Source organism: Setaria viridis, chromosome 6 (assembly GCF_005286985.2).
Source record: "Setaria viridis chromosome 6, Setaria_viridis_v4.0, whole genome shotgun sequence".
NCBI lineage: Eukaryota > Viridiplantae > Streptophyta > Magnoliopsida > Poales > Poaceae > Setaria > Setaria viridis.
Genome location: NC_048268.2, coordinates 27,493,566 through 27,564,758, shown reverse-complemented (window position 1 = coordinate 27,564,758; position 71,193 = coordinate 27,493,566). Strand labels below are relative to the sequence as shown.

Genomic DNA, 71,193 nt, shown 5'->3' with positions numbered 1-71,193 from the left:
GGAGCTGCGGCAGCTTGAATCACCGCCGGCAAAAGGGTGCGGCAGCAGCCGTCTCCGCTCCTCGATCTGCCGCAGGTGTTGCCTCCCCACCTGCTGGCACCTGCAGATCCGGCCGGCTTGACCTTCTCCAGCGTCCATGGACCGTGCTTCAGCGGCGTGGTTGACGGAGACGCCGAGGCAAAGGCCGCGGCCGGGAAGTCTGTGGCCTGCACGTCGGCGAGCGCGACGCCCCGTCGTCCCTCGGCGGCTTCAGCTGCGGCCTCTCCTTGGGACTCCAACGGCTCAAGGCCTGCGGTCTGCAGGTACTCTCACCCTCCGCGCAAGGCAGCCGGCTTCCAAGGCTCCGAGAATGGCGACCTCCTCTTCTGGGTCCAGCGCTCCAACCTCCGATTCGACTGCTCGTCAACTCCCGGCAGCATCCTTCTTCAGGGATAGCAGTAGCAGTAGCGTTTATCCGCTCTCTCCCTTGGCTGTCACGTTCTCAATTTTCTGCAGCACTGCTACAGTAGATTAAATCTGTTCTTGCTCGTTCAGCTGCAGCTTGGCTTGGTGTTTCGATCCCAAGCTTTGATTTTTCCATTGGTCTGCGCTGCTTTGCTCGGTCTGCACTTCTCTGCCTATTTTTCTGTATTGCTCGGCTTGATTCAGAACTAGCAGGTGCAGCTCCAGCAGCATTTTATTTTCCTCTCTCGATTTCTGCCTGTCCGTAGCTGAGTGCATCAATTTTTCTCCTTGCAGTTGCAGGTGGACAGCAGCAGTATGCTCTATTCTTCTCTCTGGACAATCTAAATATTATGTTATCTCAATTTTACTGCTCATTCAGTATGTCGTGAAAAGCTTGAACATAGGCATATTGTGTGAACAGGTTAAACTTGTGCTTTTCTGGTGTGAACAGAGTGAAGATGTTAAACTTGTGATTGTCGTGTGAATATGTGCTTGCTGGTGTGAACTGATGCTTGCTGATGCAACAAAATGGCTTATAAAGATCAAGTTTATACTCCATCATTTTAATTTATGTGTCCATGAACGAATTAAATAGTTCGCAGACAACCTAATAGACAAATCTCTGTACAAGTTGTCTGTTTTACTATCTACATATGACATGGCATGCACAAACCTAATAGACAAATCTCTGTACAAGTTGTCTGTTTTACTATCTACATATGACATGGCATGCACAAAAAGACAGTAGCTGTCTAAACTGTTGAACGTGCTCTTAGATACTCCCTCCGTCCACGCTTGGAGTAGTAATTAGATGTTATATTCTCATGTGATTGAAATATATGAGTTTTATTAGCAAAATAAAAGTCATGAATTTGGTGGTCAACCCCTAATCACAATTTTACCAGAACAGCTGATGGACGTTAAGGGAGCCACACTGGAAGTAATCTTAATCATCACTAGGAATTTTAATAAGTACTAGCAACCTAGGAATTTTAATAAGTACTAGCAAATAATTCCTCTGCCCTATGAAAAGTGCAATGCTAGCGTTTGAAAAAAAATCCCACAAAGAGTGCAATCCTAGGAAGATCACAACTACATGTTTTAATTAAGTGATCAGATTTGATTTGCATGCTAAAATCAACTGCATGTGGCAAAAAACCTGCTGCAGCAACCTTCATATGTGTTAACTAACTAAGCAAGAGATTTGCACACTTAACTAATCAGTAATCTATGTAATCGAAAGCTCTTTGTATTGGTGTTAACGCAAAATCTGGACCTCAAGCTTCTACGTTGAATAACACGAAGGACCTGCAAGATTTGCTTAACTCCAGTGCAGGCTCTAAATTAGCTTGCGACTGGTGCATGGCGTGCTAGTCAATTTGACCTACAAATTGACGGCAATCGAGGAAACAGAGGAGGGCGCATCCAGCTGTGGAGTCGATGACTTGATCAATCCTAGGGAGCCTGAAGGCATCCTTTGGATAGTACTTGTTAAGGTCTGTGTAGTCGACACACATCCTCCACTCATTGTTGTTTTTCTTTCGCAACAGGACAGGATTAACGAGCCACTCTGGATGATAGACCTCTTTTATGAAGCCCGTTGCGAATAGTTTGGCCAGCTCTTTCTTGATGGTTTCTCTTCTATCCTAGTGAATCGTCGTAGGCATTGCCTTTTCGGTGCAGCTTTTGGATTCACGTTGAGTGAGTGCTCAATCAACTCCCTGGGCACCCCCGGCATGTCCGTTGGTTTCCACGTGCTTTCCTATTAGGATCCAGCCCTATGTCGATCAGGGCTATTTTGGAGCTATCACCAATCTCAAGGTCAATGGCTTTCATGTCTACTTCACTTGCCAGCTTGACATTGGTTGTCCCCGACTTCTTTTCTGGGATCTTGAGTTCTGACGGGGACAATTTCTTCGGTGAAGACTTGGATCATTGAGTTTGGGACTTGGGTAGTTGCTGCTAGCTCCACAGCTTCTATGTCGCAGTCGTACGATCTCTTCAAGTCTCCGCGCAGGGAGAGTACTCACTTGGGTCCCGGCATCTTGAGTACTAAGTACATGTATGCTGGATGGCCATAAATTTGGCCAATGCTGGTCTTCTGAGGATGGCGTGGTATGATGTTTCAAAGTCTGCTACCTCAAACTAGATGTATTTTGTCCGGTAGTGTTCTTTGGTCCCAAAGGTAACTAGCAAAACCACCTGTCCGAGGGGTACAACCACGTTGCCTAGGATGATCCCATAGGATGGAGAGTTCGTTGGCGTGAGCATATCAATGATGTCGAGGCCCATCTTCTTCAGTGTCTTGGCGAACAGGACGTTGAGGCCGCTGCCACCGTCAATGAGTACTTTAGTGAGTTTTGAGCCGGCGACAACCGGATCCAAGACGAGGGGATACCGTCCTGGGTCTGAGAAACTAGTCCATTGGTCCTTCCTGGAGAAGGTAATTGGTACCTTGGACCATTTAAGGAATGTTGGTGTTGCGGGTTCAATGGACATTATCTCTCGTAGAGCAAGCTTTTGGGACCGCTTAGTAGCTGTAAGCGGTGTTCCATCGAAGATGACGTTGATGGTGTTGGATGGGTTCTGGAACTTGCCATGGTCACCATTGTCCTCATCTTCCTTAGCCTTGCCCTTGTCTTTGGTGCCAGATGGCTCTAGGAGGTCCTTCATGACTCTGCGTAGACTGAAGCAATCTATCGCGGAGTGCTTGTTGTATGGATGCCATGGGCACTATTTCTGTAGGAGCTCGTTGAATGAGGGCCTATCTTGATTCTTGCCGCCACCTTTCTTGGATGACTAGGAAATTGCCGTGATAGTATTGTCTAGCTTTCGCTTGCAGTTGTAACCTCCCGAGTAGTTATTTTGGTTGTCATTATTGGGGTGATCATTACGGTTCTTATCGTTGCGTTGGCCACTGTTCTAATTGTTGCTGTTCTAACCCTTGTTGCAATTGGACTCGAACCTTTTGATCTCCCTATCTTTTTCATCTTCCCATGCCTGTACCATGATCTTGAGGGATTTGACATTTACGAGGCTTCTTCTCCCAAAGTCCTGGAACATCTAACGGTCGTGGAGGTTGTTCTGGAAGCAGTCAATGACGTCGCGCTCTGTGATATCCATGATTGTGGCCTTCTTGTCAAATAAGCAACGTAAGTAGCTCCGCAGGGTCTCGCCTTCTTGTTGATTAACTTGAGACAAGTCTGATCCTATTGCCAGGATGTTGCATTGCCCCTGCGTAGTTGTTGTTGAATGCTACCTTGAGGTCTTTCCATGAGTCGATGGAGTTCTTGTCCAACGATTCAAGCCACGTGAGTGGCGCCGTCTCCATGCAGATGGGGATGTAGATGACTTTGGTGTCGTCGTTTCCTCCAGCTGCTTGTACTGACAGCGAGTAGCACCGGAGCCATTGGACCGGGTCCAGCTTGCCATCATACTTGGTGATAATCGGAGGTGTGAACTTTTCGGGTAGAATTGTCCTCCTCACATGTCTTGAGAAGGTGGGGAACCCATCAGAATCATCTCTTGGGTGTTCGACTTCTTGCTCGTGCTTGTGGCGCGGTCTGTCGATGATGGTATAGGCATCGCAGCTGGTGTTGATCTTGTTGCAAAGGTCTTCTACTAGGCGTTCAGGCTCTAGGTTAGCTCCAAAGTGGCCGCGGCCTCCCGAGGGTCCTGCCCGACTACCCTCTGCTCCAGCTTTGGCTTGACCTGGATGGAGGGCCTCTATGACTACTGCCATGTTGACTACGCTGGGATAGGGAACGTTGGACTGACTGTATTGGATTCTGCTGATCGAGTTGTTTGTACGCGCATTCTGCCAGTTCAACCAATTATCTAGTGTACTTGTTCTATGGCATCGCACGGGTGATGAGATCAATGGACGTGATGGTGGCAAGGGGAGTACGATGATGACATGTTTGAACTGCTTCAAAGGCATTATCCAGGTTCATGATTGGTAGGTCCGCTGCAAGGCGGCGGCGGTGTTCTGCTCTTGCGGTGTTTGTTGCTCATCGTCGAGTTCTTTGAGCTTCAGTCTCTTCTCTGACGATGTTGGCGGTAAGTTCATCCTACGAGACGTCATCCGGGTGACTTTCATGTCATGAGTTTCTGTCATGTTCCTCTTCTTCTTTGTCCTCTTGTCCAGCAATGAGAGGGAAGAGTTCTTGTTCTGGAGAGTAGCTTCCCGAGCTTGAAGTGATGACCTCCATGGTGCCGCCTTCCTCATAGATGGGCGATAGAGGAGCTCCCTCCTGGTACGGGAGAGTGTCAAGCTAGGCGATGAGGCGTGAATCATCATTTTTGGCAAGAGCGGGTGGCTTAATGTTGGGCCAGTAGACGAATTTGTCTTGGAGAGTTAATGTAGTTACCAAGCCCTGCTGCGAGCTTGATAAAGGAGTTTCCTCGTCCAGACCCGACTAGTAGTCGAGGTCTTCGATCGCATCCGTATCGGATTGTGATCTGGATAGGATCGCCTGATAAATAGTGGTCGCGTTGCACAGTTCGAATGGGAATCAACTCTGGTGGCAGTCTAACTCGCACGATGGCTTATGTGCCAGCTCATGCGGGTCAATCCATCTAGTGGAAGAAGTCGAGTTGATCTTGGACTCGTCCCCCCAGCCTCTGACTAGGTCAGAAATTAAAAATTTGCCAAAATTCTCGACGAGATCCTCCAGAGCTTGGCACTGGAGCTTCATGGTTTGCTTCTTCTTCTCTGGGTTGATGCAATATGGCCGTGGAAGTTTCTGGTGCCATCTGCGATGCAAACCCAAGAGCCAAAGACGAATGCCGCGCCTGCTTCAAACGCGACGATTGGCTTGATGATGAATTGTGCCATCGAGTTCGCCAATGGATTCTCGGCGAGAGCCCTTACTTGGCGCGCCAGCTATCGATGTTTTAACTTGGCAACCTACCGAGGGGGGTGCCCGAGGTAGTGTTTTGGTTATTGGGACTTGTCGAGATCAGGAACTTGAAGGTAAACGCAGACACATGATTTAAATAGGTTCGGGCCACTGAATAGCGTAATACCCTATATCTTGTGTGTTGGTTGGATTGAATTGCTTTGGAGGGGGTCCCTGCCTCACCTTATATTGCCGGGGGCAAGGTTACAGGTCGGTTAGTTACAAGAAAACTAGTCGGATTCGACTAGACGAGTTCTACTCTTATTGCTACAAGTACTTTTCCTAATCCTTGACTAGTTCCTATCTTGCCACATAGACTACGCCGCCGCCATAGTCTCTATGTCAGATATATCTTGGTGTCCAGCCCCATATTTAGGACTATCCAAACCTTCTGCCAGGTCCATAGATGTATGTACGACACTCCCCTACTGGTAAAAATCATCCCACCCAATAGCAGACTAGACGATATCCATATCTATTTTCTCTAGAAGTTCCGGGTCATAGGGCTTGGTGTGACCGAAGGCCCATCCTTGAGGATGGCATAGGCTTGCTTCTCTCGATCGCCTTGCAAGTTGAGGTAGGGGGCATCACTTGCGTCCACCTCCATAGCTTCGACTTGCGGTTCAGCTTGCTCTTCTTCGTAGTCCATCAAAGTCGGGCTCGGTGTTGGTTTGGAGGAGTGAGGGGAGCTCCTGCTACCTCGCGAGCAGGCCGAGCTTGAACCCATCATCCTCCTGAACGCACCGGCACCCCGCTTCATGCTTGCCACCGAAGACAAAGGAAACACAAGAGCAACTCGGATTGGGTTAGTGTAATCGAATGAAATTCTTACCCGAGTGTTGCTCCACCAATGCTTGGCCAATCTTGCAGCAAAGAAATCAAGAGAGAGAGATTGCTTGCACTCAACTTTGAGCAAAACTTCCAAGAAAACCCAAGAGCAAAGAGTGGAGAGGGAGTGAGTGAATGAAATGTGTTGAATGGATGAAGATCACCCCCTCTCGGGTTCTACTTATGGAGCAAAGGGGGCCAACAACCGGGAATGACCGAGGCTCAACGGCTAGTAGCCGTTGGCGGCAAGTTGGCCCAATGACCATTGGGCTGGTTCAGCCGAACCTCGGGTTCGGCTGACCCCCGGTCGGGCCCACTTGCTGCCCCCTTTGGCCCACAGCTCCCTAACGGCTACATGGTGTCATGCCTGGGTGCCTTGGCACAAGTTTGCTCTGTAAATGCTCAAAGGATTTTTCAAAGGGTTTTTGGCTCAACAATTATTTTCAGAATTTTTTATGAAAAGAGGAAAATGGCCAGAAAAATTCCAGCATGCAAATGTGGGTTGGAAAAATCAAATATGCATTTGGAAAAATCAAATGATGGGGAAATCAAAATTTTTAAAGGGAAATATGAGATAACTACCGATTTTACCTTTCGGCGAAGGGCTCACCATTTCGAGTCCGACGAGCGGAACTCTTCTCCGTTGTGATTACCACTCGATGTCCCATGGGAGAAGTTGATGAAGACACTCATTCTACCTTCCGCCACACCTTCTTGGTTTTCTTTGATTTTGTCCATGTTGTTGGTGGATTCTTGGATTGGGGTTGTGGCTCCGTCCACTCCCCTAGCCACTCTTTTTCTTGATCGATCAGGTAGCATTGCTCCTCCCTTAGTTGAAATTTGAACGTCATGTTCTTCCTCCCAATACGGAATCGGATTTCTCTAGCTCCAACATTGATCCTTGCCTTAGCATCATTTAGGAATGGTTGCCCGAGAATGAGCAGCATTCCCAAGTCACCTTCTATGTCGAGGACCATGAAATCCTCAGGGATGTAGGAACCTCGGATTTTCACCGGAATGTTCTCTACTATTCCCTCGAGGTATCGGATCCTTGAATCGGCTAGCGGCAACCTTATCAAGGTAGAAGAAAGAGTAGGATAGTCCAACCTTTCAAACATCACCCTAGGTATGATGTTGACACTTGCTCCAAGGTCACAAAGGGCCTGCTCGATGTAGTAGTCCCATATCGAGCAGTTGATCGCCGGGTATCCCGGATCTTCCTTGCTCACTACTAGTTCACCCCATGATTCTTTCCTTGGTGTATGGGCTTTTCCTACATGGTTAGCAACAAATGGCCTCCGAGATGGCTTACCCCAGTGGTCACTGTACTAACATTTTCACGAGAAGACTCGGGTTGCCTTGGGATCTTCCCGATCTCAGCAGAAGGAACAACAACGACTAGCTGAGCTAACTGGGTTTCTAGCATTTTATTAAAACTCGGCTAGTTCTTGAAAGCAGAAGAAAGACCATCAAGTTTTACGTTGAGGCTATACAAGGTTTTCTCATTGGTAGCTAACTTTTTAGTAAAGCTTTCATTGATCTTAGCTTGCCCAAAAATGAGATCTCTGAAGGAGCGTTGGTTAGGATTGAAAGAATTACCATTGTTACCTCCTTGGTAAGGGTGTTGCTGATTCCACCCTTGGCCTCCTTGTGGGCGATATCCGTTGTTGTTGTTGTTCATGTACAACACATTCTCCTGAGTCTCGAAGCAATTATTCCTTGAGTGTCTAGTGTTTCCACAAACCTCACATGTCATGTGATAATCCATAGCTTGGACAGTGTTGGTCATGGCAGCTTTCTCCTTGGTGTAGTCATCCAATCTTTTCATGAGGAGGTCCATCTTGGCGGTAAGCATGTCCACTTCCTTGATGGTATGTGTACCTCTCTGACGGGGCCAGAGTCGTTCATCGCTCCACCCCTGATTAGAGACCATCTTCTTGATCAATGTTGTTGCAACATCAATAGTAAGCGACAAGAAAGCTCCTCCAGCAGCAGCATCAACATGGCCTCGGGCTGTCGGAGTCAACCCGTTGTAGAAGTTCTGAAGAATGAGCCAATTATCCATCCGGTGGTGAGGACAAGCCGGGATGTACTCCTGAAGTCTTTCCCACACCTAGGGAATTGATTCCATAGCTGCTTGTTGTAAACTCAAAATCCTTCCACGAAGGGCATTGGTTTTGCCCAACGGAAAGAACTTCACGAAGAATGCCGCTGAGCATTTATCCTACGTATTAATCTCCAAACGGCTCGCATAGAACCATTGCTTCGCTCACCCAAGAAGAGAAAACGGAAACAGTTGGAGATGAATAGCATCTTCACTCACCCCTTTGATGGTGAAGGTGCTGCAAAGTTAAAGGAACTGTTGCAGATGGGTGCTTGCGTCCTTGTTGGCTTTCCCACAGAATGGGTTAGCTTGCACCATGGTAATGAGACCTGTCTTGATCTCAAAGCTTGTGTTCCCCATGTCCATCTTAGGGCCTTTCAGCACCTAAGAGGCTGAGGGAGCGAAATACTCATGAAGAGTCTTCTGGGCCATCACGTTTGATGTAGATGGTGCAAAGGAAGCTGGATCGACTACCGAGAGAGTAATCTAAGGAGGAACGACACGAGATCGTACCCTTCTCACAAGTGACTCTAGATTCTTAATGAAATTAGTCGGCAAGTTGAAACCAGTCATACACTACCTGTCTTCACATCAAAGATAGATAAGACATATCAAGGTTAGCCTACTTGAGTAATGATCTACCATCTATGAATATAAACATATACAAAATAAAAACTTTTAACTAGTGGCTTCCCCGGCAACGGCGCCAGAAATGCTTGTTGGTATATTTAACGATTACGAATAAATCCGCAAGTGCATAGATATACCGTTGTAGCATTTCACCCAAGAGTATTCCCAAGGGTATCGTATTCCCAAAGGAAGGCGGGTAGGTCCAAAGAGTTTACTATGCATATAAATATACCATAGATGGATAGAGACAAAACTCAAGGTAGGGTTAAGATAGATAGATAGATTGTGTGAAATACACTGGAATCATCTCTAGATAACTAAGCTAGGGAGAAGGACTAAGAGTTAGCTCTAGGTTCATATGTATTTCCTATTAGCACACAGATCATACAAGCATAATATACATACACATTGTATAGAACTCAGGCCTATGCACCCAAGCACACACAGGGAGACAGTACCCATATTGGTTCCGCCTAGTAAAGTTACTGCTATTTTTCGAACTCCTACATCGTACCCAAACGTGGGGGATTACGAAGGACCAACAGGGCTATCACCACCTGCGGCCAACCCCTAGCAACCCGTGGGGCAAACTCATATCCAATGAGGCTCAGCAATTCAAGCACCATTCTTGCATTGTTAACAGCACTCCAGCCATACCGGGCTATTGTATCAAAGGCTGAAGCCTCCATAGAAATGGCCATTGAACCGATGCCGTAGCATAGATTAACTAAACTATACAAAATATATATGCACACAGAGTATGTACTGAAGCATGGTCTCAAGGCATACATGGACGTATAGAAACCTATACAACAATAGCAAGGGTATACGACTAGCATACGAGCGTATAAGCCTAGCACATCAACATAGCAAGGGTATATTTCTAACTCATGCATATGAGAACCAAACACAACACTATATAAAGAAGATGTATACTTTGAATAGAATAAAGTAATCCTAGGAATAAATGATACAAGAGCCATACCCTAGACTCCAAGGAGACCTAGAACCTGAAGTAGATCTACTCTAGCCTAACTCCACTAAATTGGAAACCAGAAGGGAGAGAATAATTAACTAGTTGTGTATGTGTCCAAGAATGGAGCCCCTCCCCTCATATTTATAGGCTCCAGGAGGCGGTTCTGCAAGGGAATCTTCGGGAAATATCCCTTAACCGACCTAAACCATTGTCACATGGAAGCTGGAGACGAGAGGGGACAAAGGCGGTTCGGCCAAACCAGGAGACCCCCTGTGGGCCACCCTCGCAACCGCCTTTCTCCGGATGACTGCTTGGTGGGTCCCAATGGCAGTTATGTGCATTATCCGGTGGATTGAGGCGGTTGTGGTAGTTTGTGGGCCCTTCAATCCATGGTTAGAAGCATGTTTCTTGGATCCTTAGAGGGTGCTTTCTCCATCCTTTTGTGCTATTTCACCTGCAACCAAATAATCTCTAAGGACAAGTGGAACTACATTATTTGAAACCAAATAAGCATGTAAGAGATACCAATCCTCCTTTATTCTTGAGTATATTCATGGTCATATCTTATACTTAACTACCGTCAACATGAGTTCAATTTGTTTTGTGAGGAACATGGCATCATACATGAGAGAACACCACCTTATTCCCCTGAGTCAAATAGAGTGGCTGAAAGGAAAAACCACACTCTAATTGAGATGGTTAACACCATGTTAGAAACAGCCGGACTTTCTTAGGAATGGTGGGGTGAAGCCATGTTGACTGTTTATCATACTCTTAACAGAGTTTCTATGAAAAATAAAGAGAAGACACCATTCGAGGAATGGGAAAATAAAAGATTAGCACTCTCATACTTGCGTACTTGGGATGCTTAGCAAAGGTTGACGTACCAATTGCTAAGAAATGCAAGTTCGGACCGAAAATAGTTGATTGTGTTTTTTTAGGCTATGCTTTTCACAGTGTCGGATATAGATTCTTGATAATAAAATCTGGAGTACCGGACATGCATGTTGGTACAATCATGGAGTCCAGAGTTGTCACATTCTTTGAGAGTATTTTTCCTATGAAAGAAACATCTAGTAGTTCTAGTCATGAATTTGTTAATTCCCCTGAACATAATGATACAGTAGTACACTTTGAAAAACCACATGAGGAAAATCATGAGAAGGTTGACAATGATGGGACTCTAAAGAGTAAGAATGAAGGACTGAGAAGTCTTTTGGTGATGACTTCATTGTGTACCTTGTAGATGACACTCCAAAAATAATTGTTGAGGTTTATGGATCTCTTGATGCTAACTATTGGAAGGAAGCAATCAGAAGTGAGATGGATTCCATAATGTCTAATGGGACTTGGGAGGTCGTTGATCATCCATACGGGTGCAAACCTATAGGATGCAAGTGGGTATTCAAGAAGAAGCTTAGGCCTAATTGTACTATTGAAAAGTACAAGGCAAGGCTTGTGGTCAAGGGTTACACCCAAAAAGAAGTTGAAGATTTCTTTGATACTTACTCACCCAATCCCTGATGATACTTCTTGTGAATGGAGCTGACAAATGTGTGTACTACCGCTTTGGTCAATCTAGCAACTGGTGAGTAAGTATCAAGCAATACACTATACAAATCAAAAGCACCAATAAACAATTTAACATGGAATTAAAATAAATCGAGACCTTAAATAAAAAGGTATGCAAGCAATTACCCTTCCTACATGTGCATGTGTGTTAGGTTTTATTAAGTCAAATTTTGAGAAAAAACTAATCCAATAATCTATAACCAAAAGCTCTGATTACCAACTGTAACACCCCAGGCGCCACAAAGGCCCAAGATTTCATTAAACATCCTTCCCACATGCTGGAGTACAAAAACTCGGCAGCATAACTCCATAAACAACGTAAAACACGGAAGCAATAACATAAATGATATTTAAAGATAAACCACATGCTAGCATTTGATGAGCAACTTAACAAAATAACAGTTAACAGAGGTCAACCACACTCGTTATTAAGAAACTACAACGAGTTACCACAATGCCTACAACGAGTTTGCCTATTAAGACAAAGGTAGCATTGTTGTTGTAAAGAGAACATGTGAACAAAGGTGTGATGATGTGCAGCTATCCCATCCCTCAACCAAAGCATCCACTCAAGCACCTAGAAAGATAACTAGTTTAACAAGTTATTTAAACTACGAGTTCACTAGGCATCGATTTAAACATAAATACATGAAACAAATAAGATAAAACCAAATCATATGAAAGTCATCCTAATATAAAAGAAAAGAATAAACCACAACTGCTTATTTACTTTAGATGATCAAGACCTCATATCCACTTCCATGCTGATAAAAAATACTCAAACATATAAATCACAATGCGTGCAAGTGCAATGCATATGCCATGTCCACTTCCTCCATACCCAACAAGGTATGAAGGTGCATCGTACCCCTCCTCGGGCAGCGTACGATGTTGTACCGGTATGGTCGCGGCTAGCAAGTGGCGGTATCCATGAATGATGTGCAATGCAATATGATGCAATGATACGGTGCATCTGCAAGTAAGCTTACCACTTATGTCATGTACAACCACATACATAAACATACCTCTTACCACATGATGGAATAAACAATCACAAGTATTATACATAAACCTACCTCGTACCTCATGATGGAATAAACAACCACAAGTATTATTATCGAACAAGTACTAAAGTAATTTAAGAAATAACTTAACCTTTAGTTAAGGACTATTACCTCGGTTAGGTTTTTGAATTTATTAATGATCACGAGATCCATCTCTAATCCCCCATTAAACCAATAAAAAAGGCTAATTACAGGCCCTAAATGTCATCCAAAAATAGGGGATTAGATCAAAACCATCTCACCTTGATCCTCCAAAAGCCTAGGGTTTGTGCAACCCCTTCCTCTCCTCCCCTTCTCTTTCTTTGTCGCTTCTTATCTCCCTCCTCTAGTATCTCGGCAGCAGCAGATCGATAGGGGAGGCAACCACAGGTAGGGCAGCACCAGCAGGAAGTCATGGGGAAAAAAAAGAGAAGTCGCTGCTGTTTTTTACGGAGGAAAAGAATATGACGTGAGGGAGAGGGAGAGGGCTGACATGGGAGAGGTGAAGTCATGGTAGATTGGGTTTTCTCTCTTTATTCTTTGAGCCATCTTATCCATCCAAATTTTGATCTACTATAATACTATGATCTTAACTCCGAATATCACATATGAGAAAATAAATGGAATCCCCTCGACGAGATCTACGCGTCTATGGTCTCTGATCATCCATCCGAGCAACCATTCAAAAAGTCAACTTTTTGCCTCTCTTTGAAACTCCACTGCTACGTTTACTTGCCTCAAAGCGATGATGCAAACGGCACTAGGCACGATCCAGAGCAATACCATCTGTTTATCATCATGAACTCAGTACATACAACTCAAAAAACATATACAAATAATAGGCATATGGCTCCTATGCCCGGAACCCTCAAACAAGATAAAAAGACAAAATCAGCAAAACCGCAATCATCCTACAAGAGCAACAACACTTCTCTTTGTTGTATCTTTTAATCTACAAAAGCAACACTAGTAAATAAATACATATTCAGAAACTACAGAGAACGGAGAATAATTTCATTGGTGAAAACATTTTTATTTGCAAAGCAAACTGTCCTAATCTGTAGTTCAATTCAGACTATAGAATCTATCTTGAGTTCTAACAGTCAATGGTAAACCCTTGATATCTACTAAACCACTCATCCAAAAATTATGAAATTTTACCAAAGAATGCACAATTACATTATCCCTAACTTTTGTTATATGGCTCTTTGCAGTAACAATCACTAAGATAAATTAATCATTGTAGCAACCTCGAGTGTTGAATCTGACAACACAAAACTAACAGTCCACTTTAGAATTTCATTTATAGAGATCTAGCCAACTGAAAATTATGATCTATACAAATCTAAAATTTGGTATCCATTTGAAGATCTGATTATGCCTCTAAGGTGCCTTAAAATTGAATAGATCTATTACTTTTCGGAAACTTGTCAGAATAAGTCAGCCATCTTGGAACTGCTATATCTCTTAAACCATATGGCTAAAAATTATGATCTCAGTCTTCATGGAAAGAACTCTGAGTCTTCTACAAAAACTTCTTCAGGTGGGAAAATTAATTCGGGATCTAACATGTCCATATTCGATGAGAAACAGAAACTGCCGATTCTGTCACCCAGCAGTGATTAATCATGAGATCCATCTCTAATCCCCCACTAAACCAACAAAAAAGGCTAATTACAGGCTGTAAATGTCATCCAAAAATAGGGGATTAGATCAAAACCATCTCACCTTGATCCTCCAAAAGCCTTGGGTTTGTGCAGCCCCTTCCTCTCCTTCCTTCCTCTTTCTTTGTCTCTTCTTCTCTCCCTCCTCTAGTCTCTCGGCAGCAGCAGATCAACAGGGGAGGCAACCATGGGGTAGGGCAGCACCAGCAGGAAGTCATGGGAAAAAAAAAGGAGAAGTCACTGCTGTTTCTGACAGAGGAAAAGAATAGGACGTGAGGGAGAGGGAGAGGGACGGCACTAGGGGGCAGCGTGGGAGAGGCGGAGAAGTCACGGTAGATTAGGTTTTCTCTCTTTATTCTTTGAGCGATCTCATCCATCCAAATTTTGATCTACTATAACACTATGATCTTAACTCCGAATATCACATAGGAGATATCAAACAGAATGCCCTCGACGAGATATACGCATCTATGGTCTCTGATCATCCATCCGAGCAACCATTCAAAAAGTTAACTTTTTGCCTCTCTTTCAAACTCCTGGTCAAACTTGGAACTCTTTTATGATTTCCAACATATAAAGCGTATTTTGCTTCAATACGCAATCCAGCGAGTCAAGTAAAACTTGTAAGCATAACTCATGTATTTTCTATACTGGACAGAGAAGTCCACTCTAATTTCTAGGGTGTTACAGATGGAGTCATCCTCTGTTTATATGTCAATGACATATTGATCTTTGGAACTAACCTCAATGTGATTGAGGAAGTTAAGAGCTTTTTGTCTCAAAATTTTGAGATGAAAGACATGGGAGTGGCAGATGTGATTTTGAATAGTAAGCTACTGAGAGAAGGCAATGGTGGGGTTACATTACTGCAGTCCCATTATGTGGAAAAGATATTGAGTCGGTTTGGTTATAGTGACTGCAAGCCTGTTCCCACGCTTTATTATTCTAGTGTGATATTGCGGAAAAACCAAAGGATCGCAAGGCCTAGAAGTATGACTTATATGCTTCAACTAGAGGGGATGCATTTTGCAGCCTAGTATCGGTAAGGACCTAAGTGAAACTTGTTCGCACAAAACTAGCAATTCAAGGTATAGTCCATTGTTCAGTTGTGGACAAATGTAACTTATGCTCTAGGTGGATGTTCAACCTTAACAAAGTCTACATCGAAAAGTTGATATATCAAATAGCAGTGGAACTGAACATGTGCTTTGGAATTTGGTGCGGATTGTTAGATTAAATGGACCGGTGGCCAATTAATTCAATTAAATCCCAAGGCCCATTCACATGGTGGTAGCTATATTTGTAATAAAATTATCTTGGAAGTTGAGAGGGTCCCTAACCAACTTATAAGGTGGAGCCATGCTGCACCTGTTGAGAAGTTGAGGAAGGGATAATAGGATGCCACACGCGTGCGCGCGTTCGCTCGCCTCGCCGAGCCATGCCGTGCAGTGCCTAACCGAGCCGCAACACGACCAGCCGGATGGACGGACGTGTGTGGGCTGGGCTTGGTCTGGTTCTGCAGTTTTTTTTATCACAGTTGATGACTAGTAACTAGCGCTAGTTGATGGTGATTAGTGATTAGTAACCTATGATGCTTGAGTGACTAGTAACCGACGATGCTTGAATGGATGGTTGTTACTAGTAACTGGTCCTTTGATGGTCCAAATTAACTGCGTTAACCTGGATGCTCAAAGGTCTCAGGGTTCCTATAAGAGAGGCCCTCGTTCTCAATCTTTCGTGCGCTAGACACACCACCAGAGCTCCTCCACTACTGCGCTGTGTTTTTGTTGTCCTCGTTCCGGTGATCTGTGTGCACGGACTTCACCAGAAGAGCATGTCTCCGAAGCTACGCCCTTGCCAGAGACTCTACATCCAATGAGTAGAAGGACGATCAAGTTTTTGGGGAGCGTGTTTGCGCGACTGCTCGCTGCACACATCTACTTCCAGAAGGCGCAGCTGCACTGCGATTATCTAAACGGCATCGACTTCTGATCAACTACATCGAACAGGCTCGACTAGCAATGTCGGGTAATGGCGCATCCAGTTCCTCCGAAACTGGCCCGCCTTAGGGTACTTCCTAATGAACTTTCTGGTTCATTATTTAATTTCTGTTATTTCCATCGCATGCTTTATGTTCATTGCTATAGACACAAATATTCATGCTCTGTTTATACTATCGTTTATGTCATGTTTTATTTCATATTTGGAATTAAAATAAATCGTAAAATGCCTCTAATTCCAACAAGTATCATACTATAATATTATTATATATACTATACGACTCTTTTTTGCAGTCAATTAAAATGAAAAGATAATTGATCAGTTGGGAACAAAAAGATTAATCGAAAGATGGGTGGTTACTTTTTAAGACTGCTAAATGAATACGCAAGCAACCTCAACAATTTTTTTTCCTTTTTCTAGTGCAACTCTCCACCAGCTGTAATCCTAAGCTCTAGGACCCATCAAACCGATTGCAGATATTTTAACAAATGTGAAAATATTTTAATAGCTAGATTGTTTCTACTAACAGTTCTGACACCCACAGTAACGGTTCCATCATACTTTATTGTCACTATGTGACCATATACCTAGGTGTCAATTGGAACTTATTTGTCACTGTTCCTACAAACAATGAATCAATGTACCTTTCGTTCACCCACATGTTATTTGTAGTGCATTGTGATGTGGCATGCATATGTACTGACAACACAACATGAACCACATGGGTTCGAATGAATTTAACTTATTATATAAATAATTAAATGTAACATGCAACACACCGTGCATTACCAATCGTAGTAACATTACATGTGTCGCAAAATATAGTAGTACCTCTCTAGGTCAACAACACGTTAGTAAAGTTATAATATATACATATTAATATTAAAGTTTTGTTCAGTTAATCCCCTCCAAAGGGTATTGAGAGGTATTTGTCGGGATTGAGGGGAATTTTGACTTGTATGGGATTTAATCCCTTCCAACCTCCTCCAATCTCCTTCAAACCGAACAAGGTCTACTTGGGATCCAAAGCATTGTAAAAATTGGCTTCCCATATGGTTAAATGGTAGTAATAGTAGCATGTGGTTGAAAATCGACGTTGAACCATAGGAGGAATTTCTAAACCATGCAACTTTTTACTATATATGCTTTGGGTCCAAAAAATTACTGAATCTCATAATCCTATATGACACGGAACTACTGAGTCAATAACTTAAAAGAAAAATTGCTGACATGAGTATGACTTGGAAGCTAAAAAATTTACATCGGAGTAGTATATATATCTTTGCTTTGGATATGCATATCCCTTGAATTTGAATCACATGTGGAGTGAATATGAACACATGCTTGCATTAACGAATGGTGGTAGCCCTTCCCTAGGTCATCTCAACCGGCGGTCATTGTCAGGGTCGGTTTCTGATGTCGGCGGTTGGGCCAAAATTGAGGAGACAGACGCTTGTTGTTTCAAAAGTGTCCATGTGAATCTTTCATTGTTACGCTTATACATGGATCTAGTGAAATATGGTAGCTTAGCTCTAGACGAGATGCTTTTAGGCTGGAGTGACCTACACTTTTAGTAGTGATGGTTTCTACCGAAGGAGGCGTGGCACTACTGGGAACACAACCTTTTGTTCAACGTGTCAGTATCAGTTAAGGCTGGAGTTATATAGCATTAGCACTAGGTCCAAATTTGGTATCTTTTAGAGATCTTTTAGAATCGATTGGTAACAGCAACCTGCAACTCACATAATGATCAAACTTTTTTTCCTTCTTACCTATGCATGTTAACCAATTTCTAAGCATGTGAGATATAGATCTAGGTGGGGTTAACCCAATAGCTATATGAACAATCCTCCAAATAGACTTAGCATGGTGGCAATCAAAGAAGATGTGTTTAATCGTTTCATTACAATCACAGAAATAATATTTTTGACTTCCAGACCAGTTACTTTTAGCGAAGTTATCCTTGGTTAAAATTACACCTTGTTGGAGGTACCACTTACATACCAATAATAATACTTTTTGTTTCCGCGACCACCGTACCAATTTGTTGGTTGTTTCCTCTTTGAACTGGTAAACTGATATGTGAGCTACACGTCTGCTTCCAAATGCAGGCCGAAGGCTGTAAGGTTTCGTTCTCCATAATCATAAGGTTAAGACAATTAAAAGGTTCAAATTAGTATGCAACGTATACATGTCTAGCTGTTATTAACTGAAAGTCTGAGGTACTGCACAGCTAAAAGCTAGCCCCTCACTACTGCAACGATCCTCATACGTGCTGGCGTGAAACCCTCATTCGTCCCGGTGCTGGGCCCACTACCACAGAGCCGATACGAACGGGGTAGGTTATTCGTGCTGGTGTCTGAACCGACACAGATAACTCAGATAAACATGCCAGTGTACTTTTCTACCGGTTAGAATATGTTACTAGGATCGTACCCGTGCGTTGCTATGGGCAACAAAATATTTATATTGCACTACAATGACCATTTAAGAAGACAACAATAATGTAAAAAAAAGAACAAATATTAAATAACCATTTAATTTAAGTAGCATTCAAAAAAGAGAATAATAATATAAAAACAAGCACAAATATTAAATAAGTATTTAATCCAAGAACGTAGTTACTAAATTAAACAAATCTAGGTACTGTCGGTGTTTAGACCCGGCAACCTACCGAGGGGGTACCCGAGGTAATGTTTAGTGCGTGGGGCTCGCAGAGATCAGGAACTTAAAGGTGAACTTAGACACACGATTTAGACAGGTTCGGACCACTAGATTATATAATACCCTACGTCATGTGTGTTGGTTGGATTGAATTGCTTTGGAGGGGGTACCTGCCTCGCCTTATATTATCGGTGGAAGGGTTACAGGTTAGTTTTTTACAAGAATACTAGTCGGATTTGACTAGATGAGTCCTACTCTAATTGCTATGAGTAATTTTCCTAATCCTCGACTAGTTTCTGTCTTGCCACGTACACCACGCCGTCTTGCACTGTAGTCTCCATGTCTGACACGTCTCGGTGTCTAGCCCTATATCTAGGATTGTCAAACCTTCTGGTGGGCCCATAGATATATGTACAACAAGTCCCGAGTACTTTTTAGTCAAATACAGTAGTTCCAAGTACTTTTGTAAGTTTCTCTGACTAGTTTTGGTGCTCTTCAAGTATTCCATCGTGTTGAGTCTTCAAATATACCCGAGCACTGCCATGCAGCCAGAATGTGCTCAAGCCTCATTTAACTTGGTCTTGAATTTTCACCCCTTGAATTTTTATATGGAAGTGCGACGAAAGTCGCACTCCATATGGGTAGTCCCTGAGCCTTAGGTTGAATCGAAGAATCAGGTTGAGGGTCAATCTGTAATTTGCATCTCTTTTTCCTTAAAACTCAAAGAAAAAACTTTTTAGCTGATGGGCACATGGCACACAGCCCCCGACCGTTACACGACTAGTTTGGCGAGTATAAGGGTCAACCTTTGGTCAACGTGACTGTCCATCAACAGTAACGTTATCTCTTCCAAAAATAATGGTAATACCAATCAGGTGCGAAATCTTCGGGTCTGTGAAACCAAAATATTCCCTTAATTCCACTGCTGTTACTATGCTGCGGTTATAAATAATGGAGGAAAACATCCCTTCCATTTTACTTGTGCCATCTGCTCTTTCAACTTCTGCACTGTAGTCCTAGCGCCCCGCTGCTTGATCCTTAAGCTCTAGTGCCGCCGTCCCCCACCACTTAGCTCCCGAGCGTATGTGAAGGAAGACCCTCGTGGCAACAAGGATGGGGAAGAAAGCAGCAGTGGACAAGGCGGCGGAAGGTGGGAAGAAGAAAGCAGACAAGAAGGAAGAGATCCAACTGCCAGCCCCCAAGTATGGAAAGACAGACCAAACCATGTCGCCATTCCCTGCATGTGCCTGGAAGCGCTCATCGCTGAAGGAAGAGGACATCAAGGTACTGGTGGTGGCCAACCTCCTCCAGGAGAAAGATGTTATCAACTGGAGGCTTGCATTCAACAACCTGTGGCCGCTGGAGGAGTACCCGGAGGAGATGGTAATCTTCGCACATTTAATTGAGCATGGCCTTGCCTTATCCGCCTCTGATTTCTTCCATGATCTTCTGGATTATTACAAGCTGGAACTCATCCACTTGAATCCCAACAGCATTTTGCATGCCGCAATCTTTGTACATTTGTTCAAGGCTTTCTTGGGGATCCAGTGACACTTTTAGCTCTTCCGCAAATTCTTCCGCGTCAAGCCACAACCCAAGAGAGAATACACGGAAGTAGTCGGAGGGGCTAGAATCCAGTTGAGGAAGAAGGTGAAGGGCCTTTACTTGGACTATGAGTTGATTGACTCGCATTCTGGATGGAAGGAGAGGTGGTGCTTCATCAGCAACCATGATCCCAAGCTCCCAAAATTGATAGGCCATTGCCCAACTTGGAACAATAGGTAGCTGGATGAGCCTTCCCATGAAGACTGCCTGCAGCTACCCGAGCTCCTGCACAGGATAGCAAAACACAAGCAATAAGGGCTAACAGGAGTCGGAGTAGCCTTCAGCTTCATGAAGAAGTGAGTTCAACCCCTGCAACTGTGGTGTACCTAGGGCTATGACTACATAGGCATCAACAACCCATCCAGGATGTCTCTAGAGGAACTTAGTGTTGACGAGGTCATGGCACGGTTGAGGTGCCTATTCAAAAATGAAAGTGAAATCCCGACAATTGTGCGGGAATTCTGCGCCGCCAACCCGCCAAGCACTGTAAGTACCTAAGGCCGCAGCCCCCGAGTACTTATTTTTGTAATTTTTAATGTACTGACTTGTCTGCCTGTGTAGGAAGATGTACACTTGTACTGCTCCGCTCCTCCTCCTCCTAAATAAGAAGACACTGAAGCTGCTCCTCGCATCCATATGGCTGTGAGCGTATAGAGTGAAGCCAAGGAGGATGAAGAAGACGAAATTGAGTCCTTCAGTAGCTCTGATTCTGAAGCTGCGGAGGACTTTGTGCTCAAGGACCGGCCATCAAACAAGGCTGGGTCATCCTCTAGGTCATCAAAGCATGCGGCTGAAGATGATCTGGAGGCTGCGCTAGCTCCGCCGCCAAGGAAGAAGCGGACTGTTGTTGGGAAGCGTGCGGTGAAGAAGCCTCTAACTACCAAAGACGTACCTCCACCGGTAATAACCTTCAAAGAAGGGCAAGATCCTGAGGATCGAGTACGAGTAAGTGACTCCCATACCACCATGTCTACTCAATATGGCATTGGTGGTTTGCAAGTAGTCGAGGAGGTGACCAAGGCGGAGAGGATGACTATTGAAGTTGTGCAGCAGCAGCTGCCAGCAATCAAGGAGGTCATTGAGATTAAAGATGACCCAGAGCCCCTCGTTGCTAGGGTGGACCCTGCCAATGTAAGGACTACTCGAGAGACAGAGGCGGCGATGAAGGCAGGCAAGGATCGCTGTAACGGCCTCGGATGAAAATCCTTCGCGTCAATCTTAATCCGAGTCCCTGATCCCTGTCTCAGTTTTTCCAAAGCCTAAGTGTTCAACCCCCAGATCTTCCGACCCTTCGATCCGACCCCTCGCCGTGGTCTTCCCAGTCCCAACCCCGCCGACCCCCACCCCACTGTCGGATCTTCCTAAGCCATCACACAGCGTCGCCCTTCAGTTCAAGCCGTGGACCACCGAGACTGACCGGTGGGCCCACGAGATCTTTTCCCCCCAGATCTCTCGCGACAGGCGCACTCGAGTTGCATGCCCGCTTCAGTTTTCCCCCGCCGCGTGGCTCAACTCCTCCGACGCCCGCTGCTCCGCCTCGTCTTCAGCCCACGACCGAATGGATTCTCGCACCCCCTTCCCCAATCGCGGCGGAAGCTCCCCTGCTACCCTTTCTGCAGCACCTCGCTGCCCGCGCCCATCATCACATCGCCAGCTCCCGGCCGCAGAGCCCGATGCCGCCCGTCTTTTCCGTCACCTCGCCACAGTCACGCCGCCCCGGTCTTCGCTACGTGACGATTCCTCCTCCGCCAACCCAGACTGCGGCAGCGACAACTCCTTTTTCCCGCCCTGTCAGAAGCCGCCCCGACAATCTGTTGCTCCACGCTTGCCCGCGCGACCGCAGCCGCCTGTCTTCTCACCTGTGCGCCCTCGTTCCTAGCGCTGTTTCCCGGTCACTTCCATCAGATCCACCGCACGACGATGCCCACCTCCGCCAAATCTCAACCACCGGCAAACCCGCGCCTGCGTCGCCCTGACGTCAGTGCCCAATGACCACCGGCGTCATCCCCGAAGTCCTGCTCCACCGCCCTCGTCGCTCAATCGCCGCCCGGACAAAGCACTCCATCGCTTCTTCCCCGGCCTTCGCGTCGCTCTCCCCCTTCCCTCTTCCGCGCAGCTATAAAATGGGATGCCAGAGTCCCGCCGGAGTTCCCCTCTGCCCTAGCTGCCATCTCTCTTACTCCCTGTTCGAGCTCACAGCGCCACCACCTAAGTCTGAGGAACTCTCCTCTCCGCGCAAACACCGCTTTCCCCGATCTGCCAGCCACTGCTTTCAGTGTTGCCCAAGAGCTTGCTTGTGATCCACAAGAAGCACCGCCGCCGTCGAAATACCGTCGGACATCCTCGCCGTTGTCCCAAGCCCTTAGTTCTTCCGCCCAAGCCTTCTCTGTAAGACGAAGGTAAGCTGCCGACCCATGTTCGCTTCGTCCGACCCCTCCTATCCGCCCGACCCCGGTTTCGTCTCGCCCGACCCTGTCTGTTCCGCCGACCCTTCTCCGCCTCGCCCGAGGGCTCAGCTGTATCTTTTTCTTTGATTCGAGGGTGTATGTGTAAAACTTGGGGACCTTTCAGCGTTGAGTCTGAGGACCCCTAGTACATTAAATCCCCTAGATTAAGGGTCAGATCATAAGTTCCTTCCCTCCGACCCTTACCTCTTGATCTCCATCAACTCCATTGAACCTCCCCACCCTCCTGTAACTTGTCGCAAGTTTCTGGGCTCAGACTTACAAGTGTTGCTGTTGAAATAACCGTCTATGCTAACTAATGCATTGCACTCGTGTAGAGCTGCGTCTCGCCGACGGCTACTACGAGCTGCACCCGGCGCCAGAAGACGACGGTGTAGCTGAGCTCCTGCTTCCAGAAGCCGAAGCTGCCCCCGAAGTCGAGCAGTTCCCTTCCTCCTTGCTCGAAGGCAAGCCCCGGATGCATGAATCCCCTTTGTTCTACCAGACTTGCGCATGCCTTCTTTAACCTGCTTGTGCATTTACGTATAGGAGTTGTTTGGAACCCTAGATGCATAACTTAGCTCCCTTGATCTGAACACTAGCTGTTGGACCGAGTAGATGTTTTGCTTAAATAGGAAAACGGTAAAAGCCGAGTGATTTCCTGTCACTCGCGAGTGTAGGAGTTGGATGTCTATTCTAAGCTCACAACACTAGCTGTATATGCGGCAACAAACTTGCAATGCAAGATGAAAGCCTTCAACCTTCCAGGTTCATGAATTCACACTGCACATGCTCCGAGAGAAGATGATGAGTTATTTCTCTCTTTATTGCTCGTAGCCAAATCGGTCAAAATTCATATCGCTACATTAAATAACTATTCTAATCGGTTTAGTTCTAAGCCGGCTAGAATATACAAATATATGTGCCGGTGCTAAATTACACCGGTTTGTGTAATAAAAAGTAAAAAAAAAGGTAAAGCAAATAGAATACATGCAAGTTAATTATTTACATAAATGGAAACCACTTCATTACAAATAAGTACATATATAAAAATTTTATTAAATACAAGCGATCAATACATCTGCCTAGACGTCCGGCTAACTCGTGGTTAGTGTCATGGATTTAGAGTTTCTTCACCCGCGTGAAAGGAATGAACTCCTTGTAGAAACACCAGGTGTGACCATGCAGTTTGTCAACGTCTGCAGAAGATGAAAGTAAGGTGGGGTAGGTGTCGGCGATAGCTGCTCCGCCATCGTCATCCTTCGTGGTCTTCTAGTCCTTGTATGTACCTAGGCATGTGCCGATGCACGTGCTTGCGGTGACCAAAGGATAAAAGTGATGCTTCAACACATTGGCGACCACGACGCGATCCTGATCACCATCCCAGATGTCAAAATGTTGCAAGATGCGCGAGAGACGAACATCTCCGCGATAGGCATCCGACACCGCCATTTCTTTGATATTCTTGAAAGAGGTAAGTAGAAATGCAGAGATGGAGAGAGAGACTTTTGGAGTGAGAGTGGATTGATCGTGCATATAATTGGAGTGGTCATGCCTTTAAATATATAGAGTGAAAGGATATAAAGTGATTGATCTCTGTCGATTTCGCACCCCCATCATCGAAAAGACCACAGCGGTTCAACTCTTCTCTCTCGACTTCATACCCGTCATCAAAAGATACCTCTTCAACTTCTCTCGACTATCGCGTGCGTAACCGTTCAAATTCATTGCAATCATTCAAAATTCAAACCAATACATTTATAACTATTGTTGATTTGCAAACCGGCTAAAATATTGATATATATGTGCCGGTATGTATTGATACTGATGCGTTTAAGTAAATAGCACCAAATACTGGGGCCACTTGCTCCACTTGGCACGTACAGCATCAGATAATCTTTATTTAGCATACCTATATATGGCCGAGAGAATACTAGTCAAAGATGCCATTTAGGAGCATATGACAAACGCTACGACAAATACTCCTTGTATCTTGTTTCAAGAATGATGGCCACTAGCTTGTACTCTCGTTTCAAATTGTAGATCATTCTAACTTTCTTGGAGAGTCAACCATTTTTTTATGTTTGACGAAAATTATAGAGAGGATTGCAAAGATTTATGGAACCGAATAAATATACTATGAAAATATATTTAATAAAGGATCTAATAGTACTTATTTGGTTTAAGAAATATTAGAACTTTATTGTATAAATTTGGTCAAACTTTTGAGTTTCAAAGAAAGTTAAAACGACTTACAATTTGGAACAGAGAGTATAACATATAATAATATTAAGCATAATAGCAATATCTAAAAGTATAGCTCAAGCGATATCAGAGATATAAATAACAAGTTAATATATTGGGACAAAATAGACGTTTGAAGACTTAAAATAGTCTTAATTAGTACTTTTTTTGACTTATAAGTTGAATGAAAATTTCATTTTAGCCAAATAATACCAGTAGTTTAATGAAAACTAAGTCTAGTATTGTCATATTAGTTGTGGGCGCTTGTTAAGAAAATCAGCTGAAATCTAGACTTGGGCTCACTTCCTTTGAGAGGTCGACCCGAATTGAATCGTTCGAGCTGAGGCGGCTCACGAATCATACGTAGGGATATAAAGGTACGAGTATTTCTCTGCGACGGTGATAAGTTCCATTGCTTTTTTTTAAAAAAGTATAAGTTCCACTAGTTCCATGGCGGCGGCGATGGAGTAGAATGTGTCAGGGGGTGTTTTGGTTCTTTAGGAGATTCTAAAATTCCTGTCACATTGAATGTTTAGATATTAATTAGGAGTATTAAATATGGACTAATTACAAAACCAATTGCACGTATGGAGACTAATTTACGAGATGAATCTATAAAGCCTAATTAGTTCATGTTTTGACAATATGATGCTACAGTAACCATTTGCTAATAATTGATTGATTAGACTTAATACATTCGTCTCGTGAATTAGCTTCTATCTGTGTAATTATTTTTATAATTAACTTATGTCCTTATAATTAGCATCGAATATTCGATGTGATGCAAAGTTCATGGAACCAAAGCCCATGAACGCTTATGTGCGAATTAGCATGTTTCTACGGCCCGAATTTTGGCCCACCCTTAAAGCCCACTGTACCCTCAAAACCAAATCCCCGTCCGTCCCGTCCCAACGGTCGAGTCGGCAGGGTCATTTACGTCCAACCCCGCCTCCCCCAACGCCAAGATTTTCAAATCGCCGAGCCACACCGCAGAGATCGAAGCCAAGGAAATCACCAAATCCCCAATTCCCCACTCGATCCCACCCCCTTCCGCTCCTCGCCGCTGACGGCCGGCCACACCATGCGGCGCGACGACGCAGGCGGCGGCGGGTTCCACGATCTGTTCGACTCCGTGCGCCGCTCCATCTCCTTCCGCTCGGGCGCCTCCGCGCTCGACGAGGCCGCCGCTTCCCCCTCCTCTTCCTTCGCCGCCGCGGGTGGTGGAGGGTTCAGGGAGCGGATCAGCAGCCGCGTCCGCAGGTCGCGGGGGATGGGGCTGCTTGGGATGGCGGCTAAGAGCCCCTCGCCCACGCGCCTCCTTCCGCCGCCTCAGTCGCCGCCCCCGCCCACCGCCGGGGCCGGGGCCGGGGCCTCAGCCTCAGACGGATGTGGCGGTGTGGTGGGAGAAGGAACTGGCGGAGGGGAGGAGAATCCGCCGATCCGGTGGCGGAAGGGCGACCTCATCGGGAGCGGCGCGTTCGGGCAGGTCTACCTCGGCATGGACCTCCACTCCGGCGAGCTCCTGGCCGTCAAGCAGGTTAGGAAGCTTCCACTATGAAGCTAGGCTTTATGTTGGGGGAAGTTTTTGGGCGATCTGATGGACCTCTTGCTGGTTTTTTTGGTTGCAGGTTCTAATCGGAAGCAGCAACGCGACAAGAGAGAAGGCCCAAGTGAGTATCTTTGCTCTTCTAGCTTGCTTATCTTTGCCGTTTGCCCAATTCGCAAATTCGCTTTCTTAGCGGATCCTAAAATGATGCTTATATAAAATTTTCTTGACTAGGCACATGTAAGGGAGCTTGAGGACGAAGTGAGAATGCTTAAGAACCTCAAACATACTAACATTGTTGTAAGTGCGCTATAAATTTTGACATGGTTAACCTTTCTTTTGGCAGTAGTGTTTGATACCTTTGGTGTTGTTTGATCAGAGATATATTGGAACAGTACAGGAGGAAAATACACTAAATATTTTGCTAGAATTTGTTCCTGGGGGCTCGATACAGTCATTACTTGGGAGGCTCGGATCATTCCCTGAGGCTGTTAGTATTACATATTCTCTTTGTTTTTTTTATTTTTTATGATGAGTTGGTCAGCGAAGAGTAATTTTTCATTCACTTTATTTGTTTTCAGGTCATCAGGAAGTACACTAAACAGCTTTTGCATGGCTTGGAGTATTTGCATCGAAATGGAATCATACATAGGGATATAAAGGCATGAGTATTTCTCCAGTAATTAAACTCTACGTCCTTAAATGTTTTTGATGATGAGATTATGATACGGAGTTCTTAAGATTCTACCATATTTCAGGGAGCAAACATACTTGTTGATAACAAAGGATGCATCAAGTTAGCGGATTTTGGAGCATCTAAACAAGTAGAAAAGTTGGTGAGTGTATTGTTAGTTATGTCCAATATTTGTTGTCCGCATGTCTTGTGATTCATTTGTTAATCCTAGTTCAAGTCAAGTTTAACCATGTGCTAGATCTAACTTAAAATTTGACTTCTATTTTTTATACGCTTTGAAGTTTCCTGCCCATTCTTATCCATTTTTAAGCTCTATTAAAATAAAGTAAATAAATTATAGCAGAACTCATTATAGAGCCATGTGAGATGGCTAAAAGGGAAACACAGAAACAACTTTATTCTTGTTCAATTCTATACATCATTGCAAGACAACACGCCTTGTGTCCTTTTATTGTCTATATTTTGCATGTGTTTAAATCCTTCTCATACTACTATGTCTGTCAGGCAACTGCAACTGCTGCAAAGTCGATGAAAGGTACACCATATTGGATGGCACCAGAGGTTATTGTTGGGAGTGGCCACAATTGGTAAGCCATGACTTTATTTTTGTATTGAGCATTGTATAGTTGAAAAGGAAAATTGCACCTCTGTGGTTACTTTTTAATAATGAAGAATAATATGTGATCTCCCTTAACTATAGGAGCCTGATAAGTACAATTTGTTTCTGTCTAAAAAATTGTATTATGTCCATAATATTGCTACTTTTGTAACAAATCCTTGAAGGTATTGGACAAACAGCAAAACAGGAACCAGGAGCATCGTTTCTTACTGACATACTACCATTTGCCAACATTTTTTATTTGTAACTGAACTACTTATAGTTTCCTTTACTTCATGTAAACATTTCTGTACACATTTATTTTCTCTGAATTTTTTCCATTTCAAATTGCTGCTCCAAAGGATTTGCATGAGTACACCTAGCTCAGTTTGCAGTAGATATCTCTCCTGCTAGTTTATTCCAAGCACTTGGGCCACTTTCTGCTGCATTTTTTTATCTTTTGAATTGATACTTAGTATCCATTGTTGCAGTTCTGCTGATATATGGAGTGTTGGGTGCACTGTTATTGAAATGGCGACAGGCAAACCTCCCTGGAGTCACGAATATCAAGAGGTGAAATGGCAGCATATGTTTGTCTTCTGGAATTTATAGGCATTGATTATTATTAACAGTCACTAAATCTTTTCAGGTTTCTCTTCTTTATTATGTTGGGACGACGAAATCACACCCACCTATACCAGAGCATCTCTCTGCAGAAGCCAAGGATTTTCTGTTAAAATGCTTACAAAAGTACATCTTTATGCCTTATACCTCTTGATGAATGACAATTATTGCTGCATGGAAAACTTACAGCCTAATGAGTAAAGATAAAATTCAATAGCCTTGACATGTGGTCTAATGGAGAACTTTCTATATTCATGAAATTTCTTTTGCCAACTTATACATTTTTTGTTAAAAAATCACAAAAAGCCTTTTGTTTCAGTGTTAATTTATAATTTATTGACTTCATATCTTAATTGAAACGAGTGCTCCTAGTCATGTATGCAACTATACATAGAGATAGAACTATCATCATAACACTTATAGCTGTGCAGAGACATGTTCCAACATTTGACAACTGATATATTAAAGTTACGACTTTCACAAATTTATAACACCTTTTTTCAAAGCTCTAAATTATCACAGAAGTAACTTTTAAAGCAAGGTACTAGACTTTCATTTGCAGTGTTCACAAAACTACACTTGCACTCCCTAGGATGATCATCTGGAAAGGGCACTAGTTGATTTGTTTGCATGATTGTTGTTCCATCATAGTAAAATTAATTAATGTTGCATATTGGAGTTTACAAAGTCAAAGGTATCAGTTACATAACAATGGAATATTGCACAACTTTATTAGCACATTGGATTGCTTTTGTGATGTCCCCTCTTCAGACTGCAGGGTTCTGCACAAGCATGTTTCTTTTTTTAAAAAAAAAAACTGTGTCCTAGCATGTGTTTGATGTAAATGCAAACACTTTCTAAAATAAAACAATTATTTTCTGTTACATACTTTGAAGTGTTAGATGTGGAAAGTGCTCCATCTTCCTAAAGTGTTGCTATCGCATTTACCAAGCCTTTCAATTATCTTTGTTCATTGGTTACTAAGACTAAAGATGGGTACAAATTCAATGAAGTATGCACATGTATAAACACCTAATATAACCAAGGATGGAAGAAGGACAAAATAAGTTGTACAATAATAACTAGCACATAATTTGTTGCTTGTGAGGCAATTATGTGTTGTCCAGTCAACATTTGTTGGTACATGGATCTTTAAGAAATTGTGTTTAAGTTTATCAGCTAGGAAATTCGGTTTACTTTTTCTACACTTGGAAATAATAACTAGTAAATGACTCCAATTTCAAGCACCTTGACAATCTTGATTCTTATTTCAGGGAACCAGAAATGAGATCTGCTGCATCAGACTTACTACAGGTATTGGAAATTAGACTTCCTGTATTAATGCCTGTGGCATTTCAGTAGCTATAATTGCACATTGTTATACTTTGAAAAGAGTAACACCTTTAAACATTTTTGCAGCACCCATTTGTTACAGGAGGTATGGAGGATTTTTGTCAGATTAATCATGCTGCGCCCAAGGTTTGATTGTCAGAGCTAATTTGACTATCCCTTCTTCTCTCTTGTTTGACCTAAAATGGCAATCTAACCAAGTAAATACTGACAGGAAACCACCAGCAACGAGCCTGCTGCCTATCTAATGCCAACTGATGACTCGTAAGTGACTTCTGGTGTAAATTTATTCTTGAACCTAGTAGAGCGTCCACTTTCAGTATTGTACTGAGCAAGTTCCACGACTTCTGAATAGGGACTTGAGTCGCCCAGGCAAGCTACGCAACTTGAATTCATACAAGTCATCAGACACCAGACCAGTATGGGATCTGCACCGCAATGATGATGACATGAGTCAGTTTCCTGACAATGATGACGTGCCAATGGTTGGATCAGTAAGAGAGTTTGCGCTTCACTCTTGCTATTTTATATACTTTCACTACTAAACTTAGCTTGTACACACCCCTGAAATTTGTATTTTGAATTGCCTAAGTGGTGTTCTTACTGCTATGTGATGTTTCTGTCAATTCCAGAGCTTCAATCCTATGTGTGAACCATCTGATGAATGGGACAGAAGGCTTGACATAAGCCCAGAGCAACGATTTAGTCAATCAAGGGAGTTTGGTGGATTAGGCAAGCTTGCAGAAAGACAGATGTCTGAAAATGATTTTACTTTCCCTTGTGAAGGAAGCTGTGAAGAGGATGATGAATTTACAGAATCAAAAATAAAGGAATTTCTGGATGAAAAGGTGTTTGTTATGTTTGGCAAATTCGAAGTTCAGCCCCTTTATTTCTAATAAACAATAATTCAATTAACAATTTTTTGGGTTCTTGACAGGCCATGGATCTAAAGAAACTACAGACACCTTTATATGAATTCTACAACACAGTGAATGCTGGAGCTTCTCAAAGAGTCAGTGATGTTTCCCGAGCAAGCAACATGGCCAATCCCCATTTACCCCCTCGAGCAATTAAGATGGTGGGAGGTGCAGCAATAGAGCCAATTTGTGTTAATCTGAATAATGCTTGTCCCAGGAGTTGCGCTAGGCGCTTCTCAAGAAGCAGTGTGGAGAGCAGTCGTGTCTTGAGAGAAATAGCTTCTCCTCAACTCAATAAACTTGAGGATAAGGTCCATGATGATATTCAAGACTATCCAAGGTTTGTGCGAAGCACGTTGCTTACAGTGTAAAGATTAAATTCACTTGCATATATACTCCTGCAATTCAATATATGATGAGGGGTGTTTAGTCCTATCATCATTAAGCCAGCATAATAGCTTTTTGTGAAATGTATATAAAAGAAATAGCACCTACTGTACCATCCCATATTTCCACAGAAAATATTTCTATAGCACAGCAATTCGACTTTATTGTAAAAATGCTTCTCTGTAGGACTAATTTAATTAGGGTATTTTGCTTGTTCTCCCCTCTTGATTTCCCAATGAACAACATGATCTTGAGCTATCATTTGTTTAATTTGGTCGACCCGACACTTAGTTACTCATTCATCTTGATGTTCCAACTGATACCTAACAGTTAAACTACTACCTTTTACAGCCTTAGCTTTTCCAAAATACAGAAGTGGAAGGAAGAGTTGGACCAGGAGCTTAAAAGAGAAAGGGGTAAATAAAAATTTCTGTTAATCTACAATTGCATGAAGAATGAGGTATTTTGCTTATTGCATACAATGATATCTTTTTCTTATTTTCCATTTCTTAATTTGCCGGACAGAGATGAGATCAGGTGGCTATGGTAAAGCATCATCACCATCTCCAAGGAGCCGAAGATTGACTGGAAAACGAGATCGCAGTCCTGTCTACTGAATGGAAAAGAACAATAAAATCCAGCAGGACTGGATGGTATCTAACTAACCACATAATGTCAGCGATTGGTGCCCATACTAGTACAGTTAAGTGCCTAACCTTTCGTGTGACCTAACCTAGCAACCAAATCCTTTTGGTGCTTATAAAGGTAAAGAAGTTTGAGAGAGCCACTTCTAAGTGGACTGTGGAACGAGGGCTGTCATGATCTGCAATGGCTGCCTTTGGAATGTTGTATTGCTTGGATGAAAACAGTGAGGTGGCAGCTTTATGGAATGACAAGCTTCATGTGCCACGATTTTGCAATTTTGGAAGAAATGGTGTGCCTGTTGTATAATTTTCTTCTCTTTTTAATTTTGTATAAGCAGTAATGTACCATGTAATGCCAATGGATGGAAAGTTTACCTGATGACTGAGAATCCATTCGATGCAGCAAACCCGTGAAACAGGGTTCATCTTGACTGTTGACCTGCCATATTTGGGTAGCTGTATATTGAAAATATCTGCGTGATAGCACCGATTCTGAGATTGCATGCTGAACAAGCTGCTACTCTACCTATGTGCTCTCCTGAAACAGGACAAGTGAGAGATGCCCTTCCTGGTTTCAGGTAGTACATTTTGTATGATTTTGCATCTTCTTTTGTTTGATCCTGAGACCCATGGCTTCATTTTCACTGAAACTAGAAACTAAATTGCAGAGCCTTTGTAGTACAATGCAAAGATAGGAAACAAAGGGTAGCTGCAAAAACTCGAACAAGCTCCAGTTGCAGTGGGAATTTTCAGAAACAGTGGGAAATCACCTGCGAGGCTAAAATCACAACAGAAACTTCAGGTAAGCTGCAGCAACACAAGGCACGGATCACATCCAGAGCAGCAGCAACACCACATCCAGCAACAGCGAAGCAGCAATCCAACTCATCAGCAGAAAATTCCCAACACATTTACTGCAGTTTCTAGTTGTTGAGCACCATTTGCGCAATCCTGAGCAGAATAAATGGCCATGAAGAAGCAATGTTATGCAAACTTTGCTGAAGAAGCATCACTTGTGAACAACAAAGTTACCAAGACAAGACACCATCTCTGTTGATTCAATCCGAGTCATTGCAGCTTTGCTGTACTCTACATGAGTTAGGAAATAGCATATTCCATCTACACATAGGATCATCATCCGTGCACAAACAGTTTTCATTCATGTCCATAGCTTCCTAATTGGTCTTATTACTCTTAACATGTCGACAGCGAGTACTTAGCAGAAACATTTCAGTCTAGCATCTAGATTATAGACTAGATAGCGACTACAAACACTAGCATTGTCAAAAGATTCAGATAGCCATCTTGACTGCTTGAATGCTATCACCTTGCACCCGGCATCCAAAAGAAGCGTGGACAGGACCATGATCACGCCATGATCAAGCCCTGCGCCCGCAGTTCCTGGATACGACGTGCCCACGATTGCCACGCTTCCTGCTCGGCGTGTTCTGCTCTGGCATTAGACCATCAGAGTAGCCGCCCTCTTGATCTTCAGAAGATCACGTCGTGGCCCAAAGATCGGCACCATTTGACACGACCGTCTGAGCAACGTCCCAGACCACGCCCATGCCTCTCTTGTTATCAGGACCCGAGCGCGTGATGACGCCCATGCTGACGGCCAGCGGGAGCTTCCCACGCAGACATACAGCCACCGCGTCATCGCTGTACCCAGCGGCGGCGCCCAGAGCCTCGGCGTGCGCGAGCTGCTCCAGGAAGACGTCTCCGGTGCTCTCCTCGAAGGAGAACTCGAGGAACCTGTCGTGCCAGACGGACGGCATCTTCACGTCGTAGGTGCGCGCCAGCGCGCGCCACAGGTCCGCCGCCGTGGCGAAGCGGGCGTAGTCCGGGAGCAGGCGGTCGGAGAGCGTGGCGAGGATGTGGCCGCGGCACAACGCGTCGTAGCGTGCCCACTTCTTGGCGGCGGCCTCGTCGCCATCGCCAGCCGGGGGGGCCTCGAAGAGGACGCAGGCGACGCCGAGGGTGTGGGCGCGGAGGAGCAGCGACTCCTTCCACCGGAGGTACCCGCCGTGGCCGTCCAGGGGCTTGATAGGGGGCGATGCCATCGAACAAAGCACCTGTCACAGACACAATCGACGCGCCATCGTCAGAAACCCAATGGCGGGGGGCGAGGACTGCAAGATGGGGGATTTCTTGCTCCTCTGCGGCATTTCAACGAGCACCTGGTGGTGCCGCGGGTTAAGCATGCGTTAGGGGACGGTTTGCAAGGAGATCAGAGGGATGGGAGGGCGGAGTTTGGCGATACCTTACGGTTCTGCGGATCGGCGGTGATGTTCTTCTTGATCCGAAAGTTTTTCCAGCTCTCGGCGGTGGAGTGAGGAGAGCAGAGACGCTGGTCTGCGGAGATTTTTTACTTCGCCCTGCGCTCTTGCGAGAGCAGAGTCTAGAATCCTTCGGACTTGTCCTGTCGGTCAATGTGCTACTGCGCGGCAACAGGTGAAGTGACCAGACATGGACATACATTTTTATTCCGAAAAGGTCTATACTCTATAGCCATAACTCTTTTGGTTTGTCTAAATTTCACCATCAACATTGCCCCGATCAGTATTCGGCGAGCTGCAGCGGCTGCAGCCGATACAGCAAACGAACAGTCGCTACAGTACCTCTGTTGCCTGTTGGCAAAGAAGGCTAATACACCTGCTCGCTAAGCTGCTACAGCAGCTGCTTGTGCCAGCAGCCGAACGGCTGGCTGCCAGCCGCAGCTGGCCGCTGTTAAGCTCAAGCTACGCAACTTTTTGTACCGTGGCAGAGCTCATAATTTTAACAAAGTTCGCAAGTCACCAACATCCATCCATCACCATTGATGCAACCTTTAGCATGCTATTCCAATGAGTTAGGAGCGAACATGTTCCATCCATCCAAACAAAAACATCATTCCTTGCACAAGCAGGGTTCATGCCAAGTTGCCAACCCATACTTTCCTAACTGGCTCTTACCTAAACATGGACTTCTACCGTACCATGGCGATTACAGAGTAACTAGCAGATGCAGAGCTGATTCAGTTTTGCATCTATGTTGCAGACTATTTAACACCACTACTATAAAACACTAGCACAACCGAGATTACGCGCCACAGCTCGGCCGCCGTGGCGTAGCGGGCGTAGTCCGGGAGCAGGCGGTCGGAGAGCGTGGCGAGGATGTGGCCGCGGCACAGCGCGTCGTCGCCGTCGCCGGCGGGGCGGTCCTCGAAGAGCACGCGTTGAGTCCAAATCTCTCGCTCCGCGTTCTTTGCAGATTGCAAGTGGAGGAGGCCGGGGAGACGAGGCGACGATGCGACAAGTTCTAAGGCCTCTAACTTTCAGGGGTGTTTGAATACGAGGGGCTAAAGTTTAACCCTGTCACATCAGATGTTCGGATGATAATTAGGAGGACTAAATATGAGCTAATTATAAAACTAATAGTAGAACCATTAGGCTAAGCCTAATTAATCCATCATAGCGAACGGTTACTGTAGCACTACATTGTCAAAATCATGGACTAATTAGACTTAATAGATTCGTCTCGTGATTTAGCCTAAAGGTTGTGTAATTAGTTTATATTTAATACTTCTAATTAATGTTAAACATTTAATGTGACAGGAGCTAAAGTTTAACCTGTACCCCACGCAGCCTGAACCCTCCCGACCTCTGCAGGTGCGGTGGTAACTTGCCGCTCTTTGCACTTCGTTCGAGGACCAGGCAAGTGGCAAGTATGCCCGCTAGGCGCTAGCTCATCTTCCCCGGCCGAGTGGCAGACTGCTGGCAGCCGCGCAGACCGTCTCGAATGGAACAAGTGGCAAGCATGCAATGCGAGCTCACTCTTGTTCTCTAATCTCACAGTCTAATCTATTTTTTTCTGACACTAGAACATTTACGAATTCATTTTAAATTATATATAGAATTAAGAATTTGAATATCATGACCATACTGCTCTTATTTATTCACTCTTTTCTAATTTCTTCATTCATATAGTATCCACGCACTTAAGAAGGGTAAAGCAAGAAAGAAGGTTAAAATATATCTGAAAACGTAAAATGATTCATATTTATAAAATACTGTAATGAAGACGGCTAAAACTACTTACGTACTTGGTCAGAGGAAGCAGCTAGGAAGGGCGCCGGGGACCTGGATCGGGTGCAGTTATAACTGCAACTGCAAGTTAAGCAGTACCACCAACATCTGCTGTCCAAAAGCTAACCAAGGCTCTGGACTGATAGCTGGCCCACCTATGCTTCTTTCCCCTCCCAGAATCTTCTTCCTCCGTTCACTGCGGCCATGGTGGGCAAGATGAAAAAGGCCGGGCGCGACGGCACGGAGGCCGCGGTGGCCCGTGGCCATACTCTGGGCGGTGTGCCACTGGTACCGGAACCGTCGGGACTTGGGAGATAACAGGGGCCCGCCTGATTGACGAGGAGGCTGCTGCTGCTGCTGCTGCTAATGCAAAGCAGATGATGGCCGGCAGCGTGGCAGACGGAGCTGGAGCTGCTCAAGATTTAATCGCCAAGAGCTGCATCGTTGGGTACGACTTGAAGACAGCCCACATCACGCTTTTGAGCAGCCAATCAAATTAATCGCATGGATCGAATAGGGGATGGCGTTCTTGTTCCTGTGATAAATAATAACTCCCCAGCACAAACTTGATCATGTGGCTAGTTGCGGTTCTTGTTTTTTGATGGGCTAGTTATGGTAGTTCTAGTTAAACTTAGTAGCAGATGCAGATACGGTGGCGCTGTTGGCAGCGGCGGCCCGGCATCGTCAGTGACATGCGGCCTTCTTGTGGGGCACGTCGGAGAGGAAAGACACTCTTTGGACGCGCGAGCTTCTCGGATGCGCCCAAGGAGATCCAGTAGTGGTGGGGCCGCAGCTGGGCAAGCTCCACACTCGCGACGTCGAGCAGGTGGCGGCGGCGCTTCCGCGTGCCTCGATGTGGTGCGCGCAATGTCAAGTCAGCACGCGCTCGTCGCGAGCGTTGCTGGCGACCGACGCCAGCGGGTCCACGTGCGTGGGAGCAGCGGCGCCCGCGGCCCGCGCGTCAACCGTTTGGAGTTTTTTTTTTCCTTTTTTTTCATTCAATCATTTTTCCATACCATTTGGTATTTGTACTGTATGGATACAGTTCGGGTACAAATTATGCGTATAAGTTATCTAATAACACTTGAAGCAAAATATATATGTATAAGTCATGTGTGTTATGAAAGTTGTGCTACAAAATTATCACGTAAGAAGTTGTCATGAAAAATTTATACGTATAAGTTATGCGTCCTTTAAAGGTTGTACGCCTTTCAAAGCTGTACGCAAAAGTTACATGTATAAATTACGTGTGTTATGAATGTTATGCTAAAAAATTATCCATAACATTTGATCATAAGAAGTTATGTGTCAAAATTACGTGTATAAGTTATAGTATTTAAAAATATAGAAAGTTGCGGGAATCAAAATATTTCAAAAACGAAAATCGCGGAAGGAGGGAGGTGTCTGTCGGAAATCGAGCGCTCGCGGCCTAGCACTGCCCCTGTGGTGCGGACGCTTGTTTGTTCCTCTCGAGTAGGCTTCACATGTATCCTATGTTGAGCTCACGTCCGAAACGCGGTCACCGGACCTGCTGACACATTTTCGCGGGATGGATCTAGCAGGCTAGCAGGCCGACCTGCACCTGCCTGCCTTGCATCCTTAAACCCACCCGACGATGCCATGGACAACATCAAAAGTCAGAACGTTTTAACGCGTTGATCGTGGATGGAATATGAATCGATATGATCTAGCCTGAGGATGTTACACAATGCATTCTTCCATGACACAAACACCGAGAGTAGAAATGTAGAATCAACAACCACCAAACATAAGAAAAGTGAAAGACGCACGCCACAAAGCAATGGTATGCAATTTATTTTTGCACCGGACCACCACAAAGCAATGGCATCGTACTCTTCTTCTTTTTTAAATGTCACATTAGCCATTAGGTTTGTCCGAAGGCAAATCTGTCCAACTTTGGTCAAGTATGCAGAAAAATATAACATCCATATTATCAAATTTGTTTCATTAAATTCACAATGGAATATATTTTGATAGTGCCATATATTTAGTAGTATAGATGTTGTCATGTCTTTCTATAAATTTATTTAAAGTTGAACAAATTTGACTTGGACAAACTTAATGTGACACATAAAAAAGAACGGATGGAGTACTCCCTCCGTCAAAAAAACAAGACATCCTAGAAATTTTAGAATAGATTAATAAGAGGTAAAACTGATCTCAATTGCTCCTATTTATTAGCCATATTTGGCGCTAAGAGCAACTCCAAGAGTATCTAAAAAATTCTTCCCCAAAACTATGTATTAGGGGTTTTCCAAAAAAAATTCCCCCAAAAACATATCAGTCCACAGATCGCTAATAAATAGCCCCCAATATTTCAAACACAGGCCACGTCATCATATTGGGCCCATTGGAAGGGACGCGCGGGCGTACGGGAATCAGGATTGGGGGAGGAACGCCAACGCTAAAATATTCGTGGTGGCAGGCTGTTTTTTAGCGTCGCTAAAAAATTGGAGAAGGTTTAGGTGGATTGTTGGAGTTCATTTTCTCTCTCTTTTTTCCTAAAAAAGATATTGGAGTAAGGTTAGCCGCCTCTTGGAGTTGCTCTAATTGACTGATGCATACCCACATGCACATGCACACATGTCAAACTGAGTATAATGATATATTTTTGGGACAAATTTTGAATCCTAGAAATGACCTGTTTTTTTTGACAAAGGGAGTATATGGTTGCTGCAACCTTAAAATCACATTTAGGAGGTAATAACATGCTGGATCCAAACATATCAGCACCATCCTTTGCACAAATAAACGGTTTTAATTTCATGCAATGATCAAAATGCATATAGCTTCCTAATGTTCATAGTTTAAAACAGGGATCCCATCGCGATGACAAATCTAGCAGATCATAAACTATTTAGCTACTATAAACCCCTGACACTACCAAAAAAGCATGCATATGATCAAACCCTGCGCCTGCAGTTCCTGGCAACGTGTCCATGCTCACCGCGGTTCCTGCGCCCCGTGTTCTGCTCCGGCTTCTGCCCGTCAAAGTAGCTGCCCTCCTGATCCTCGTCGCCCATCGCCGCCGTCTTCCAGAGATGCTCCGGCCCAATGCCAGACGCCACGACACGGCGGGCAACATCCCAGACCAAGCTCATGCCCATCTCGTTGTCGGGACCGGAGCGAATGATGACGGCGGCGCCCACGACCTCCGGGAGCTTCCCGCACAGCGCGTCGGCCACGCGGTCGTCGGGAAGCTTCGCGGCGACGCCCAGCGCCTCCGCGTGCGCGATCTGCTCCAGGAGCACGTCGCCGGCGCCCTCGTCGAACTCGAACGCGTCGAACCTGTCCCGCCAGGCGCGGGGCGCCTCGACGTCATAGGTGCGCGCCAGCGCGCGCCACAGGTCCGCCGCCGTGGCGTAGCGGGCGTAGTCCGGCAGCAGGCGGTCGGAGAGCGTGGTGAGGACGTGGCCCCGGCACACCGCGTCCTCGCGCGCCCACTTCCTGGCCGCCTCCTGCGCCACACCGTCCTCGCCGGCGCCGTCGCCGGCGGGGCGGGGCTCGGAGAGCGCGCGGGCGACGCCGAGGGTGTGGACGCGGAGGAGCACCGACTCCTTCCACCGCAGGTAGTCGCCGGGGCCGTCCAGCTGCTTGATGGTGAAGAGCGCCATCGATCAGAGCACCTGCTGGGAGTTCAGTGGATCGGCGGCGGCGACGCTCCAGTTGATGTAAAATCCTGCTGGGAGGGGGCGGGCACGAAGATGACAAGGACGAGAGGTGAGCAGGCGATTCCTCCAGGTTTCTAGGTTAGATGCATGAGGGAAAGCCGCCGATTTATTCTCGATGTCCTTTCCATCCACAACAACGGAACGACAGAGATCTCCGTGTCCTCTTTAGATTTAGAATAAATAGACAAAACTTTCTCGATAAGTAAGATCTGGACCCAGTAGTTTAGATTTGCTCCGGTGTGTTGCTGAAGTACTGTGTGATAAATGATCTCATAGAAATGACCGTGCGTTACTACCGGGTCCTACCTGTTTTCAAGTCAATCCGCTGGTAAAAGAAAATCATACAGAACGGACCGTCCTTTGTGAAATTGAGTATGCACCTTCTTGAAAGCTTCGGGATTGATGGCTTGCACTTGCTCTTCAACACGTAGCCCCCATCCATTATTCATATTAGTACGGATTTGAGGAGCAGAGCATCTTAGCCTAAGCAACTTACAACTCAACAACAAGTGTAACCAAACACAGAGCTCTCTGCTGCTCTGTTCTCCCAGGCCAATAAAGTAATCCAAACTCAAATCTTGTCCCAGCCCACGTGGCTCTTGCCAGAGCACCGCGGTTCACCACGTCCTCCTGCACCAAGCTACCATGTCTGAACTTCGTCGCTCTCGCAAGGGTCAAACATCTCTGTTGTTCGCTATCGCTTCCAGCATCCAGCCAAATCGATACCGCAACATGCACTACACTCCACGGCAGCCTCGCTTGCTCACTCGCATGCTAGGGCATTGGTCCGACGGCTGGTGCGGCATCATGCTACCGTCCATGGGCACACCCCTCCTCCAAAACGGCGTGCCCGTACCACCACTACATATTCTCCATCAACCAGCTCAACAAGTTGGGCGCGACAACCGTCCCGCTCTCAGAGATTGCCATCTCGGTACTCCTTCTTCCCTATTTCCTTGTCCTCGCCAGGTTGCCTTCTTCCAACATCCCCGCAACCTCAATCTAGCCACGCCCATCTTCACAGACCTTGACGGGTGGCTCCACCTCACGGTGCACACAGTGGTAGGATTCGTTTGTCCCAACGCTCTACATTCTCAATGGGCTTCGAGCTGAGGACACTGTTGGCATTGTTGCTACCGCGGCCCGACATGCGTTCCTCATCTCCACGCAGGTGTTCACCAAGGGTATCATGGTGGCATGGCTGGATACATTCTCGCTCCCTATTAGGATTGCGGTGCAGCATCCAAGTTCCTGCGAGAGTAGCACAACGAGCTCAAGCAGCCCACCTATGGCGGCAAGGTGGGTGGTGGCCGCAGCTCGGAGCAACAAACCAGTGGTGATGATCATCGGCAGTGAGCTCTAGGAGGTCGGGTGCATCTAGTTACTGGTTGGATGGGGAGGGAGAGAGGGACGGGCATCGTGCCATCGACGTCGCATGTCGGGTCAGGAGTCGCGGTTGAGGAGATACTGAGAGAGGGAGTAAGGGGCGTATGATGAGTCGTGCCTGCCGGTCAATATGCTACTGTGCGGCAACAGGTGAAATGACCAGACATGGACATACATTTTTATATTTTGAAAAAGTCTATGGCCATTTCTCTCTTTTGGTTTGTCTAAATTTGACCGTCAACTTTAGTACCATTTACTTTGGGTATCACAGTTTTCAATATCGTTTAGTTTTAGCCACTGAGCCCAGTCAAAAAGTTTAAGGCTCACATAACAGCGATTTTCTTTGTTTTAATTTCATTTGCCTAAAATATTTTTAAAACGTAGGCGTGCAACTTACAAGAAGCTCGTGTGACCAGCTTGATCTTGGCTCATTATATTATTTGCGGTCTTGATACCGAGTGCCCTGTCTCAACACGTAGTATTTGGTATCACGATCTTAAACTACCTCCAAGCCTTATATAATAACACATAGTTGAAATTAGCAGTTGAATTGGAAAATTTTTATGTAGAAAATAACATATAGTTCTCATCCAAAGAGTTCACAACACTATGTAAGGCGTCTTCAAAAGAGATGCGGGTTAAGATACATAGGAGACGTGGTTTTTCCGCGTCTCCAAATTTTCATCTTTGATGACAAGTCATTGGACGCAGAAAATTCGCGTCTCCAATGTGACCCTCATAAGAGACGTGTTTTGGCAAATCCGTGTCTCCTGTGATAGAGTCATCGGAGACGCGAATTTGGAAACCCGTGTCTCCAATAACAGAGTCATTGGAGATGTGTTTTGTCAACCGGCGTCTCCAATGATAAATTAAAAAACAAAAAAAAGAAACAAAGGACAAATACACATTTTATTCATTATATACATTACAAATACATCACACAAATCTTGTTCTCATGAGGTGGAATATCAAACTATGTTCTCATGAGAACCTGGAATGACATGCTATAGATGTTACAAGCCTCCTGAAAAAAATAACAAACTATGTTCTCATGAAACTTGGTAAATAGCAAGAAACCTGAAATGAAATACAACCAGTAATCAAAGGTTCAGACTTCCCGTTGTAGAGAAGATCAGTGGACTCACCTGAGAAGCACATGGCCAGGGTAGTCAACACCGAGTAACAAGCAGGTGATACAGAGGCAAGCCGCCGCCGCCGCACTCTGTATCCTATAGTGAAACAAAAAGGAGGAGAGACTAAGTTAGAATCGCCATGTTCGATTTTGCACGATTGCTGTACTAACAGGATGGGTATGCATCAGGCTAGCAGATGCTGAAGAATTGTAAAAGTGAAAGAATACTCTGTAAAATACAGTAGAAGCCTGAACAGAAATCTACTGTGTAAATACATTGTTTATACAAAACACAGCCTAGGATACCAAGTTAAGTTTTAAGCAATCATTAAAATAACATGGTTTGCTAAAGAAGAATCTAACATTAGAGAAGCTAGAGCACACTTCAGATTTGCTAGAATGTATCAACCCGATCAGAAAACAGAATGAGACAGCTATAGTAGTGCTACATATAGGCAAAAAAAAAAAAATTGAAACAGCACGCGTACCTGAAGTCGATGAAGATGCTTGTTCCAGGCTAGAATCCGTAAAAGTAAGAACAGATCAACATATTAGTAAAAGAGAACGTACTCATCAAGATCAGAAACAACACTGGAACTGGTTCACATAAGATGGTAGACGAATGTCGATTGGTCAGATGCAATCGAATTGGTCCCAATGCAAGTACTCAGCAGGAGTCCTTAGAAATAAAACTTGGTTCTGTTAGGTAACGTCTCTGTTAGCACCTAGTAGGTGAGTGTCTTTGGAGTTTCGCATAGGTGCTGATAGGAGCACCTAGGAGAGTGTCAGGTCAAATGTACATTGGGTTGCCTTAGGCTTGATAGGCCACCAGTTAGTGCACCCCTCACGCTATGGAGGCTACAGGAAAACACCCAGATTATAAAATATGAAAAAAAAAGATAAAAATAGATTGGTTCGATCAATAAGATGTCTTCAGTCGGCCATGATTATTCATATTTACCAGGTGATTGTGTTGTGATTTGTCAGATCTCCACGTATGCCAGACATGAGAAGGATAACGATCATATGCATACATCCTGTGTGGTACTACCTCCACTCTTAAATATATGATGTTATTGAATTTTTATCTTAATTTTCTGTAAATATTTATATATACAAATAGATAAATGCAAGTTAAATTCAAAATATTTTCTATGATATTTTTAAATGGATCTAGTGGTATTTATTTTACTTTACTTAACTAATTGATTAGCATCAAGTTGAGAAGCAATGAGACTAGCAATAAGCCAATAAGCATGCAAAGATTCGATACCAGCAACTATGTCTTATGCATGGCATCAAAGAGACAGTCTAACGCCTCATAATGGCCAATACGAACTGCAAATGCCTAAATCTAATATTTGAAGCGAAATTGACTACTTTTCCTATTTGAATACGATAGTGTAAATTTGAACCGGCATTTAGACAGCTTTTATCTATAAAATGCTTATCGAGTATATGGACTCGGGTCTCGGGGGGCTCGATAGCCTACCTGGACACATACTCAAATCAGTCATCTTATACTTTAGTCTATTGTTTTTTATTTTCTAAATAAAGGCTTTGTCAAGTTAATATTCAAGGCTATCCATTGTTAAAATTTTCAGGGTAGATTATCAAGAGCAGAAAGAATATGTACTCAAGTTTCTCAAGTGACTCACAGCAAGCTTGCAAATTCTGACAACGACAAATATATCTTACATGCGTACAGACAATCTAGGGGCTGAAACATCTCGTTCAGCATCGTAAGAACTCGGATGCCTAAGTTCTAAAATGTTTGTGTTTGCTCTGTAATTGACAGTATGCCACTCGTGGCAATCAAAGTTAATTGGTCTTCATCAACGTGGTCACCATTCATCGACAACATGAGCAGTACTGGATCTAAAATCAACATCAATTAGCAGTATGGCAAAAGTCCAAAAAATAGTTGCAATAATAATTTCTTTCGTTGCAACTATTTTTCGGACTATTGCCACGCTTGTAGAACATGGCACAACAATAGCATTAATGATATTTTTTATGTTGCAATATATGCTAGTGGAAGTTGACATATGGCTGCGCTATAAATTCTTGGTAATATAAATGACACATTGTCACATATTATCAAATTATGGTAAGATTACCTATTGCCATGGTTTTTATATGGTGTTGCAATATTTTTTGTTGCAAAAGATTATTTTTCTAATAATGCCCTGCTGGATCTTGGAGTCTCGGTGCGCCACCGGATTCAAGCTTAGAGGGATCGAGGGAGGGAAAGGAGGAGTGGGGGGAGGGGGTCTGATGGTGCTGCTGGATGGATGGGGAGAAGAAAGAACGGGTGAGGGGTGCCCCCTGGATTGGAGGGAGAGGACAGAGGGTGGGTGGGATGGATTGGAGGGAGAGGAGAGAGGGTGGGTGGGTGTTGGTGTATTGTGTGTATTATGGCCCAATAGGCCTATGTAAGACATCTATATAGCTACCCTCTAGGGTTAGCCCAAGAATCGATCTATTACCTTCCAATATGGTATCAGTTAGCTTTAGGGTTTCCTGGTGACCCGGCCGCCGCCGCCGCCGCCGGCGCCATGGCCGGCGACCCTCTTCCCCCTCCTCTCTCCCCCTTCCCCTCCCTTCCTTCTACCTGGGCGCAAATCGCCTCCGGATCTTCCTCGGGCCGCCTTCCCGCGGGCACGGCTGCCGCCCCTGCGGTGCTCGCCGCCGTTGCCGGCCTCCCTGCGGGCGCCGACGCGGGCCATGCCCCGGACGCCGCCGCCGCCGCCGCTACGGCCCTCCGCGCGGGCGTCGGCGGGCGCGCGGACGGGGAGCCCACCGGCGCGGACCACGCCGCCACCGCCGCCGCCGCCGCTGTGGCCTTCCGCGCGGCCGCCGGCGGGCGCGTGGGCGTGGACCACGCCGGTGTGGACCCCGCCGACGGGGCTCCCACCGTGCGCCAGGGAGGGGGCGGCCCTGCGGGTCAAGACCCGGGTGCCGCCACTGCTCCTGCTACGGGTGCCGGGGGGGGGGGCTGGCTCGTTTTCCCTTCCCTGCCCCGCCTCCTCTACCACCTCCGGACGTGACCCTCGCGGCGGCTCTCGTCGCTGCCCGGGCTGCTGCTGCCGAGGGTCAGACTCGCCTGCGCGTGGCAGCCCTGGCTTGGGAGCGGGAACGGGATGCGGCCGCCGTCTTGGCCCGTCAGATCGCCGAGGCGGAGCAGCTCCTCGCCCACCCGGTGTCCCTCGACAGCACTGCCACCTCCTCAGGTTCTGGTGCTCCTCGTTCGCCTGTGGTGGCCTGGACCGACCCGGCCGATCCACTCGTCGCGCAGCTACACTACCAGGCCGGGGGCGTTCAGAACATCAAGAGCTTAGTCTCTGTCGTCCTCGACCCTGAGTCGACCTCCTACGCTCGGTGGCGGGACATGGTGCTGCTCGTTCTCCGCCGCTACGCCCTTGACGACCATGTCCTCACCGACACCTTCCCTGCGGCCCGGACTGCTGCATGGGTTCGCCTCGACAGCATCGTCCTGTCGTGGATCTTGGGGACCATCTCCCTCGACCTCCACGACCTCGTTCGCGGCACCCCCGACACCACCGCTCGCCGGGCCTGGCTGGCGCTCGAGGGCCAGTTCCTGGGCAACGCCGAAGCCCGGGCCCTCCGTCTCGATGCGAGCTTCCGCACCTTCGTCCAGGGTGACCTCTCCGTTGGCGAGTTCTGCCGGAAGATGAAGACCATGGCGGACTCCCTCGGTGACCTTGGCTGGGCCGTGGAGGACCGGATCTTGGTTCTCAACGTTCTTCGTGGCCTCAACGAGTGCTACGCCCACCTCCGCACCTGGATCACCCGGCAGCGGCCCTTCCCCACCTTCCTGCAGGTCCGTGATGACCTTGTCATGGAGGAGCTTACTCAGGGCATCCAGCCTGGGTCCCTTCCTGCGTCGGGCTCCGCGTCTTCCTCGACCGCCCTTGCTGTGACTCCACCGCCACGACCCTCTGCTTCGCCACCGTCGTCCCTTCTTGGTCCTCCTCCTCCTGGGCCGAGCGGGGGTGGGGGGGGCCGTGGCGGCCGCCGTCGCCGCGGGGGGGGGGGGGGGGGGGGGCGTGGTGGGGGGCGCGGTGGGGGCACACCGGCGGCCCCACTGGCGCCTCCACGGGGCTGGCCCTCCTTTGCCAACCCATGGTCAGGGCGCATCTCTATGTGGCCCTTCCAGGCCACCGGAGGCGAGCCTCGTCCACCGACCGCCGCCATGCTCGCTGGCGCTGTCCCAGCTGCTCCGTTTGTGCCGCCATGGGCTCCACCTCCCGGGGCCTCGCCTGGGCCTGTTGGGTGGGACCCGACAGCCTTGGCACGCTCTTTCGGCACCATGGCCCTGACTCCTCCAGTCGGTCAGGACTGGATCGCCGATTCGGGTTCCACCTTCCACACTACGCCCGACCCTGGTATCCTCTCTTCCGTTCACCCTCCTTCTTCCTCCCACCCTTCGTCCATCATGGTCGCCAATGGCTCTTGTCTTCCTGTCACCTCCGTGGGCACTGCTCACACTCCTGATTCTTTTCGAGTCTCTGACGTTCTTGTTGCTCCTTCCATGGTTCACAACCTTCTTTCTATTCGCCGTTTTACCACTGACAATTCCTGTTCTGTTGAATTTGACTCCTCTGGTCTTACTGTGAAGGATTTGGCTTCCCGGCGACCTCTTCTCCGATGTGACAGCACCGGGCCCCTTTACTCCCTCCGGTTTCCTGCGTCCACTTCTTCTGCTTCGTCCTCCGCTTCTTCAGCTGCTTTTGCCGCCACAGCTTCTTCCACTACATGGCACCGGCGTCTTGGTCATCCTGGCCATGCTGTCCTGACACAGCTTAGTCGTAGTTCCGACATACCATGTACTCGGGCTCATGATGAGCACCTGTGTCAGGCGTGCCAACTGGGCCGTCATGTTCGACTTCCTTTTCCTACCTCTTCTTCACATGCGACCCATGTATTTGACCTTGTACATTGCGATCTATGGACATCACCTGTTCCGAGCATTTCTGGCTACAAGTACTATCTTATTGTGGTTGATGATTTCTCTCATTATTCTTGGACTTTTCCCTTGCGTGCCAAGTCTGATACTTTCCCCACGCTTCTCCACTTCTTCGCTTGGGTGTCCACTCAGTTCGGTCTCACCATCAAGGCCGTCCAATGTGACAACGGCCGCGAGTTTGATAACACCACCTCCCGTGCCTTCTTCCTCTCTCACGGCGTGCACCTACGCATGTCATGTCCCTACACCTCCTCCCAGAACGGTAAGGCTGAACGCATGATTCGTACCACGAACGACACCATGCGCTCTCTTCTGTTCCAGTCTTCTCTCCCTGCCCCCTTTTGGGCTGAGAGTCTTCACACCTCCACCTATCTCCTTAACCGCCTACCTTCTGTTGCCTACCCCGCTCCCACTCCACACCACGCTCTCTTCGGTACCTCCCCCCGTTACGATCACCTTCGGGTCTTCGGGTGTGCGTGTTATCCTAACACCGCAGCCACCGCTCCTCATAAGCTGGCTCCCCGTTCGACTCAGTGTGTCTTCCTTGGGTACTCCCCAGATCACAAGGGGTACCGTTGCTTTGACCTCTCCTCTCGGCGGGTCCTCATCTCTCGCCACGTGGTGTTTGACGAGTCCGTCTTCCCTTACTCCACCACCTCCCCACCTCCTTCCACCTCCGACCCTGATCTCTCCTCCCTGTTTCCCACTGACCCGGTGGACCAGCCACCGCTACCGTTCTGTCCTGCAGGTACTGCTCCGCCGTGGTTCTCCTCGGGCTCGACGTCCACCGGTGCTGTCCCTGACCCTGCGCCCAGCACGGGTCCGACGGTGCCGGCCTCTGGTGCTGCTTCTCCCCCTTCGCCCTGCGCGGGACCGGTGGCACCGCCCGCAGCACCTGCTGTCCGGTTTGCGCAGCCCGTACGCGTCTACCAGCGCCGGGCGCGGCCGGCTCCCCTGGACCTGCAGCCGGCCCCGCCACCGCCGTCGCCGCCTCAGTCATCGCCGGTGGACTCTTCTCCGCCGGCGACGCCTACACCACCACCACCTCCACCGGCCCCGACTGCCCGTGTCGCGCCGGCGGTGTACCATCCGCCTCTCCTACACCGACACCCGCGTCACGTTCACCCTATGGTGACGCGACTTGCGACTGGTACCCTGCAGCCCCGGGCTCTTTCAGCGATGCCCGGCGCGCCGCAGGTTTCTCCTGTACCCTCCTCCGTCCGCGGCGCCCTGTCGGATCCTCACTGGCGCCACGCGATGGAAGAGGAGTACGCGGCGCTCCTCGCCAACCAGACTTGGGATCTGGTGCCCCGTCCGCCTGGCTCCAACGTCGTCACCGGCAAGTGGATCTGGACTCACAAGCGGCGGGCTGATGGTACCCTTGAGCGGTACAAGGCTCGCTGGGTTCTCCGGGGTTTCACTCAGCGCCCTAGTGTCGAGTACGACGAGACGTTCAGTCCGGTGGTCAAGCCAGCTACTGTCCGGACTGTTCTCTCATTGGCTCTCTCCCGCTCCTGGCCCGTGCATCAGCTCGACGTCAAGAACGCCTTCCTGCATGGCACTCTGACTGAGACTGTTTACTGCAGCCAGCCAGCGGGGTTTGTTGACTCTTCTCGGCCTGATATGGTCTGCCGGCTCAACAAGTCACTTTATGGCCTCAAGCAGGCCCCTCGAGCTTGGTATTCGAGGTTTGCTGCCTACCTCCTGACACTGGGCTTTGTGGAGGCCAAGTCCGATACTTCGCTGTTCATTTATCACCATGGAGCTGAGACTGCTTATCTACTGCTCTATGTTGATGACATTGTCCTCACTGCCTCCAGTCCGTCCCTCCTACGGCGGATCATCACCTCGCTTCAGCAGGAGTTCGCTATGAAGGATCTGGGTGTGCTCCATCATTTTCTTGGGGTCACTGTTGAGCCTCGTCAGGCCGGCCTCTTTCTTCACCAGCGGCAGTATACTCTTGATATCCTGGAGCGAGCTGGGATGACTGACTGCAAGCCCTGCTCCACTCCAGTTGATACTCAGGCCAAGTTGTCAGAGGCCGCCGGCACTCCTGTGACAGATGCTACTGCGTACCGGAGTCTGGCTGGAGCCCTTCAGTACCTCACCTTCACCAGGCCGGATATCACTTATGCAGTTCAGCAGATTTGCCTTCACATGCATGATCCCCGGGAGCCCCATCTCACTGCTCTGAAGCGCTTACTCCGTTACCTCCGGGGCACTGTGGACTACGGCCTCCTCCTTCACAGGTCTCCCTCCACTGAGCTTGTTGTCTACACCGACGCTGACTGGGCCGGGTGTCCAGACACTCGGCGCTCTACCTCCGGCTACGCCGTCTTTTTGGGCGGCAACCTGGTGTCCTGGTCGTCCAAGCGTCAGCCGGTGGTCTCCCGCTCCAGTGCCGAGGCGGAGTACCGCGCTGTCGCTAACGGCGTGGCCGAGGCATCCTGGCTTCGGCAGCTCCTTGTCGAGCTCCACACTCCTTCTTCCCGGAGTACTCTTGTCTACTGCGACAACGTCAGTGCGGTGTACCTCTCCACCAACCCTGTTCAGCACCAGCGGACCAAGCATGTGGAGATTGACCTTCACTTCGTCCGGGATCGGGTCGCCATCGGCGATGTTCGGGTCCTCCACGTCCCGACCACCTCTCAGTTTGCTGACATCTTCACCAAGGGCCTCCCGTCACCCGCCTTCACCGAGTTTCGCTCCAGCCTCAACATCACCTGTGGCTAGTTGCGTCTGTGGGGGGGGCTTGTGTGTGTGCCTTTCTTTTCATGTCCAGTCTGCAACTCCGCTGCGTCGGTAGTTCAGACTGCGGGGGAGTGTTGGTGTATTGTGTGTATTATGGCCCAATAGGCCCATGTAAGACATCTATATAGCTACCCTCTAGGGTTAGCCCAAGAATCGATCTATTACCTTCCAATAGTGGGGGTGGCAACTGTTTCTTGGTAGATAAGGTCGAGGATCGGTGTAAATAATTACTAGCCGGTTGGGAAGGAATTTTTCATTTTTCAATTTATTTGCACCATTATTATATTCTTAGCAATAAACACAAAAAATGAGATCCATATAGCATGAATTACATATTTATTTTATCCAATATTAGTTAATACACGATATTTACATACATTGATAAGTAGTATCTAATAAATAAACCCACAATCTCTACATAAGTTGCTATAAGTCTTATTTGTGTAAGTTGACACGTCTCTCATCAGTCATTACACGGTCGCATAAAACATAAGTTGATACAAGATCTCTACATTATTACCCGCAAAAAAGATCTCTACATTATTGTAACTGCACATATAGTATTTCTACTCATAAATTGATAATGATCTCTACATAATTGTTATGCAATCTTTGCATAACATGATTGTACAATAATTCATCAATTCATATATTGTCTCTATACAAGTTACAACATTTAAGTTAGCACACATCCCTGCATAAGTCGGTACAAAATCTTCACCTAAGTTGTTGTAGGTTGTAACCACTGACATGACTTCAAAACATATGTAATATAGATCTTGTTTTGTAGATCTCATCGTAAGAATGAAACACAATTGAACAAATGGAATAATTAAAAATGAGACGTATTGCAGCTTAAAAAAGAAAAATTAAACAAATTAGTAACAAATTGATGTCATCGTGAAACATTTGATTCGTGGCCTCATCTGATTTACCCCCTCAAGTCAACATAATAAAGGTGATGTCCGGTTGCACAGAGGAGTGCAATCGTGTATTAATATTGCGCTTGCCGCTTTTAAACAGAAAGCAAGGTGTGACAGGGTGACACACTACGTGACAGCGCGACCCGTTGCACGCGATAGTCGCTATCGCGTAGTTTGGAGATATTTTCAGTAAAATCTCATTTAGATTTTAGATTCGATTTCATATCAATTATTTGCACGCCAATATCATAAAATACCACCGGAAACGTTACAAATCTACGACGCATTCATCATTAGTTTGTACTCCTATATTTGTTGTGCTGTCCAAACAATATAATCTTGGCCTTCGTTTTTTCACAGAAATACAAGTTCGATTTCATGATTCTCTGCGTGGGGAGGTATGGCCTCGCCAAGGTGCTCCACACAAAAGGGGCCCCCAAGTGTTCCACGGACAAGTGCTCCATTCCCTGGGCTACTCGCGCATGCCGCACGCAGAAGCCAACGAGCTGATCAGAGGCAAGCGCGTCGTCGTGGTCGGCTCCGGCAAGTCAGGCATGGATACCGTCGCGCAGTGAGCTGAAGGCAACGGTAAAATACAGAATTACGGATACAAGGAGAGATGGTTGGCATATTCTCTCTCTCTCTCTCTCTCTCTCTCTCTCTCTCTCTCTTATTGTCAAGCTTCACAATTCAATCTGGTCACGTCCGTGATTGTCAGGCAGCAAGTACCCATGTACCTTGGTTTATAGAAATCTGCATTGGATGGTGGATCCCAACCTTAGCTGGGGAGCTTTCTTCGAGAAGCTGATGACCAGCCGATTGGCTGAGCTGATGGTTCACAAGCCCGGAGAAGGGTTCGCCCTGAGCCTTCTCGCCATGGCACTGACTCCTCTAAGATGGCTGATAGCCAAGGTGATGGAGACGGACTACAGAATCGCCATGCCGATGAGGAAGCACGGGATGGTGCCCGACCACAGCTTCTCGGCGTCGATGCTGAGCTGGCGGTATGGCGTACGTGCTCCCGGCCAGGTTCTACGACAGGGTGGACGAAGGCAGCATCGTGCTGAAGAGGTGCGACTCCTTCGGCTTCCGCGCCGACGGCCTGGTGCTGGACGGCACCGGCGAGCGCGTCGACGCCGACGTGGTCATCCTCGCCACCGGCTTCGACATCGAACGCCTGCTGAGCAGCGCGTGCGTGTCGCCATGGTTCCGCGAGATCATCGCCGCGGGGCCTTCCGACGCCATGCTTCCTCTATACAGGACATGGGGTACAAGCCCAGGAGGAAGCAGGAGGAAGGGCTCCTCGCCGACTGGCTGCAGCCGTACGGGCACGCGGACTACGCCGACATCCAGTGAAGAAGAAAGCTAAGGGTGATCTTAATTTCTTCAACGTACGCGTTCACTGTTTAGCGCAATAAAAGTTGGATACCACAGCTTCAATTTTATTCAATTATGTAATTTGCCACCACCATGATTGTATTTGCTTCACAAAATTACTACTTCACAAAATTATTTGCTTCCAAAACAGTGTGGACATCAGATCGATTGCTGCTCCGTGAATGGCCACACTCGTATTTGTGCCGTCGAAACCTTGAGACGGCGCACCAAGACTTCTCAGAATGCCTGGCAACTTGTTTTTGAGCGGAGGTCGATCAATTCTTGGGTTCTTTGGGTAGGCTGTCCAAGGCTCGACCCCGACAACTAGACGTCAACGCAGGACATGGTATCCTGGTTCCATGATGTGGCCGGCGAAATAGCTTCCACGACTGCGAAAGGCGCTCGATCTTTGGCTATCCTTGTGACTTGGACTATACAGTGTGAACGAAAGGCCTAGATTTTCAACAATCAGGAGAAACCGCGAACGAGAATTGTTGCTGAAATTAAGGAAACAGCTCGGCGCGCTATGGACTTCGGCGAGGGCGAAATATCTGGCCGGCATAGTGGATAGGCGCAGTACGTAATCAATGTAATTTTGCTTTTTTGTTGTTGTTGGGGGCTATTCCGATGCCCCGACCTGGTCAAATTAATCCCTGAATAGGTTGAAAAACTTGGCGTTGCTAGCGCCTATAATTGCGCTTCTTCTTATTACTTAATACCGGCAATGTCCGAATCTTACCGAAAAAAAATTACTAAGGGTGTGTTTGGATACAAATTTCTAAAGTTTAGGATTCAGAAATTGGTAGTCCTAAAATTTAGGAGAGGGTTGTTTGGATGGAATCCTAATATTTAGGATGTTAGAGGGAAAATAACTTTTTTACCCCCAATTACTCCTCTAAATACTCCTGCACTGTTCACGTCATTAAATGCTTGGGAAGGGCAATAGGGGTAAAGGGGGGTTTGGGGACCACTTTTAGGAGAAAAAGGACCCATTAGGATGCCTTGGCCCTCCTAATGAAAATAGCCCTCCTAAAGTTTATGAGTGCACTTTTAGGATCCATGTTTGGATGCACAAGTCCTAAAAATATCCTAAAAGTGGACTCCTAATCTTTAAGAGTGTGTATCCAAACAGACCCTAAGTGTCTGCTTGGTTGGGTGCACAAACAGACCCTAAGTGTCTGCTTGGTTGGGTGCACAGGGACATGCATGCATGGAATCGTACAGGATCAGATCTCGTCCGTGGGTTTGGTTGGTTAAACCGAACCAAACCATCCTGGATAGAGTGATATCAGCTTCACGAATATTCTGTTTAGGAAATTACATTGTTGGTGATACAAGAGACGGTCTTATATATTGACACGTAATCTTAAGATGACTTAACAAATAATATGTACAATGAGTTGTCGTTTTAAGTTATCTTGTAGCAATTTTATTCCTTTAATTTGTGCATTGAAAAAAAGAAATATTATGAGTTGCAATTCAACCACAACTCGTATAATGGTGAAGTAGTCATCTCGTAGTTCTAAAATCTCGCCTATGAGGCAGTTGTTTCGTGAAACAATGACCTCTTCCTCTCTCCTCAACCTCTGTCCTCTACATCAGCAAAAATCCTTCATGGCACTGCATGAGACGACCTATGAAATTATTAAGATGTAGCAATGTATTTACTCTTAGATACTGAATCATCCCGTTTGAGAACATTGACCGGACGGCTCTGTACAGGACTGATCCAGCACCCCCTTCCTCCCTCGCTTCATTTTCCTCTTCTCGTTCTTGCTCTCCAGGAAACGAACATGATTTTCGTTGATGACTATGTGTCATCCTGCACAACTAACCTAACATGCATGATACTTTGTACCATTCCATCCTGAATCATTCCATTCAAATTGAATGATCCTATCCATGTACTATTTTAGTCTAGCAACCAAACACATCCCGAGATTTCCAAAGCTTAAAACTTGAACTCAAATTGAAAGCACAAATGCGGATGATGGGATGCTGGGGAAAAACAGCATGAACTAGATGAAATGAATACAGCGCAACATAAAAAGGCCGACGTAGAGTGTAGCGAATATGGTCCCAAATAAGCTATTAGTTTGTGATTTTGGTAATTAATGTGATAACATGATCATTAGGACTAACAAAGTGTTTAGAACGTGCCACTACTAGAAAAATGACCTTTCGTCCACTCCTTTAGTACCGGTCACATTTGGACCCGGAACTAATGTTAGCATTAGTATCGGGTCCAAATTTTGGGATCCTCCAGGGCCTCCATCCGGTACTAATATGCCTGAGGACCTTTAGTACCGGGTGGGAGCTCCACCCGAACTTTAGTACCAGGTGGGGGCTCCACCCGGTAGTAAAGGACGGGTGGAGCCCCCATCCAGTACTAAAGGCCCTCATCCACCTCCCTCCGTCCGCGTGCAATTAATTTTCTCACCCTGCTCCTTATTTCCTCGAGGCGCTCACCCTGCTCCTTATCCTCTCACGCCCTGCTCCCTCCGCCTCCCTCCTTATCCTCCCTCAGCTCCCTCCTTCCCCTCCACTGGCCCTCTCTTCCTCCTCCCCGGCCTCCCCTCTCTTCCCCCCTCCGTGCGCCCCTCACCTCGTGCCTGAGGTGAGGAGCGGCAGCGGGGCGAGGCGGCGATGGCAGGTGCAGCAACAGGAGCGGAGGAGGATGGCGGGGCGGCGGAGGGTGAGCGGGCGGCGGGCGGAGGAGGGCATTAGGGGCGGCGGGAGCGGAGGAGGTTGGTGGGGTGGCGGAGGGCGAGCGGGCGGTGGGCGGAGGAGGGTGGCGGGGCTGGGCGGAGGTGGGTGGCGGTAGGGGGCGGGCGGAGGGTGGCGGTAGGCTAGGGCCAATGGGGACGGGCGGCGGAGGGGGCCGGTGGTGGGGCGGCACAGGGAGGAGGGAGGGGGACCGGGGCCAAGGGGGTCCAGGCGGGGATTCATTTTTTTTAAAAAATTTATACCCTTTAGTACCAGTTATCTTAATCGGTACTAAAGTCCCCCCTTTAGTACTGAATTCCTAGTACTGGTTGTGAAACCAGTACTAAAGGGGGGTTCCCAACCGGTACAAATGATGTTTCCTCTAGTAGTGTGCCTTGAAGGTATTTTAGGTCATACGAAAGCAACCACAACCAAAGACAAGCAAAGAATCAAAGAAAATAACTTTTACTATTGTCACCGACTCATTCGGTAATGGCAAGGAAGAATCCACCAAATCAGTCGGTGCCGCGGCGTGTGAAAGAAACTGACACCATCGGATGTTCCGATGGCCATCCCAAATAGTGTCGGCATAAGCATCGGATGTTTTGGTACACTACGTAAGAGACAAGTTCAAGCCACACAGTCGGATGATCCGATAGCCTATATTCTAGATGCATACACTAGTAGAGAATTGGCTTTCGATGCGCCCCCTTTTGTCCCGGTTTAAAGTTGGCCTAGGACAAAAGGGGGTGCGCCAAGGTAGGCGAAAATGGAGGGGAGAGTTAGTCCCGGTTGGTAATTGCAACCGGGACTAAAGGCCCCCCTTTAGTCCCGGTTGCAACGGCTAGTCGCGGGCTGTTGGTGGCGGCACCATTTTATTCCGGTTGGAGGCTCCAACCGGGATAAAAGGTGAACCCTTTTTATCCCGGTTGGAGGTTCCAACCGGGACAAAAAGTTTAGTCCCGGTTGGAGCTTCCAACTAGGATAAAAGGGTGTCCCTTTTGTCCCGGTTGGATCTTCCAACCGGGACTAAACCTTCAACCGGGACAAAAGATGTTCCTTTTTGTCTCGGTTGGAGTTTTTAACCGGGATAAAAACTCATCCCCATTATATACCAAGACAGAGGACTTTCTTCCTCCTCCAGCCTGAGCCAGTCCAACACATTGACAGAGAGAGCTAAGCTTCACCTACTCTCCGGTGGTGCCGAAGCAAGGGAGGTGTTGCCCGAAGTTTTTCCCCTCATTTTCGTGGGAATTTCACTCAGCCAACACAAGTGTTGTCAAGGTTTGCTACTTCATCCTCGTGTTATGCTTTGATTTATGCTTTGGAGATGAAAAGATTGTTTGCTAGAATGTGATGAAGTAGAAAATGGAGAGGTATTTTGAGCTAGAATGTGAGGGAGATTGATGTGTCATATATAGTATGCATTCTTGCAGTGGTTTAAGAATGATGCTACCTTGTCTAGACGGTTATCTTATCAAATTCAATATGGTTTTTCAAATCCATACTTGTTGAACTTGCATACCGTGTTCATCTCTGCAATGATGTTCTCCGCCGAGCAGCAACGTATGTCAAGAAGGAGGTTCGATTCTACGAGAAAGAGTGGATACGGACATCATGACCGTGTCCCCTTTTCCGTAGCATGTAACCTCTTTCATGACGAAGTGCGGTGCCGCCCAGTTGAGAACATGCTCGCGAGATGATCACGGTCTTCAAGTTCAACAACTTCTGCAGTGGTAAGGAAAGAATTTTTGTACATAGATGACTTCTGCTATTTGTTGAACTTATCAAATTCAATAATGTTTTTCAAATCCATACTTGTTGAACTTGCATACCGTGGTCATCTCGCATAGGATGTTCTCCGCCGAGCAGCAATGTTTGTCAAGAAGGAGGTTTGATTCTACGAGAAAGAGTGGATACGGACATCGTGACTGTGTCCCCTTTTCCGTAGCATCTAACCTCTTTCATGATGAAGTGCGGTGCCGCCCAGTTGAGAACATGCTCGCGAGATGATCACGGTCTTCAAGTTCAACAACTTCTGCAGTGGTAAGGAAAGAATTTTTGTACATAGATGACTTCTGCTACTTGTTGAACTTATCAAATTCAATAAGGTTTTTCAAATCCATACTTGTTGAACTTGCATACCATATTCATCTCTCCGAGGATGTTCTCCGCCGAGCAGCAATGTATGTCAAGAAGGAGGTTCGATTCTACGAGAAAGAGTGGATACGGACATCGTGACCATGTCCCCTTTTCCGTAGAATTGAACCTCTTTCATGTCGAAGTGCGGTGCCGCCCAGTTGAGGACATACTCACGAGATGATCACGGTCTTCAAGTTCAACAACTTATGCAGTGTTAAGGTAATAATTTTTGTACATAGATGGCTTCTACTACTGGAGGAAGTGGCGATGGTGGGGGCGATCGTGGTTCCTATTTCGGCAAGGGAAAAATCATAGTTGGCCCTCAGCATAAGCCGAAGAAAAAGAGCGTGCTGGAAAAAGCAATGCTTCGTTATTTGCAGCAACGTCATGAAGAAGCTGTTGCCGCGGGTCAGGAACCTCCTTTTGGTCGTCGTTATGCTCCACCCTCAGTCCCGGGTGTTTCACGTCCACTTAGTACTACCGTTTCAGGCGGCACAAATAAATCTAAGGATGAGGCTGGGTCAGCGGAACCTTCGTCTTCACCGTCCAAGGATGCTTAAAGTCCTCCTAGATAATAACCAGTGGATGGCTTGTTGTATTGTATCATGTTGTTTGGATCTTTAATTTAAATATGTGTATTTGGATCTTCATGTTGTTGTATTGTACCATGTTGTTTGGATCTTTAATCAATTTTCACGCGTAATCCATTGTCAAGTGTAATCCATTTTCATGCGTAATACGATGCAGATGGACTGGCAATGGATGTATAATGCAGACAGGCGGAGCAAGGTGTTTATTGATGGCTTGCATTATTTTCTCGAAGTGGCCAAAGCGAACAAGCCACAGAATGGGTTCGTATGTTGTCCATGCTTCCAATGCAATAACAAGGAGTATTTAAAGGATTCCGGGGGACTATTCACAGCCACTTGTTTAAATATAGTTTCATGCCTAACTATTTGGTTTGGACCAAGCACGGTGAACTAGGGGTCGTAATGGAAGATGGCGAGGAGGAGGAGGAAGATGACACCATTCCGGACTGGGTTGCAGGCCAAGCTTTTGCAGATACTACAATGGGCGAGGCTGATGAAGATGAGTTTGTAGAAAATAGCCCTACTGATGACCTTGGTCAGATGATACGAGATGCATACAGAGATTGCGAAACTGAGAAGTAAGCAGCAAAGTTGCAGCGCATGATAGATGATCACCAAAAATTGTTGTACCCAGGTTGCCAGCAGGGCCATAAAAAACTAGGTACGACACTAGAATTTGTGCAATGGATGGCAAAAAATGGTGTGTCCGATAAGGCATTTCACGGGATGTTGAACATTGTCAAGAAGATTCTCCCCGAGAATAATGAATTACCGTCCACAACATATGAAGCTAAACAGATTATTTGCCCTCTCGGATTGGATGTTCAGAAGATACACGCATGCCCTAATGACTAATGACTGTATCCTCTATCGTGGTGATGAATATGAGAAATTGGATGCTTGTCCCGTCTGCGAAGCCCTGCGGTATAAGATCAGGCGAGATGATCCTAGTGATGTCGAGGGGCAGTCTCTCAAGAAGAGAGTTCCCGCGAAGGTGATGTGGTATTTCCCTATAATACCACGCTTGAAGCGCTTGTTCAGGAACAAGGCGAATGCTAAGTTGATGGGATGGCACAAAGAAGACCGCAAGGAAGATGAGATGCTGAGACATCCCGTAGATGGGGCACAGTGGAGATCAATTGATAGAGCATTCCCGGACTTTGAAAGTGAAGCAAGGAACATAAGGTTTGGTTTAAGTACTGATGGATTCAATCCATCGGTGAGTTGAGTAGTGGCCATAGTACTTGGCCTGTGACCCTTTGTATGTTCAACCTTCCTCCTTGGTTGTGCATGAAGCGGAAGTTCATTATGATGCCGGCGCTTATCCAAGGCCCAAAACAACCCGGCAACGACATTGACGTGTACCTAAGACCGTTGGTTGATGACCTTTTACAGCTCTGGAAGGAAGAAGGTGTACATGTGTGGGATGAGGATAGACAAGAGATCTTTAATCTACGAGCATTGTTGTTCGTAACCATCAATGATTGGCCTGCATTGAGTAACCTTTCGGAACAGACAAATAAAGGATATTGGGCATGCACCCACTGTTTAGACGACACAGACAACATGTATTTGAAGCATTGTAAGAAGGTCGTCTATATGGGTCATTGTCGATTTCTCCCTGCTCACCACCAGCTGAGAAAGAGTGGGATGCATTTCAAAGGGGCGCCAGACCATCGTAAAAAACCTGCACACCGTAATGGAAAGCGTGTCTTCGAGATGATGAAAGATGTAAATGTAGTCTTTGGAAAGGGTCTTGGTAGCCAACCTGTTTCGAACGACGATAACGGACATGTACCCATGTGGAAGAAAAAGTCAATATTTTGGGAGCTACCTTATTGGGAAATCCTAGAGGTTCGCAACGCAATATACGTGATGCACCTGATGAAGAATCTTTGCGTGAACGTGCTAGGCTTCATGGGTGTTTATGGGACCTCAAAAGATACATTGGAAGCACGACAGGACCTGAAAGCCATAGGGCAACGAGATAACCTACATCCGGAAAAGAGAGATAATGGACAGCACTACTTACGTCCTGCCAGTTACACTCTCAGCAAGGAAGAGAAGGATAGCATGTTTGAATGCTTGAATAGTATGAAAGTCCCGTCTAGGTACTCCTCGAATATAAAGGGAATAATAAATATGAAACAAAAGAAGTTTACAAATCTCAAGGCTCATGACTGCCACTTGTTGGTGACCCAGTTGCTTCCGGTTGCACTGAGGGGTGTTCTACTAGAAAATGTCCGGTTGCCGCTTGTAAAGCTATGTGCGTTTCTCAATGCGATTTCGCAGAAGGCAATCGATCCATCCAAGCTATCAAAGCTACAGAACGATGTGGTGCAATGTCTTGTCAGTTTTGAGTTGTTATTTCCACCATCCTTCTTCAATATTATGACACACTTACTGGTTCACCTAGTAAAAGAGATTGGTATTCTTGGACCTGTATACCTACACAATATGTGGCCTTTCGAGAGGTTCATGGCAGTACTAAAAAACTATGTTCTTAATCGTGCCCGTCCAGAAGGAAGCATCGCCAAGGGATATGGAACAGAGGTGGTGATCGAGTTTTGTGTTGATTTTATTGATTCAATTGACTCGATTGGGGTTCCAACTTCACGCCACGAGGGGAGGCTCCGAGGAATGGACACCCTTGGAAGGAAATCAAGTTTGAGCAATGATACTGATTTGTTCGACAAAGCACACTACACTGTTCTACAACAGTCATCCTTTGTGTCTCCGTATATCGAGCAGCACAGGCAGATGGTAGTTTCCAAAAACCCGACCAAATCCGATGCTTGGCTTACCCGTCATCACATGGAAACTTTTCCCTCCTGGTTGCGCCAACAACTTATGGGTAACTCTGAGATTCACCCACAGCTTGCCTGGTTAGCCAAGGGACCTGCTAGCACAATCGTCAAATTCCAAGGCTATGAGATAAATGGTTATACATTTTACACGAGAGCCCAAGACCAGAAAAGCACGAACCAGAATAGTGGTGTCCGCATAGATGCCATGGACAAAAATAATAGCAAGGAGTCGTATTATGGTTTCATACAGGAGATATGGGAACTCGAATACGGACCGCTGTACATCCCTCTATTTCTTTGCAATTGGCTGAAGCTAACTTCCGTAACCAAAGATCAGTACGGAATGACAATAGTAGATCTGAGCAAGACTGGATACAGTGATGACCCATTCGTACTTGCCAATGATGTGGATCAGGTGTTCTATGTGAAGGACATGTGTAGCAAACCCAAGAGAAATCCAGAAGAGACATGGGAGCCAAAGTGCCACATAGTTCTTCCAGGTAAAAGAAAAATCGTGGGAGTCAAGGATAAAACAGACCAATTAGATGATTATGATCAGTTTGATGGCATACCTCCATTCGCCGTGAAGTTGATCCAAGCATCCTGCTATCCAAAGAAGAGGCTCCGTACTTACGCCGCGATCATGATCAAGGAACTTTCGTGAAGAAGAAATTTTACAACGTTGTATTGTAATGCGCTAAATTTACATGACCTTTGTGTATTAATTGATACAATTTTTAATTTACCCTATGTATGATTTCATGTGTTCTTAAATTTGTTAGGTGAAGATTTTTTAGATAAACATCAACAATGTTAACCACATACATACATGGATTTTTCTGCGCATTGAAATTATTTAATTGAATAGTTTCTTGATTCAGTGATGCAGTAAAATAAATATTTTAGAGGCTAAATGAACTGGTATAGAATTAATGACTAAATCATACTTATTGTCAATTTACTCGCTAATTAAATATATTTTTGCGTGTATAAAATATGTGAAGGTTTTTGTTTTTCATCCTGAAATGCAGTGAAAAGATAAATAAAATCCATTTCCAAAACACAGGCGGGAGAAGAAAACTAGGAAAAAGACCTTTTGTCCTAGCACCCGGGACAAAAGGCCCCCCTTTTATCCCGGCTGCAAACTGCAACCGGGATAAAAGGGTACTTTTCATCTCCCGCCTGGACATACCCTTTTATCCCGGTTGCCAACTGCAACTGGGATAAAAGGCCCCCCCTTTTATCCCGGTTGGTGGTGGCACCAGGGATAAAAGGGTAGGCTCCCAGCCCCACCTGGTGGACGCACCCTTTTGTCCCGGGTCCCGTCACCAACCGGGATAAAGGGGGGGGCCTTTTATCCCGGTTGGTGGTGAGACCTGGGACAAAAGGCCCTTTAGTCCCGGGTGCCATTACGAACCGGGATAAAAGGGGGGTGGTTAAAAGGCATTGTAGCCCCTTCTACCCCCCCACGCCAGTTACACTTAGCAAAATTTTTGCCAAGTCCCACGCGCGCTCTGCTCCGTCGCCGCCCGTCCGCCTCCCTCGCCGGCCGCCGCCGTCATCATCCCCCATTGCCCCAGCTGTCATTGTCCCGCCGCTGACCGTGCCCAAACATCCTCCTCCTCCATCGCCCCGGCCGGCCCGCCTCAATCCTGCTCCGTCGTGCCCGGCCCCTACCTCGTCGCCGCCGGACACAAGCTCCATCGCGAGCCTCGTCGCCGTCTCCATCCTCATCGCCGCCTCATCGCGCCTGGTCTGTAACAACTCTACCTAAATTAAGTGCTTTTAACTATAAACCAGTGATAAATCCCTAATTAAAGAAGTGAAATGACCTTTATAACCCTAAGAAGCTCTTTTTGGAGTTTGAAATAAGCTTGAAATTTTATATGCAAACTTAAGTTTCTGCCCAAATAAGAGTTGTAAAACTTTTTAATTCAAACAACTTTTGTTAAAGACCCTTTGACTAATTCGGAGTGGAAGGGAGTCAAAAACAGTAATCCGAAACCAGTTTACTAAAGGACCCTAAAAATCTCTTAAGTCCTGGAATTCGAGTTTTCCTCCATCTTTGAAAGCTTTCATCTCCCGTTTTCCTATCTAAACTTAAGTTAGGGCCTGAATGAAAGTTTTAGTACCTCGAGTGTGTTCTAACTTTGTTACACTAACCCAGATCCAAATCGGGCCCGAACCTGTTCAAAACCCCGGTCAAAGTGAGGTAAACCAGTCAACTCACCCCTGATGCCTTAAAAATCCTAAGTCTGGAATTCCAGATTTTTGGCTAACTTTGGCATGAAATATCTTTGAATCCTTTCACAATCTAAACCAACACCTTAAACAAAGTTCGAAGAACGTCCAGAGTTGGGTAAGTTTGTTTAAAAGAGTTTTGGAAGTTGTGTTGGAAAATCCGGAGAAAGATCTCCCCAAAGCTGGTCGGGCTTGCTGCCCGAAGGGAGCCTCGACGCCCACACACCAGAGCATGTTCGCTCGCGCGCCGTGTGGCCGCCGGCCACCGGTAGGTCGCCGGCACCCTATCACCAGCGCGACAGCGACAGGACGAGAGCCACAGCGCCCAACCCGCGCCCGCGACAGGACGGGGCGAACGCCGGGCTAGCCAACCGCCGGCCGCGTGCAGGTTGCCTTCCGCCTGCCACGGCTCTGCTCCGCCAACCCCGTTCCGCCCATCCGCCGGGAAAGCTGCCATGACCACGGCATCCCGCGCCTCCGCCTGCTCGCCTAACCCCCACGGTAGCCCTCTGCCTCACCCGCCCGACAGACCGGAAGCCCGAGACGCGCGCCGCCCAAGGCCAATCGCCGCCGAAGACCACCCGGAGCTCCGCCTCCTCCGCCACCGGCCAATAGCCGCCTTGCCCACGCACTCGCCGCTCCCGGCCTTATACTTTCCCCACCGGAGCCCCGCCTCGACCGTCCGCACCACCCTGGCCCTATAAAAGGGACCCCCTCACCGGCAATGCCACCCCCTTGCCACCGCCTGCACCCGCGCCCCTGCTTTTTCCTCTGCACCACCGCTGAGCTTCTGTGGAGCTCACCCCTTTGTGCCACCCGACACTCCGGCGACTTCGCCGCCACACTCTTGAGAAAGTTCCCTTCTCCGCTCAAGCCGCTTCTTCCAACCCACCAGCCGCCTGCTCCTCCGCGCGGTACTCGAGCTTGCTTGTGTCCACAAGAAGCACCGCCGCCGCCGGAGCACCGTCGAAGTCTCGCTGCCGCCCAAGCCTTCGTGCGTACGATCTTCCTCCCCAGCCTACTCCTGTTCGACCCCAAGGCTTCACCGGTAGACCTGGAGGTAAGCCGCCGACCCCTTTTGTTTCGTCTCGGCCGACCCCTTTTGTTTCGTCTCGACCGACCCCTTTTGCTTCGTCTCGACTGACCCCTTTTGTTTCGTCTCGACCGACCCCTTTTGTTTCGTCTCGTCCTACCCCTCTCTGTTCGGTTCGCCCGACCCCTTTTCGTTCGGTTCGTCCGACCCCTCTCTGTTTGGTTCGCCCGACCCCTTTTTATTCGGTTCATCCGACCCCTCTCTGTTCGGTTCGTCCGACCCCTTATTCGTTTGGTTCGCCCGACCCCTTCTTTTCCTTTCATCTCATCCGACCCTGCCAAGTTTCGCCAACCCTTACTCCGTCTCGCCCGAGGGCTCGGCTGCATCTTTTTCTTTGACCCGAGGGTATCGGTGAAATTTTTTTTTTGGGGATTTCTCTGTGTTGAGTCTGAGGACCTCGGTATGGTTTTTTCCTTAAATCTGAGGGTCAGACCATAAGTTTCCCCCAATCCGACCCTTTTATACTGTTCTTCACCAACTGAAGTTGGACTCCCCCACCTTTCCTGTAGCTTTGCTACAAGTGTCTAAGTTAAAACATGCGAGTGTGTTGAAATAACCATCTAAAATGTTTAACCCCTGCATTGCATTTCCGTGTAGAGTTGAATCTCGCCGACGGAATGTACGAGCTTCACCCGGCACCAAAAGAAGACCCCGCCGAGGAGCTGCACCCCTTCGAAGGAGAGCCCGAACCGGAGCAAGACCCCAAGGACCCACAAGCTTTTCCTGAAGGCAAGCCCCGGTGCATGAACTCCTTGTTTTACTTTTATGCCACTTATTGATTACTTGATTGCACATTTACGTTTCCAGGAGTTGTAATGAAACCTTAGATGCATAAACTTAGTACCTTGTCTAAATACTAGTTGCTAAGGTCGAGTAGTGCAATGCTTAATAGGTCTCGGTAAAAGTCGAGTGATTTCCTGTCACTCGCGAGTTATAGGAGTTGAATGTTTCAGTCATGTTGCAACTATAAGGACGACGGACGGGGTCAGGCTTATGTTCGATACTTGGTGGTTTTCCCCGTCTGTCTAACTGAAATTGATCTAAGGTTAAAACGTGTCGGCGTTCGTGATCAAGTGTTTGAAAGTACTAATCTCATACCTAATATGGGATGGGGAAGCCTAGTACTTGATTGAACTGGGGCGAGGCATACCCTCCGACTGTCCTTGGAACGTCGTTCCCATGGTGCATCATGTGGGTGTGTTGGCGCTAGAAATCGGCTAACCGAATCCCCAGCGTCGGACACACGACCCGGGAGAATCTGCTTAACTCCTGTTCGGGTGGTTGCCCTGGTGCGGTTCGCGCGGCGTGCCAGCCAATCTGACCTGTTGATTGGCAAGGAAAAAGACGTGTCAAATCCCAGAGGTTGCGATCGTCTAAGGTTCCGATCTTGAGAAAGCTTATCAGCGAATCGGCCGATTTGCTGTAATAAGGAAATCGGCTACAATGCGACCGATTACCAGGCAACGTCGATAAAGAAAACCACTGAAGTAATCTAAACAACGCTACGGTAGCAACACTAGGAACAGATCTAATCGGCTATGCGTAAAACAAGTAGATTAAATGACGAAGTACGAGAAAAGCCGAAATTGCCGATTCCTAGCTGGATAACTGGTGATAAAACTAGAACAACAGGTAAAACCTAGAATTCTAGTAAATATCGATAACTGATGAATAAATCTAACCAAAACGACAGCGATGCGCCCGAAGTTAAAGCTTAGAAATTATTCGATAAACGGAACTTACAAGATCGGCCGGAGGTCAAGTTGATGCAGCCCTGCCAACCCGTACGAACTCGTGCAAAAGAGGAAAGTATTGGCGAAGTCGCCGACTTGAAAGTAAGTACGAGGAAATAGTAGTTTGTTGTATTGAGTTGATGATGATTACATATCTACAAGGGTGGCTATTTATAGCCTGTTACAAACGACTTCTTATCCGATTAGAACTCTATCCTTAAATTTAAACAGAAAACGATATTTACAAGTACGATTCGTACTAGATCGATTATTGCGCGCTTCATAGGCTGATTCCCTCTTCATCTTTGTAATCCTCTTGAGGCCCACACCGGCCCAATTATTCCAGCCTCCTAATTGGCCGATTTCTATTCACCTCATCGGCAAGGGAGAACCGATTAGGACCCATGTGTAGAGGGCTCAGACTACTCCGACCCTAGAACCTAAGGTCGGGCGAGGCGGAGATCCTCCCTTGGAAGGTCGGGCGCATCCGATCCTAGACCTCAGGGGTCGGGCGAGGCGGAACTCCAAAGGTCAATAGGCCGATCCTCGACTGTAGCACCAATCAGCCGATCCTTGACTATAGCACCAATCGGCCGATTTCCAATCGTCGCCCCTGTATCTCGCCGCATCTTCTAATTTCTTCCTCTTCTAACGCCGATTTTACTCGTGTCAAAATCTGGCGTCAACAGGGTGCAAGTGCAGTCATAGTACGGCAGAGGCCGGGATTATGGAGCATTGCACGCCAAAGGCAGTTGGCCCTGACACGTGCCTAAGGGATCGATGGGGACGGCGGACAAATGAAGCGACCCTTCGTGGTGCGCAGATGTCGTGAGATTAGGTTTGCCATGCATGGTTAATAAATTCGAATCGATTCGTCTGCCTCTCACAGTTTGGGACTACTTGATCGCTATTCTGCACTGAGTAACGATGAAACATGATTATGAGATTAAGTTGATGCTTGTCAAGTAATTGCTTGGAAATCATGCTTCTTGGCGCTGGCCGCGTATATCGAGTCAATGCGGATTCTGGTCTTTAGGGCCCTGCGTCACATGGCCGATCGCGCCAAGCTGACCAAGACTCGTGAAGAAGAAGATCTGTACAAGCGTCAAGCCCAAGAGGTGCATCAACGGATTCACTTTCTAGAAGATTCTCACCCTGGAATCGTTGGCACGATAGATTGCCTCAAACGCCGAAGAGCAGAACTTGCCAAGGAGATGGAGCAGGTGACCAAAGGAATAGCCGCCGAAGAGAAGAGGCTTCAGGAACTTCCTTCCGTTATCGCCGATCTGAAGCGGGAGAGGCAGCACCTGGCTCATGAAGCTCTCAAACTCCACCGCCATATGTCAGAAGTCCTGGGATCGGCGGAGGATGATCAACGGGTCCTGGATTCGGCCGATCAGATCCGGCGTCGAGCGATTGCGGCTATCAACGCCCTTCTGGGCGACCTGTAAAAGCACTGGCAGTCTTTGTACGAACATTAATACCTTCTTTGACCGTCCTTCGCGGCGCCCCCTTATTTATTACCTTTTTACTTCTGATGGGACGTGTCTTACCAAACATCCACGCCTCCTTCGCTTATAAATACCGGCCTAGGTTCCCCTTTTGAGAGTACCCGTTTAACTCGACCTTATCTTCCCTGACTTGTTCCCATCGGCGCGCTTTGCAATCATGTCTTCTTCATCCTCTTCCTTTTCCTCTGTTAATCAGGTAAGAGATTTGCCATCGTCCTCTTTCTCAGTTTAAATCTCCTGAAAAGAATCACATCTTCGGCAGCTATATATATTGTTGCTTTTCCCAGCCGCGGTGCCTTAGTCCTGAACTCGAACGGGTCATCGGGCTCGTGTACTCTGATGAACCATTGTCACCAGAAGACAAGGATCTAATCAGGGCTCATCGTGAAGAACTCAAGGAGCACGTTCCTGCCAACGTCCGACGGATCTGGGACTTCCTTGATGGCAATGACCACGGACGACCTCAAGCAGACAGAAGTCACACGCTTCCTCATCAAATCGCCCTTGAAGATGCAGCGGCAGGAACATCGCGTCCGGCAATGGACCGGAGTCATCCTCTCCCCCGTCAAGTTGAAGCGGAAGCCGCGATGAAAGAGATAGAAGAATGGCACATACGCCTTCTGATAGAACTAGGTCGGGTTGAGAGAGAGCTTAAGAAGAGACGTGGTTAATTATTTTTTGTTCTAAGGGTGACTTTGTACCGTGTCGGCCGTGTAATCCATCGTCCGTACCGAATAATATATCGGCCGATTTGGACGATTATGTTTTCTCTTTTAGACGATTCTTTTTGTATCGACTGTGTGTTTGTTTGTCATGATTGATCCTTATGCCCCGACCCATATGCTAGGGTAGTACCTTTTCAAGTACCTTCCGTTCAAAGCCCTAGTAAACTCTTCTCCTTCGATCATTTCCAGAATATAATCGTTTCCTGGAGCACATCTGCCGATTTTATATGACCCTTCCCACGTAGGGGACCACTTACCGAATTTAGGATCTTTTGACCCGATCGGTAGCACTAACTTCCATACCATGTCTCCAGGAGAGAACTGCTTAACTTTGACCTACTTATCATACCATCTGGCCACTTTCTTTTTGTTTTCTTCAATACTTATCAAAGCTCTCAATCGTTGGCCAGCCAGGTCATCAAGTTCCCTTTTCATGAGTGGGGAGTAGTCGTCGGCCGCCAACTGGTCCTGGAGCGAAGTGTGTCTCGACCCCGTCCTCAATTCCCATGGTAGTACCGCCTCGTGACCGTACACCAACTGATAAGGGGACATCTTGGTGGCTCCATGGCAAGCCATCCTGTAAGCCCATAGGGCTTCGGTCAGACATAAATGCTATTTTTTCGGCTGCTCTTCTATCTTCCTCTTGATTAACTTAATTATCCCTTTGTTGGAAGATTCAACCTGGCCATTAGCTTGGGCATCGTACGGAGAGGAGTTTAACAATTTGATCCCCATATCGGCCGTGAACTCTTCGAATTCTCCTGACGTAAACATCGTCCCTTGATCGGTCGTGATAGTCTCGGGAATGCCGAAACGGTAGACGATATGGTCCCTTACAAAGTTAACCATAGCGGCCGATGTTACGGCCTTTAGTGGAATCACCTCCACCCACTTGGTGAAATAATCTGTGGCTACCAGAATGAACTTGTGCCCTTTGCTTGACGGAGGATAGATTTGGCCGATGAGGTCTATTCCCCATCCTCTGATCGGCCATGGTTTGGTAATGAGATTCATGGCCGATGCGGGCGCACGTTGGACATTTCCGTATTTCTGACAATCTTGGCATCCTTTATAATATTTGAAGCAATCTTCGAGGATTGTCGGCCAGTAGTACCCATTATTCCTAATCATCCATTTCATCTTCTGTGCCGACTGGTGGGCTCCACATACTCCTTCGTGGATTTCTCCCATCAGAGTCTTCGCCTCCTCCGTTCCTAGACACTTGAGTAGGACGCCATAAATTGTTCGGTAGAACAAGTCATCTTCTAATAACACATATTTAGTAGCATGAAATCGTATCTGCCGATCCACTTTCTTAGATGGATCTTTCAGGTAATCGGCGATCTCTTTTCGCCAGTCATCGGCCGCGAGCTCTAGAGCCATAGCACCTTGAATCGGCCGATACCCAGATGCATGTTGGGCGAGCTTGTTGGCATCCTCGTTGTGATTCCTTGGGATGTGCTCAATAACCGCAGACTTGAATTCTTTCAGAAGCTGCAGGCAATCTTCGTAGTAAATCCTTAACACATCGTCCTTGCATTCGGATCTCCCTGTTAATTGATCCACTATAAGCATGGAATCCCCAAAAATTTTGACAGAATTAGCCTTGACTTCCCTTAATAATTGTAACCCTTTCAGCACAGCTCGATATTCTGCTTGATTGTTAGTGGCGGATGCTTCTATCGGCAGAGAGAAATCATAGCTTGCCCCCCGAGGCGATATGAGGACGATGCCGATTCCTGATCCGGCCCCACATGACGATCCATCAAAGTATAAGGTCCAAGGTACTGGTTCCACGAAGGTAGCCTCTAGCCCATAGTGCTGGGCAACGAAATCGGCCATGACCTGTCCCTTAACGGTCTTTGCCGATTCATATCGAAGATCAAATTCCGACGAAGCTAAAATCCATTTTCCGATTCGTCCTTTCAAAATCGGCAATGACAGCATGTATTTTACCACGTCGTCTTTGCACACAACCACACATTCTGCCGACAGCAAATAGTGCCTGAGTTTGGTGCATGAGAAGTAAAGGCATAGGCACAACCGCTCCACTGGAGGATACCTTGTTTCGGCATCCAGAAGTCTTATACTGACATAATAAATTACCCGTTCCTTTCCCTCGAACTCCTGGACTAGAGCCGACCCGATAGCTCGTTCATCGGCTGACAAATATAGTTTAAACGGCTTACCAGTTTGAGGCAGGACCAATACTGGTGGTGAGACCAAGTACTGCTTGATATCCTCTAATGCCTTGTGTTGCTCTTCTCCCCATACGAACTCCTGGTCGGGCTTCAACTTTAATAATGGTGTGAAGGCTTGGATACGCCCATACAGATTAGATATGAATCTTCTGATAAAATTCACCTTGCCGATTAGAGATTGCAACTCAGTTTTATTCTGCGGGGCCACGACTTTATTGATGGCCGCTATGGTCTTCCGGTTGATTTCTATTCCCCGCTCGTGCACCATGAATCCTAAGAATTGTCCGGTGGATACACCGAAGGCACACTTATTCGGGTTCATCTTCAGCCCATGTTTCTTAGTGCATTCCAATACTTGTCGCAAATCGGCCAGGTGCTCCTGGTGTCCTTTTGATTTGACTACGACGTCGTCGATGTAGATTTCTACTAGTATGCCGATAAGTTTGTGGAATATGTAATTCATGGCTCTCTGATACGTAGTGCCGGCGTTCTTCAAACCGAAAGTCATTACCACCCACTCGAATAAACCAAGGTGACCCGGGCATCTGAAGGCCGTTTTGGATATGTCCTCTTCGGCCATTAATATCTGATTGTACCCAGCATTTCCATCCATGAAACTAATAACCTTGTGTCCTGCGGCGGCATCTATCAGCACATCGGCCGTCGGCATGGGGTATCCGTCCATTGGTGTGGCCTAATTGAGGTTCCTGAAATCGACGCATACGCGTAGCTTTCCGTTCTTCTTGTATACTGGTACAATGTTGGAGATCCATTCGGCATAACGGCATTGCCGAATAAATTTCGCTTCGATAAGCCGCGTTATTTCGGCTTTTATGTCTGGTAGGATTTTAGGATTACACTGCCGTGCAGGCTGCTGATACGGCCGATATCCCGGCTTTATGGGTAACCGATGCTCAAGAATAGATCGGTCTAATCCGGGCATCTCGTGGTATTCCCAAGCAAAGCAATCCTTAAATTCCCTTAATAAATTTGTCAATTTACATTTATATTCCGAATCCAAATTTGCACTAATATATGTCGGCCTTGGTTTGGTGCCATCGCCTAAGTCTATCATTTGTAATGAATTGGCCGACGTGAACCCGTGTCCTAGCTTCCTATCTTCTCGGGCAAACTGATCCATTTAGTCTGAGTCTTCGGAGCCGACTGCTCGGATCGGCTGCAGGCCAAAATTGGACACCTTCAAGAAGTCAGTGTCCCATACTCTTCCGGATATGCACTTGACATT

General features: G+C 46.8%; 3 protein-coding genes and 1 long non-coding RNA gene across 5 annotated transcripts in view; 2 read left to right on the top strand and 2 right to left on the bottom strand.

Annotated features, from left to right (window-relative positions):
- LOC117861252 (uncharacterized) overlaps positions 1–910 on the top strand; it is a 1,167-nt gene extending 257 nt beyond the window's left edge. The window contains exons 1-2 of the long non-coding RNA XR_004641729.2: positions 1–657; positions 739–910. The exon at positions 1–657 is cut by the window's left edge and continues 257 nt beyond it. This is a non-coding gene — a long non-coding RNA (uncharacterized lncRNA). The remainder of the gene's footprint in view (positions 658–738) is intronic.
- Positions 911–26,045: 25,135 nt separating this feature from the next.
- LOC117861521 (mitogen-activated protein kinase kinase kinase NPK1) lies at positions 26,046–32,259 on the top strand. The gene is made up of 17 exons (XM_034745092.2): positions 26,046–26,657; positions 26,749–26,790; positions 26,901–26,966; positions 27,046–27,156; positions 27,248–27,328; positions 27,425–27,502; positions 27,865–27,947; positions 28,450–28,531; positions 28,608–28,708; positions 29,857–29,896; positions 30,002–30,061; positions 30,147–30,196; positions 30,288–30,426; positions 30,565–30,780; positions 30,870–31,189; positions 31,588–31,652; positions 31,762–32,259. Exons 1-17 carry the CDS (start codon positions 26,202–26,204, stop codon positions 31,851–31,853), a joined length of 2,082 nt encoding a protein of 693 aa, XP_034600983.1. The 5' UTR covers positions 26,046–26,201; the 3' UTR covers positions 31,854–32,259.
- A 649-nt stretch (positions 32,260–32,908) lies between these two features.
- LOC117861522 (uncharacterized) lies at positions 32,909–35,423 on the bottom strand. Of its 2 annotated transcripts, none has more exons than XM_034745094.2 (2): positions 34,144–35,423; positions 32,909–34,060 (listed from the first exon to the last, which is right to left on the bottom strand). In XM_034745094.2, the coding sequence occupies exon 2, from the start codon at positions 33,941–33,943 to the stop codon at positions 33,380–33,382; it is 564 nt and encodes a 187-aa protein (XP_034600985.1). In that variant the 5' UTR covers positions 33,944–34,060; positions 34,144–35,423; the 3' UTR covers positions 32,909–33,379. The 2 variants fall into 2 exon arrangements, with proteins under 2 accessions (XP_034600985.1, XP_034600984.1); XM_034745093.2 differs by having other exon boundaries at positions 32,909–33,955; positions 34,144–34,806.
- Positions 34,440–39,582, bottom strand: LOC140223234 (uncharacterized). The gene is made up of 3 exons (XM_072294765.1): positions 38,916–39,582; positions 34,966–35,189; positions 34,440–34,463 (listed from the first exon to the last, which is right to left on the bottom strand). The coding sequence occupies exons 1-3, from the start codon at positions 39,580–39,582 to the stop codon at positions 34,440–34,442; spliced, it is 915 nt and encodes a 304-aa protein (XP_072150866.1).
- Between the last annotated feature and the right edge of the window lie 31,611 nt (positions 39,583–71,193).

What these genes read in the sequence shown, in the direction of transcription:
- LOC117861521 (XM_034745092.2), top strand. Translation starts at nt 26,202, where the DNA reads ATGCGGCGCGACGACGCAGGCGGCGGCGGGTTCCACGATCTGTTCGAC. An exon ending in AGGAATTTCTGGATGAAAAG is followed by an intron (nt 30,781 to 30,869) that starts GTGTTTGTTATG and finishes GGTTCTTGACAG; the next exon opens with GCCATGGATCTAAAGAAACT. An exon ending in GGAGCTTAAAAGAGAAAGGG is followed by an intron (nt 31,653 to 31,761) that starts GTAAATAAAAAT and finishes TTTGCCGGACAG; the next exon opens with AGATGAGATCAGGTGGCTAT.
- LOC117861522 (XM_034745094.2), bottom strand. Translation starts at nt 33,943, where the DNA reads ATGGCATCGCCCCCTATCAAGCCCCTGGACGGCCACGGCGGGTACCTC.
- LOC140223234 (XM_072294765.1), bottom strand. Translation starts at nt 39,582, where the DNA reads ATGGCGCTCTTCACCATCAAGCAGCTGGACGGCCCCGGCGACTACCTG. An exon ending in CACGGGGCGCAGGAACCGCG is followed by an intron (nt 35,190 to 38,915) that starts GTGAGCATGGAC and finishes CCTGAAAGTTAG; the next exon opens with AGGCCTTAGAACTTGTCGCA. An exon ending in CGGCGGCCGAGCTGTGGCGC is followed by an intron (nt 34,464 to 34,965) that starts GTAATCTCGGTT and finishes TATCGGCTGCAG; the next exon opens with CCGCTGCAGCTCGCCGAATA.